Source organism: Muscardinus avellanarius (genome assembly GCF_963383645.1).
Source record: "Muscardinus avellanarius genome assembly, chromosome: 7".
Taxonomy (NCBI): Eukaryota; Metazoa; Chordata; class Mammalia; order Rodentia; family Gliridae; genus Muscardinus; species Muscardinus avellanarius.
In genome coordinates, this window is record NC_137793.1 from 94150608 (window position 1) to 94222696 (window position 72089).

The window sequence follows — 72089 nt, forward strand, 5'->3', positions numbered from 1 at the left end:
AATTCTCCTGGGTTCAATCCCCAGTATCACAGAAAAGGTAAACAAATAATAATCTCTCTATTTTTGTTCTTATTGAATACAATGCCAAACAATATGAGCTTAGGAAATCGTTTACTCATTGTTCCTTTGTGTTTTGCATAACGTGTTTCTCCAAATGTCTACTTGCAAGATGATAAATGACTAGCAATATACAAACACCGAAAATAGCACATTAAGAGTTTGATGCAAAGGCAAGAAAACATAAAAGACAGTGGAGAAAAAAAAAGTGAAGTAGCTCTGAGCCACTGAGTTTGCAGTTGTATAACTGTGTCACAGAATGTGCCAATATATGCAAACATATTGTGAAGGTACAGGTGCCAGTTTTATCATTATACTTCATTCAGTCTAGAGTGAATTTGCTATGAAATGTTCATTTTTTCCTGCTCCAAACAACAGAATAAAGTATCACTATATACCCCAAATTAGATATTCATAGGCCCAAATTAGAAATTATTGGAATATCAAAGAATATATAAAATTATTCTTATCATTAGATTACAAATTCTACTCATCTGTATTTGATTACTGATTAAATAGTCAAGTGATGATTTTAGACAAAAAAACGAGAGAACGAGGCTTCCTCAAAGCTCAGAACAAAACTGCTTCCACAGTGAGCGTGTTGGTTTAGATTAATCAGAACCCGCAGCTGTATTTGAGTTGATTCATATAGAAAGGAAGAAGCGGACAGTGAATGCCAGATAAGAGATAAGGAATCTTACTTCCACTTCAGTCATCCTGGGCTGGAGGAGCCCCTTGACTCCTTTCTATTTCTTATAATTCCTCAATATGAGATGCCCTCTCCAAAAACTTGGTGTAAATATCACTTCCTTTTTTTTTTTGCAGCACTGGTGATGGAACCAAGAGGCATTCTATTTCAGAGCTATACTCTCAGCCCTATTTTATTCTTATTTTTATTCTTAGTTTTGAAACAGGGTCTCACTGAGTTGCAAAAGGCCTCACTAAGTACCGGATGCTATTTATGAACCATGATCCTCCAATCTCAGCCTGCCAAATGCTGGAATTACAAGTGTAAGCCACCACGCCCAGCTCTAAGTATTGCTTGTTATTTATTTATTTATTGAACATAAATGGTATACATTTAAACTATACTTGGTTCCCTCTCCCCCCACCGCCCCTGTTTTCCCTTCCCCCTCCCACCAATGATTGTCCAGGGTGACCATACCTAAAGAAATCAGTGGCTTTTCCTTACAGCAACAATGAATCCACAATGAAAGAAACAAAGAAAACAATTCCATTCACTATAACCTCAAAACCAATAAAATACCTAGGAATAAACCTAACCCAAGATGTAAAAGACCTCTACAACAAAAACTATAAAACATTAAAGAAATTGAAGAAGACCTTGGAAGATGGAAAGATCTCCTGTGCTCATGGATAGGCAGAATAAATATCATCAAAATGGCCATTCTGCCAAAAACTGATCTATAGATTCAATGCAATTCCCATTAAAATACCAGCGACATTCTTCAGAGACCTCGAAAAATCAATCATGAACATTATATGGAGAAAGAAAAGACCCAGAATAGCCAAAGCAATTCTCAGCAATAAGAAACATGCAGGAGGCATCACAATCCCAGACTTCAAACTATACTATAGAGCAATAGTAGTAAAAACAGCATGGTAGTGGCACAATAACCTATATACTGACCAGTGGATTAGAATAGAAGATACAGAAACAAATCCACAAAACTTTAGTCAATTAATCTTTGACAAAGGGGCCAAACTCATACGCTGGAGAAAAGACAGCCTTTTCAACAAATGGTGCTGGGAGAACTGGTTAACCATTTGTAAAAAGATGAATCTAAACCTTTATATCTCACAATGCACAGGAATCAACTCAAGATGGATCAAAGACTTTAGAAATTATTCCTGAGACTGTGAAGTTAGGAGAGGAGAGCATAGGTTCACCACTACAACATACTGGTACAGGCAGTAACTTTCTCAACAAAACCTCCAAAGCTCAGGAAATTAAAGCAAGAATTAACAAATAGGATAGCATCAAACTAAATATTGCTTCTTAAAAGTGATATTTCCTGCTGGGCGTGGTCACGCATGCTTGTAATCCTTGTGCTTGGGAGGCGGAGACAGGAGGATCGCGCTGGTTCGAAGTCAACCTCGCTGGCTTAAGAGACCCTGTTTCCATATAAAATTTAAAAATAGGTCTGGGAGTGTAGCCCGGAAGTAGAAGGGTCTACAGGAACCCCAGTACCACCAAAAACAAACAAAAACAGTGATATTTCCTTAAAATTTTTCTCCAAGTCAATATTACTCTTTTACAAGACCTCATAATTTTACTTATTATAGGACTTAAAATTGTGTGACTGTGTGTTTAATGTTTTTTTTACTTTAACTTCACATAAGCTTCAAAGTATTCATTTCATCAAAGCCTCAAGGTAGCATGTACTTTTCTGTTTTCTCTTCACTACTATGTTCCCATTTTTTAGATTAGTACTTAGTATTGATCAACTATTTATTAAATGAATAAAATGAAAATAACTTACTAGTTTTATTCAATGACTGATTTTTTTTTTTTTTTTTTTTTGTGGTACTGGGATTCCTGGAAACCCTTCTACCTCCGGGCTACACTCCCAGACCTAGTTTATACTTTTTTATTTGAAAACAGGGTCTCTTAAACCAGTGAGGCTGTCTTCGAACCAGCGCGATCCTCCTGTCTCTGCCTTCCAAGTGCGGGGATTACAACCCTGCACCACCATGCCCGGCTCAATGACTGATTTTATACCTAGTGTGCAGCCAGATGTAATTTATCTATTGCCACAATAGTACTTTTTAGCAAACTAATTCTAACAGTAGCTCAAGACAACTATTTGTTCTGAAGTATCTGTGGGTCAGTTGGTTAGGGTTGAGCATATGCACTCCAGGCTCTGACATCCGAGGTTACTGTGATTCATATGCAGGTTGAGGGATTCTTTGGTCTTAATCGAATGGGGTACATTACTACAGAATCCTAAGCCCAATCTACCAGAATAGAACCTATGAGGCCACTCTTTTTGGCATGTATCATAAATGTAAAGGGAAAAGATTTATTTGAATGCATATATATAAAACTATTGTTTAATGCATGTCTATTCATTTCTCATTGGCTAAAGAAAGACACATGACCAAGCCAAATCTAAAAGGTAGAAGAAAATACCTCACTTGTTTTTGGAAGAAACTGGGAAGTAATATGATAAGGATGTGTGGAAATGGAATGAGTCCAGGAATTTTAGTAAAAATATCCAATCTAAAGCCGGGGGTGGTGGCGCACACTTGTAATCCCCGCGCTTGGGAGGCGGAGACAGGAGGATCGCGCAGTTTCGAAGCCAGCCGCGCTGGCTAAGAGACCCTGTTTCAAAAACATAAAATAGGTCTGTGAGTGTAGCCCGGAGGTAGAAGGGCTTCCAGGAACCCCAGTACCACCAAAAAAAAAAAAAAAAAAATCCAATCTATCAATATTATATATTTATTATATATTATATATATGGTCTTGGTTGCCATTCTATCTTCCATAATCACATTCATCTATCTAGTTTAAAAAGAAAGAGATATATAGAAGTTATTATTGGGGGTTCCTCTAGATTTCTAGAAATCCCAGGAGTTCAAGCATGGATACTATCTATTTTAGGACAACAGAATCTGGAAAAAGACCCAGGTCTTTTCTTACAAAAAGGCCACTGTTTAATCCCCAGCACTGAAATATATGTGTATTTCCATTTGATAATACTCTTTGAACTCCTGCATATGTATATCTATACAACTGTTTCTGGATAGTTTTACTGATGTGCCCTAACCAGGACTGGTGGCACACACCTGTCATCCCAGTACTTTAAAGACTGAAACAGAAGGATCACGGGTTTGAGGCCAGCCTCAACAAGGTAGCAAGACTCTGTTTGAAAATTAAGAAAAAGAAAAAAACGTTCTTGGGGTGTAGCTGAGAGGTAAAATGCCCCTAAGTTAATTTCATTTCTCAGTACTACCACTACTACTACTACTACGACGACGACGACGACGACGACGACGACGACTATTACTACCAGCAATAGTAATAGTGTGCCCTAATAGCATAATACATTTAGCTGTCTTATAAATCACTTCTCAAATTTTAATTAATGACCCCACTTTCTATTTACTTACCTTATTCAGGAACCTGTGACTTAATAAAGATCTGCTTTGTCTTGTATTTTTCAGGCCAATCACCAACCTTATTACCTCTGCCTCATTTCAATTTACCCTGCTTTCTATCTCGACCTCTCTTGACTCTGCTTGATCAAAATTTTCCCACTCAGCCTATGGAATTTGTCTCCATCTCATTTTTAATTCCTTGCTTATATCTTATAATACTGCAATTCACTCTTCACATTGCTGCTGACATTATCTGTTTGAAATACGAGTCTGAACACACTGACCATGTCGTCTCAACTATTCAGTGGCATCCTAGATAGCTCTAGGATGGTTACTAAGTTAATTATTATTTCACACTAAATTTGTTGATATTCTTAATTTCCAACCAATTTAGTATCAGCTTAAATTTCTCCTTCTTCCATAGCCTCCACACACAAGGGCAGGTGCATGGCTGTGCACACTGCCCTGTGTCCGCACACTGCCGTGTGTCCGTTATGTTCTAGCAGCACTGAACTGCTTCAGTTTTGCAATGTTTGCATATTTGACCTTCTGTTTTGTTAACCTAGTTTCACAATGCATAGAGCACTCTATGTGAAAAACTCCCTAACTTTTCCTCAGAGATTTAGGCACACTGTCATTTGTAAGAACAGTCTCCTGTTTATATATTCACGGTAGATTGTTAAAGTGTATGCATTTGGTTACACATCTATCTTACTAAGACATGTCTTAAATACAAGAATCATCTCTCTCTCTCTCTCTCTCTCTCTCTCTCTCTCTCTCTCTCTCTCTCTCTCTCAGAAATTTACAGAATATCTGGACCATACAAAGGTCTTTGTAACAATTTGTTGAATAAAGCACTAAATGTATCTTAGATACATATTCTTATATTCTACATTCATGCAGTATTCTTCATATATATGTTTATAAATATTTTGAACTATTTTGTGAACAATTTAAGTTTTTAATGCTGAGAAGCTTCATTTTTAAATTAAATATTGTTAAATTTGTCCACGCTTTGTTTCTTGAGATTCATATATTATTCTACTAAATTTATGCATTCTCATAGAGTTCTTTAGCAAGGACAGTGTTTATATTTCTGTTTAGATAACTGTTCTCAGTTCATTGGAATAGTAGAACTAGTAATTTATTTTAATAAATCATTTAATAAAATTTTGACATATTATAAATTCATGAGACAGCCACAGGCATGTCATAAGTTTTTTTAACATGATTTTTACTGTAATCTGGAGTATTTATGGTTCCTCTGGACTAATAACCTGAGTTATGCATTGCTGAAGGGTTAGAAATCTCCTTAAGTATGTCCTTGGTTGAGATGTTTTTGAAACTAATGGATAAGAACAGCATAATATTTGAGGATTATGAACAATTTATTCACTGGCAAAAAATAAATACATTTCAAGGTCAAATTTGATATTGAAGATTTTTTAAGATGACCAAGAAATTTATTTTTATGTTTTATAAATGAGCGATTAAATAGTATGATAGGGAAATGAAGAAAATATGCATGTGAGTGTGTATGTGTGGTTATGTATATATAGTAAACTTGTGAAATAAGCAAAATCAACTGATAAATTCAGGTAAAGAAGTATATTAAGTGAACACAACATATGTAGATTCCAACTTTATAAACAGATTAGCATTATGTAATAATAGATAACAAAACTGCTTTTTCTACTAGTATAAATACTTTGAAAGTACTTAGAATTTACCAAACAAGAATAATCAAGTTATACTATATTTTTAAATTCTCAAAATGTATATCAAGTCATTTCTATGTTAAAGATGACCAGTCAGTCTGGAAGCGGTGGCACACATTTATAATCTCAGCACTTGGGAGGCTGAGATAGCAATTTAGCGTGGCTCTCAGAAACCTTGTGAGACCCTGCTTAAAAAAAAAAATTAAAAAGGAATGGAGATGTAGCTCAGAGGTAGAATGTTTCTGGGTTTAATTCCCAGTACCAAAAAGAAAAGGAGAAAACAACAAAACAAAACAAAACAAAAGATGACTAAACACACAGAAATGTGTTTGGTATAATTTAACATTTATTTTCAAATAATGCCATTCACTCTACCATGCAAAAATTTTCTGAATTAATTTATAAATTAGAATAATATATGTAATTATAGAAAATAAAATTTCAATTATACTATTTTAGAATCTATTCACCAAGAGTAGTGGTGCATGCCTGTAATCTCAGTATTTGGCTGAGACTAGAAGATCCCAGGTTGGAAGACAGTCTCAGCAAGTAGTGAAACTCTCATCAACTTAGCAGGACCCTGATTCCCCTCCATAAGATTATGGTGAACCTTGTGAGAGTGGTACATAACTAATCAGGTAAGCCCTAATTTCTTCCTTAGCTATACAAATAAAATAATTCTTTCATTTTAAAATTGTGTTTAAATATTTTTTCTATGTACACATATGACTTCCAATGAACCACAAAGAACAAGAAATAAGGAAATCACTCTGATCATCCAACAGGTTTTAAATTATGAGTTTATCAAACTTCTAAGATATTGGATAATTTATTCAAATGAGGAAGCTAACCAATATTTATATTAAAAATAGAATTCCTATAAAATTCAAATTTTATGAAGATTTTTTTCTGAAAAATATACTTTAGTCTTTACATCTCTATCCTTTTCTGCAAAAATTTATCCATATATGATTTTGACTTTTTATAAAAGTTTAATGATATTATTGTCAATGAAAGGGCTAAGACCTTACCCTCACTGCAAAAATTTAGCCTTCCAGCCATCTGTTCATAGATGTTATCTTAATAGAAAAGACTAGGGTTGAAAAACTGGAGAGTTGGCTTTCACAGATATAGCAGTAGACAAAGTGCCAGTATTTTTTTTTTTTCTGGTTCTAAAAGCCAAAATTCTCAGAGTGATGATGGAAAGATAAACCAGCAGAGAGTAAGATGTATTACAAGTCAGGATCTCTGAGTTTACAGAACCTGAATCTTTTATAATGGGCATATCTAACCTTTGTTCTAATTTTTATTATAGTGTGCAACTAGCACACTTGCCCTTTGCTATGGAGGGAGAGACAGTCTCCAGCAGTGATGTTTCCTACACAAACAGTTTTGAAAAGGTAATCTGGAAAATCAGCAGCCACTTCCTCAGCTTTCAAGACAAGAAAATAAGTCAGATACCTGTACATAACTGTCTCTTGACCCATGATTGTCTTTTCTATAAAATAATCTGTAATGCTGGGCCCGCGCTTGGGGGGCAGAGACAGGAGGATCGCGCTGGTTTGAAGCCAGCCTCACTGGCTTAGGAGACCCTGTTTCCAAATAAAATATAAAATAGGTCTGGGAGTGTAGCCCAGAGGTAGAAGGGTTTCCAGATACCCCAGTACTACCAAAATAATAATAATAATAATAATAATAATAATAATAATAATAATAATAATATAATCTGCAATGTTAAAATAACTGTTTTTGCAATTAAATTAAATCTGTAATTTCAATTTGAAAAAAATGGAGTTCTGCAAACGTCTTGTGATTGTTAGTCTCGATTGTCAACTTGATTGGACTGAGAGCTGCCAGACTTCTGGATGTGTTGATGAGGGTGTTTCCAGAGATGATTGGCATGTAGGACAGCAAACTGACAGGTGAGTCCTGTTCTGAATGAAAATAGCACTGTGGAGATAGCCCTGTCCAATTGGTTGGGGGTTTGGGTGGAACACAAGGTAGAAGAAGAAGAGGTACCCACGCAAGCTTGATTTTTCCTGAGCAGATGCATCTATCCCTGCTGCCATGACTGCTGAGGTTGAACCCCAGCTTTCTCAGTATTCCAGCATGGACTCTCACCACCAGTTCTCCAGGGAGTCTCCAGGCCTTTCCACCAGGACTGGGCTGTATCATTGATCCCTGGTATTGTGAATTTCCAGCTTCCTGGACAGAGCAGCTACTGGTTCCTCTGGATACCATCTTGTAGACAGCCATTGTGGGACCAGCCAGCCTCTGACTATGTAAGCCAGTCTAATAAGTCCACTTATTATCCTGTTAGTTCTGTTACTCTAGAGAGCCGTGACTAATACATTTCTACTATAGTCATTCTGTAAACATGTTTCTTTGACTACGACGATGGCAATTTGAAATCTTAATAAGAGTAGAATGGAAGGGACAGAAAAAATAATGTTGTCTACTTTCATATAAACCACATTTAAAAAGCTTGATTGAGGAGTGAAGAGTATTGACACAAAACAAACTGAATATATTGGAGTGACCAATTTAATGCATTCTACTGTATGTGCACAGCTGTGAAATTGTCACTGCCAACAAAATAGCAAATGATACATGGCTGCAGCACACTGTAGGTATGCATTTATGGTTTTTAAAAAGTCAGTAAAGCTGTCTTCAAAAGCTCTTGTACAAATAAAGAACGTAAGATGATAGAAAAAAGCTATTAGGTAATTTTACATTCATACAACTGTGTAGGAGAGTTTCAATTTCTCCATTTTGTTACCAAAATTTATTACCATCAATCTTTTTTTCTCTCTTTATTTTGCAGTACTGGGGATGAAACCAGGGGCATTCTACCTCTGAGCTACACCCCACCCCTATTTTTTGTCTTTTATTTTATTTGTGGGTCTGGGGATGGAACCCAGGGGCATTCAATCTCTGAGCTACACCCCTGCCCTATTTTTTATTCTTTATTTTGAAACAGGGTCTCGCTAAGTTGCGGAGAGTCTAAATAGCTGAGGCTAAGTCTTTTATTTTTGAAACAGGGTCTCACTGAGTTGTGAGGCCCTAGCTAAGTAGCTGAGGCTGTCCATGAACCACAATCCTCCAGTCTCAGCCTCCCGAATGCTAGCATTACAATCATGCTCCACCACGCCCAGCACCATCAATTTTTTTTAAGCACGGTCATTTTAGTAAGTGTCTGCCATTATAATTCATTGAAGATTTAATTCAGAATCTAAATCAGCAAGTGCATGTATGTGTGTTCTTATGCGTGTGTGCGTGCGTGTGAGATAGAGAGAAGAGAGAGAGTGTGTGTGGGAGAGAGTGCAAAATCTACATAGAGGTTTATTATCATATATATTTTAATACAGAAACACATTTTGGTTTAATTGGCTTTAAAATTTTGTTTTATATTTCATTGATTTCTACTCTCGTATTTAATATTTATTTCTCTCTTTTCACCTACTTACCTTTGATATGGTATGCTCTATTTACCAATGTCTCATTTGGAAACTGGAGATATTAATGGGAAACTTTTCAACATGTATTATACAGGTATTCCAAATACATGTGATTTTTCTTTTAACATTTTAATTGATACAGAAAAATTGTACATATTTATAATGTACCATATGATGTATTATTTTTGGAAAATTTGATTGCAGTGTTTTATGTAGTTTTCTACTTTTTTTGTTTAATGCTCGAGTTTGCTGAGCTTCTTGCATATTAACATGTATAGTTTTCATGACATGAGGAGACAGATTTCAGACATTTCTTCAAATACATTTCTGACCCGTTAGAATTCATTACTTCTTTTAGAAATGCCTATTTACTAGTTTGCTTAAAGTTATTTCGTACATCAGTATTATATTGATTACTATTTTCTTCTTTTCTCTTTCCTTACCATTTTTATTTTCGAGTTTGTCTTGATATGTTCAAGTTCACTAGTCTTTTTTACAATGTTTAATATATGTTTAAACACATTCAGCATGTATTCATCTCGGGCCTTTTCATGTACATCTAGAAGTTTGAAAGTTGGATTTATATTGCTTCGTATCTTCTTTGTTTCCACTCACCTTTAAGCACATATAATAGTGTTAAAATAATTTTTAACATCTATTCAAACTACTTTAATTATTTGCTCTATTATTATTATTATTATTATTATTATTTATTTATTTATTTATTTTTGGTGGTACTGGGGGTGGAACCCAGAGGCTTTCTACCTCCGGGGCTATACTCCCAGATCTTTTTTATATTTTATTTGGAAACAGGGTCTCACTAAGTTGCTGAGAGCATCACTAAGTTACTGAGTCTGGCTTCGAACCCGAGCGATCCTCCTGTCTCAGCCTCCCAAGTGCAGGGATTACAAGCATGTGCCACCACGCCCGGCTAACTCTATTATTTTTATTGATTCTGACATTATAAGTTTTCCACAGTCGAGTGCTTGATATATTTATTTCTATAAATATTCTCTCAATTTATTTTGGGATTTATTAAAATTTCTTGGAACCTTTTTAATCTTCTGGGTTTTGTTCTTAGGTCTCATAACTTCTGCAGTGTTCTGTCACTACTGAGGCAATATCCTTCTGTGAACAATATCCCATATTTCATAACAACATCCACTATCTCATAAATCTTGAGATTTTCAAATCTGAAAAATGAGATCACTTGCTGTTCCTGGCTATCTCTGGAATTCACTCAACAATTCTCTTTTTCTGGTACTCTATTTATGAACTCTAGTCTGGTTCTCCCTGAACCCCCAGCCATAACTTCCCAACTCATTCCTCAGCTCACTGAGTTCAAATGTTGTCTGTGGCCAGGAAATACAACTTTAACATTCTTAGTAATGTATTATCTCTTATAAAGTTTGGTTTATAATATCATTAATTTATAACAAGCATGCTTGCATGTTTATATTACGGTATAATACATTTCTTACAGTAATGGAGAAGATACATAGGACATAGTATATTTTTAGCATAATTTTCATCTAAGATTCAAATTATTTCACACCATTCTTTAGTTCTAAATATGAATATTGCCTTCACTATAATATGGCTTCTTTCTCTATAAGACATAGTAATTTTCTTATATATAAGATTATATCAAATGCATATTTACTTTTATCTATTTTGTACACTAAATGAGTTTACATATATAATAAATATGTGCAGATCTTGGTCTTTAATCATCTTTTACCTTTCAAGAAGATAAAAGACTAATCTCAGAAAAATTATTTTTTTAAATGATAGTTCCCATTTTCTCTGTTAACATGAAAATTAGGTAAATTTGATTATGTTATCTCTGCCATTTAGCCAGAGGATGCTGAATTCCTTCTGTACAAATTCCAATTCACTTCCTACAGATGGTTCTATACCAAAATATCATTTTGTGCCAATTTCAGAGAAAATTAGCACATTAGATCAATCTTATGTAGCTTACATAAACTATATAACATCTTATGATTCCAGGGTTTGTGTTAGGGCCACACAGTATGTATCTATAGGAATTTTAAGATCCCTGACCCAAGGATGGGAAATTTCTAAAATATCCAATAATAAGATTGATGAGATGGTAAAACAGTTACTGAGAATCTACTGTGGCACCTAGTTTACGCGTCACAACAGTCCTGAGAAGCAGAGAGTTTTTTCTGTTTAGAGATAAAGAGTGGGAAGTTAAAAGAAATTAAGTAGCTTATCTTAGGTCAGCAAGATGATAAATGGCATTGCTAAGATTTTAATCAAGCTGTATTTTAAAGTTTGCAACTGTGTCTGACTGAATGTTTGAAGTTATTTTAAGTTCATTGAAATTTTGCCCAAAATAAGTCCTCAGCAGAAAAAAACAAAACAAAATAAAACAAAAAACTTCATTTCCATTTCAGCTACATTTTATAATATTTAAATGAACTCTTAAAGGGAAATTAAAAAAAACAAGCACATTATATTCTGTGCTTCCATTTTGTTATTTATGCACCCATTTTGTTATTTATGCACTTTAATATGTTAAATATGGCGAGTGTGGTGTTGCACGCTTGTAATCACAGCATTTGGGAGGCTGAGACAGGAAGATCATGGTTCACAGCAGCTTTAGTTACTTAGTGGGGCCCTTTGCAATTCAGTGAGACCCTGTTTCAAAAATAAAGAATATGGAAAAAAAGATTTTAAATATACTCGGTGTGATGGTTCATGCCTGTCATCCCAGTACTTGGAAGGCTAGGACAAAAGTATGGCAGGTTCGCGGCCAGCCTCAGCTACTTGTGAGGCCCTTTGTAACTTAGTGAGACTCTATTTCAAAAGAAAGAATAATAATCGAGCTGGCAGTGGAGCTCAGAGGTAGAATGTCTCTGGGTTCTATCCCCAGTATCACACACTCGCATAAAGGGCTAGGATATAGCTCAGAGGAAATAGACACTGGGTACAATCCTCATTAACACTCCCCAAAAAGCATTAATTTATTAAAATTAAATTTAAAAATATTTTACATATTTATTGTTCAAGCCAATGTGCTGAATTTTAATAAAAATTCTATTTTTAAGATTTTTCTCTAGACTTATGTTCTCCATGTATTCATTTAAATTTATAATCTGGTATGCTTATGATTTGTTCTTATTCCAGCCTTCAGACATAAGCCATGATTCTTAAAGTAATAATAGTTACAAACTGGCCCCGAGTTACAATAAAATGGAAACTGCAAAACTCGATGCCCTTGATCTTTAGGAAAAATTAAAAAGCTTTAAGAATAAATCTGAAGACCAGTATCAAAAGGATATTAGTTCTATAAAAAATTTACACCAATGTGCCTAATCTGGTATTGAGGTGGTCCTGATCTCTTTAAATCTAATGTCTCTAATTATCAGTAATTGAAACTAATTTTGGTACACAGCTCTTATTATGCAAGATGAATGCTGAGTGAAAAATGGCATGACCTTTTCATTACTGCTTTGTCAGGACATTTTTCTGGAGATATTTATTCAGTCCACAGCTTTCTGTGTCTTCAAAGAGCTCGGCAAGGTAGAGCCTGCTCTTCTGTGACTCCAGATGTGAGCATTAAAGAGGAAGGTTTCTAATTTATTATAGGGTGGAGTGAATTGCACACCAAACACAATTTTTAGCGTAGAACACCAAATTGTACACACCTGAGAAACATGTACTAAGGACATCAAGAAATGTGCTCATTCAGGCCTCCTGAGATGAAGTGTTCCTATTAGAATATTCACACTGACAAGTACAAAATTTTTTTAGTGTAAAGAACATTAAAGTATATTTGAAGTGAATCAGCTACATCACTAAATATAATGGCTTAACTCATTGCCTTCTTGGTTGAAAGCTTGGGACTATAGAGGCCACCTGAGCACATCTAGAATTTAGGTCTTTCTACGTACCTCTTTAAGTTGTGATGGCAATTATTTAACAAAGGGAAAATGATGTGAAAATTAGATTAATTAATCAGAAGTGATTTTAATTTCTTTTTTTTTCTTTTTTCTTTTTTCTTTTTTTTTTTTTTTTTTTTTTGCCGGTCTGGGGATGGAACCCAGGGGCATTCGACCTCCGAGCTACACCACCTACCCTATTTTTTATTCATTATTTTGAAACCGGGTCTCACTGAGTTGCAGAGGGCCTCACTAAGTAGCTGAGGCTGTCAGCAAACCAGGATCCTCCAGGTCTCAGCCTCTCAAATGCTGGGATTACAAGCTACAAGCGTGCGCCACCACGCCCGGCTGATTTGAATTTCTATGAGTATGTGAGTGAATACTTTTACCTCTACTGAGGAGTATTATCAACCAATGTGAATCTTTGTTTACAGAATTTATTGAGAGATGACCTTAAGGGCTAAGAGGCAGGCTCAGGGGATTCTTTACTGATTCATAGATACTCTTTTCTTAACATGTTCGACACAATTAAAAAGTAAACACAATTAGCAATAGTGAAAATTAGAGCTCAGTACTTAAAGTCATAAAAAATCTTTAACGAAATCAATGTACCAAATATAATTTCAGCTTTGACGGCACAAATTTGAAAAGAAGGTGTGGTGTTTGCCTTCTCCGATTTGGCACACAGAATTATTCTCTTTTCAGGGCCTGTGGTCATTCAAACACAGGCTCCAGGGCCAGCTCTGGGCACCAGAGTGTTAGCATCCTTTCCCATTGTTTTTGCCTGCTGTATTTTAAGTATAAAAATGCCTTAATTTCAATACCATGTACTTGTACACTTTTCTGTAAAGGTAAAACACTAGATATAACAGAACTACTACTGAGAAAAGGCCACAAAAATACTGCACATTGTATTATGCCATTTACAAAAATAATAAAGCATATGCATATTAATCACATAGGGAAACACTTAGGAAAAAGTCTGTATTTGCAGAAATAATTGAGTGATGACCTTGGGAGGGGGAACTGGCTGGGAGAAAAAAAGAGCAAATTTAATTATCTTTATAAGCACATGCCACCTAGGGCATATCTCTGAAAAAAAAATTGAAATCAAGTGGGGTGAAAGAAAATTTCAATTATTTTGTATTAAATATTTCTTTTCCAAATTAAAAAAATATGGCTTTTAATCAAGAGAGTAAATGAAATTCTGTGCAAGGCTAGATGTCCAGAATATAAACATAAATTTTGTATTTTATATTATAAAATTTGATTTCAGCTATAAAACATTTTTGAAAAGAGATTTTGTCCATTTTGTCCATTTGTTATGCCTAGCTTGACAGAAACCTCAAATATGCTCCCTGAAGCAAAATGTAAAGGAAAGTTATATAGTATTTTGGATTTATTTATTTATTTGTTTATTTATTTATTTATTGGCAGTACTGGGGCTTCTGGAAACCCTTCTACCTATGGGCTATACTCCCAGACCTATTTTTATATTTTTATTTGGAAACAGGGTCTCTTAAGCCAGCACGGCTGGTTTCGAACCAGCACGATCCTCCTGTATCTGCCTCCCAAGCGTGGGGATTACAAGCATGAGCCACCATGCATGGCGTTTGGATTTATTTTTTTCAAACATAAGTGTAAGTAATATTAATTAAGCCAAAATCAGTGCTAATGAACTGCATTTGTTTCAGACTTGACAAATATTTTAATATTTAATTGGTTAAATCAAAATCAATGAGAAATTTAAAAATCAATCAGAATACTGACATTAAGGATGCACAACTAATAATCTTAAACTGCAAAGAGTTGCTTGAAGCTACTTTTTTTGCTTTTGGCTAAAAATAAAATAAATAAAATAAAATATCTTCCTCCTAACAGCAATAACCTTTACAGAAAAATAGAGGGATACTATAATACTGATTTTTATTTTCTTAGAGGAAACTGATTTTTTATTGTTGTCTGTCTAGTTTTTAAAATAGAGTGATTCTTTTAAGAAGGTGTGGTTGGATACAATTTTCTTTTGCTGAGGGCTGTATTTCTGAGAAGGTATCTAAAAGTACTGATATTGTGCAAAAATTATTTTACTAATGCTACATTATTTCTACACATAGAAGGTTACATTATGAAGGATGGAATATTATATTTTAAATTGAACAATAAAATTTCATGTTAAAGTTTGAAATTTGTACATACAAATATATATGTATATCCTGTATAACTTAAGATATACAGGAATATATATATATATATATATATATATATATATATATATATCAGTTTCTCTCTACATTTGTGTATGTGTTCATTTCTTTACATTTTTCAAAAATGAAATTATCATTAAATGCAGGAATGAAAAATTACTGTTAATTTTATGTAATATCAGGAAGGTACTAAAGGCCTTCTATTTCTTAAAACACCCACTCTAATCTAGAAACTAAGCCATAATTTTTCCTTTACATCTACATTAATTTAATTAAACCTCTCTTCAAGTAAACATATATATATATATATATAATTTAAGTTTGAATTATAAAATTTATTTTAAACTATACATAAATATATATTTTATATTTTAAAATATTTAACTGATACATTATATATATATAACATATATACATAATATAAATTTACAGTTTTTAAATTTAAGAGAAAGAGTCATCATCATTGTTCCAAATAGTCTCAATTTCTGTCCCTGGAATATTTTGCTGCTGTCTTTATTCTTAATATATTTTTTATGAAATGGACATTCTTAACAAGCAAGAAGTTATGAGGATGGTTTTTGTGTGAACTGTCTCTCGTAAAAGTATAATGCTGTGTTCCTTATTCAGCAGGAGTGTAATTGAAGAGCTCTTGTTTGGAGTTAGGCAATTGTAGCGTAAAGACTAGCTTCCATAGCAGTCGTCTGCAAGACACTAAAGCTTCCTGTGTTTCGGTTTCTTTATGAAACAAACAAATAATGGCACCAACTATTTAATGCTGAAGTGAGTAGCAAGCAATAGAATTATGCATAATATAGTTAAATTTTAATTTTTATATATTTGTAAGTTTTTAATATTATAAAATCATCACTATGGATATCTTGTGTGTGTGTGTGTGTGTGTGTGTGTGTGTGTGTGTGTGTGTGTGTTACCAAGAATCAAAAATGGAACTCAGGGGCATTGTGCCTCTGAGCTATACCCCCAGACCTATTTTTTTTTCTTTTTATTTTTGAAACAGGGTCTCACTGAGTTACAAAGGGCTTCTCTAAGTAGCCGAGGATGTTGGTGAACCTCGATTTTCCTGTCTACACCTTCTGAATGCTGGGATTACAAGTGTGCACCACCATACCCAGGACATTATGATTATCTTTAAAGGCAAAAGAAGGCCTGAAAAATAGCTGACAGATCATATGACATTTTTAAAATCAGACAGACACTATTGACTATATCCTAAACATAATTAGTATAATACCTGATCAATTCTCATAAAAACCGTTGACATAGGCTTAATTATTGCATATGTTATCTATATTCTAATGTGCAATACAACTCTTTGTTAAAATTATAATTGACAGGTATAAATTTAGGCTGTATTACCTGTAAAGTCTTCTGCTTTTCTGTGTTGAGCTCATGCAAATCTTAGGAGTCAGCTGATTGCCAGGGCCTCTGTTTTCTATTTTGGGTGATTCCTAATTGTAGTGATGTGTGTGAAAGGACCATGTCTCCCATCTTTCAATAAACACCCCAGTGTTTTTCCATATAGTAGCACTGACAAAGTTCCAAGACCAGTGGATTTATTCCAAACTTCAGGTTCTTTCCATGAATCTTCATAGAACACACTTGAAACACTCCTTTGAGCAGAGCAAGTTACAAGGCCAGGCTAGATTTTGTCAGTGGAAAAATAATCTTTATTCTGACCTGAGGAGTTATAACATATTATAGGTATATTGTTTTCTATGGCAATTATTATTCTTTTGTCATTAATTTAAAATGAAATTTAGAGAGATTAAGTAACTCAGAAGGATATATGACTTGTTACTGGTGAAGATAGGATCCGTATCTAGTCTTTATTGTCTTCTGAATTTGTGTCTCTAATCATCAAAAATGGAAAAAAAATAACACTGTTCTCTCGCCTTTCATAACTATGAATGAAAACATTAAGTACGACATCAATATTCTCAGAAAATGATGAAATGCATATTATACAATTTAGATGTTATGATAGCACTTGTCATAACTATTGAAACATTTTCCCATTCTATAGGCAAATATGAAAATAATAAAAGTAACAGGGGAAAAATAAGAAAAAGTAAAATATTTCAATATATCTGATACACGTATACATATATCATTACTTATATTTATTACAAGGGATAGGATTGTACAATAGTGAGGTCAATTTAAATAAGTGCAATTTGGCAAGACAGATGGTCAGGAAGAGACACTAATAATTAGGATGGAAACCCACAGGCATGAGCTGAAGTATAGAGTCTCTGAACATAGGAAAGAGCTGCCCTCCTTCAATGCCCTTCCAATTAGTTGAATTAAGCATGCCAAGGAAGATATACCTTTTAATAGACTTAGAGTTAACTGATTAGAGACTTTAATTAGAGCTGCAAAATCCCTTATCAGCAGCCCCTACATTCATATGTAATGAAAATCCTGACAGGTGTGGGTATGGTTGCTTTGTAGACTCCTCCATTTGTGAGAAGAGTACAACCCCAAGCCCTTGTTGCCCTCTGTATTTGAGACTATGAGTCGTATTAGACGAATTCTGGAAACTTTAGTTAGATCTAGCCTAATTGGGTCACCACAAAACCTTCACATTTAAGATCTTGGTGATGTGTCAATTGTAACATATCTCCTTAAATTTTAGTCTCTTAATGAAGATAATGATGAGGTCTTACTTCTGGCAAGTATGACACAACTATGCCCTTTACAACCTAAAATATTCTAACATCATCCTCATAAGAAGATAGAAAGTCTTCTCTTTTTGTAAACTACTTATAGTTATCTTCTTCCTTTACCCATTCTGTATTTCCTTTGTTCTCAACAAGTGTCCCAGCTTTTTATGGTTCTGGAAAAACTTGCATTCCTGAAGGATCTGGAGTATGAGAGGCTCTGTATGAATAGCTTCCATTGACTTCAATCACAGAACAGGATAAGGCAGTAATAACAAGTAAGTTAAGGGTACTTCTGTATTCAAGACATACTCTTTTTATCACTGATGAGTAAATTCCCACCTCCCTTGGGTAATAAGTTTCAATAACCCCAACAAGTAAAGTAAATTCTTTCTTCATCAACTTAGAGCTATTAAGGTACAAAAAGAATTAAGTGACAGTCACAATTTTCAGCTGAATAAAATAATTATTTGGAATCTCAGTGTAGTTGTGATTTGCATCTCCCTGATGGCCAGTGATGTAGAACATCTTTTCATGTATCTATTGGCCCTTTGTATCTCTTCTTTTGTGAAGTGTCTATTTAGTTCATTTGCCCATTTCTTGATTGGGTTGTTTGCTTTGATAGTGTAGAGTCTTTTGAGCTCTTTGTATATTCTGGATATTAGCCCCCTATCAGAGTGGCGGCTGGTAAAAATCTTTTCTCATTCTGTAGGCTTCCTCTTTAGGTTATTGATAGTTTCCTTTGATGAAAAGAAACTTTTTAGTTTGATGCTATCCCACTTGTTAATTCTTGCTTTAATTTCCTGAGCTTTGGAGGTTTTGTTGAGAAAGTTACTGCCTGTGCCAATATGTTGTAGTGGTGAACCTATGCTCTCCTCTACTAACTTCACAGTCTCAGGACTAATTTCTAAGTCTTTGATCCATCTTGAGTTGATTCCTGTGCATGGTGAGATATAAGGGTTTAGATTCATCTTTTTACAAATGGCTAGCCAGTTCTCCCATCTCCATGTGTTGAAAAGGCTGTCTTTTCTCCAGCATATGAGTTTAGCCCCTTTGTCAAAGATTAATTGACTAAAGATTTGTGGATTTGTTTCTGTATCTTCTATTCTAATCCACTGGTCAGTATATCTGTTATTGTGCCAGTACCATGCTGTTTTTACTACTATTGCTCTATAGTATAGTTTGAAGTCTGGGATTGTGATGCCTCCAGCATATTTCTTATTGCTGAGAATTGCTTTGGCTATTCTGGGTCTTTTCTTTCTCCATATAAAGTTCATGATTGATTTTTCGAGGTCTCTGAAGAATGTCACTGGTATTTTAATGGGAATTGCATTGAATCTATAGATCAGTTTTGGCAGAATGGCCATTTTGATGATATTTATTCTGCCTATCCATGAGCATGGTAGATCTTTCCATCTTCCAAGGTCTTCTTCAATTTCTTTCTTTAATGTTTATAGTTTTTGTTGTAGAGGTCTTTTACATCTTGGGTTAGGTTTATTCCTAGGTATTTTATTGGTTTTGAGGTTATCGTGAGTAACCCCAGTCAGAGTGGCAAGCATAAAGAAATGAAATAACAACAAATGCTGGTGAGGATGTGGGGAAAGAGGAACTCTTTTACACTGTTGGTGGGAATGCAAACTAGTTCAGCCACTATGGCGATCTGTGTGGAGATTCCTAAGAAAGGTGGGAATAGATCCACCGTATAATCCAGCTATACCACTCCTGGGTATCTTTCCACAGGGATTGAATTCAGAGAACTACAGCAACATATGCATACCTATGTTCATAGCAGCACAATTCATAATAGACAAAATATGGAACCAACCAGTTCTCCATCAACAGATGAATGGATAGCAAAACTTTGGGAAATACACACAATGGAATTCTATCAGCCATAAAGAAGAACAAAATTATATCATTTGCAAGAAGATGGAAAGCCCTGGAGAACATTATGTTAAGTAAGATCAGCCAAGCACAGAAGAAGGTACATATGTTTCCTCTAATATGCCCAAACTAGGAAACACAGAGGATACCAGTGGGACTCCAGATAATGGAGGGGAAATATCAGCAAAGTTTGAATGGAAAGGTAGGAGAGGAGGAAGACTGATCTTGATTAATGAGGGTCTACATCTGAATATGTGTAAAATTATGAATATGACATGGTTAACCTGGACAATCATTGGTGGGAGGGGGGAAGGAAAAACAGGGGTTGGGGGGTGAGGCCACCAAATATAGTTTAAATGTATACCATTTATGTTCAATAAAAAATTAAATATAATAATAATAATTCTTTGGACTCAGTGCTCTAATAGGCAACGGCTAAAGATATGTTTACATAAAACAAAATTTTGTTATCAGAATACTCAGAATAATATTAAGAAGAGTTGCTACCATTTTAAATTCTTGATTCCTAGACCTGCGGATACTTGCTATGGGAGAAGGAAAACTCACACCAGATATTGGATGCCCCTCTGAAGAATTTCCTGCACATTAGAGGATACTGTCCCAGCTATACAAGATTTTTCCACTTAGCTGATGTTATGACTGAAATTTTAAAGGCCACTCTAGCAAGATATATGATGCAAAATTATAGGGAATATGGCCGGGTGTGGTGGTGCACGCTTGTAATCCCCGCACTTGGGAGGCTGAGACAGGAGGATCACACAGGTTCGAAGCCAGCCACAGCTACTTAGTGAGGCTCTGAGCAACTTAGTGAGACCCTGTTTCCAAATAAAATATAAAATAGGTCTGGGAGTATAGCCCGGAGGTAGAAAGCCTCTGGGTTCCACCCCTAGTACAACCAAAAAATATATATAGAGAGAGAAAATATGATAAGACTAATAAATTCCATGAACATGGCCCTATTGTCACATTGCATTTGCTGTGAAATGAATTCCATGGTCAGAAGTGATACTGTGTTGAGGATCATGCCATTGAATATGACAGTCATGAGCAAAAGAACTGTGGACAGGAAGTGCAAATCCAATTTCAGTATAAGTTTGTATTACAATAAAAAGACATTGCTTCCCATTCTATACCAGAAGTGTTCTGATGTAATCGACCTGCCACAAGATAGCTGGCTGAACATCTCAGGAAATGGTACCATATCGGTACTTAGTGTCAGTTTCTATTATTGAAATATTGGACATTCAACAGTGGCTATTTTCAAGTCTGCCTTGGTGAATGGAAGTAAATTTTGCTATGCTAATTCCAAATTCTCATCATTGTTTACTATTGCTGTGTGTGTGTGTGTGTGTGTGTGTGTGTGTGTGTGTGTGTTCCTTGAGGTTGAACTCAGGGCCATTCTACACCCTCCTCCCCAGCTCTTTTTAGTTTTCCATTTTGAAAAATGTGTCACGAGGCTCTTGAGAGTCTTGCTAACTTACGGAGGCTGGTTTCAGATTTGTAATTCTCTTGTCTCAGCTTCCCAAGTACTGGGATTGCAGGTGTGCTCGACCACACCCACTTTTTAAAAATGAATCAATGAGACATAGGAAAATAACTGAAAGGTTGAAAGCTACTATTATTTACAGAATGGGTCATTTTGTCCACCTGGTTATCAAAACCCCTCTCACTTATCTTTTGATGAGACTTCACATGGGATACAAATATTTATATCTCTTATCCATTGAGAGATGTCTATCTTTCCCAGACCATTTTCTTGAATACTAATGTTAAAATTGTGTGCTTTCCAAGTTTCCAACCATTCAATCGAACCTTTGGCCAGATCCATTAATAGATATACACTTGGCTACTGGGCCATCTCCTGACTTCCAGACAAAGTTGAACAGAGTTGCACTGGCTACAATGCTGCCCATTTGGAGGAATTCCCTTCACTATTGTTCTTCACAAATGTTTCAATGAGTAGCTATATGCATCTGTCAATTTTGCCATGCCGCCTGCATATTTTGCTGTCTATAAATTGAGCTCAATATTTTTCTTTTCTGATCAATTCATTATAAGTAACTTTTCCTGTGGCAATAGGATAAGGCTGAAAGAGAGAGAGAGAGAGAAAAATAATTTATCAGTAGTAGGAGCCATGCAAGTGGGGCACTTCTGCAGGGAATTTTATTTATTCAATACTTGCTCAAACTCTGGGTCTATACCACTTCCATTATGGTTCTTCAGTGCATGCCTAACTTTATAACTAGGGTTAGAAAAAGCCCAACTTCATCACAGACAGCTTAAGTTGCTTAAGAACTTAATGGCCAATATTAAGCATTTAGTCTCTACTGAGACTGAATATCAAGGCAAAGGTTGTTTCTCAAATGGAGAATATTCATTCACATAGACGTATTAGCCTAACTATAAATGACAAGGGTCTGAGATGTGATACACTTATGGATCTGCCAATGGCTCTACACATTGTCTTTGTAAGTCATTGCTACTGCAACAGCATTCAGTTAGCTAGCTCAGGTGGCTTACATGGCAGAATAGCTTCAGCCACTTGAGCATACAAAGTTCTAGTTTGCTATGGTTTTCTGTTCCCGAGTATCTGCATATCAGTAATAAGCTTCAGCTCAATGACAAATATATCTTTGATAATAATGTATGCTGCCTTATTTAAATACAATACCTATTATCTCTGTATTTTATTATTAAACACTTTTCTCTTCCTGTCATAAAGCAAACTGGGTACTTCTAGAGTGCAAAGGAAGGTTACTGATCATCCATAGTCTACCAATGTCTAACATTAATTCCTGGTATATAATAGACAGGTGTATTAAATTAATGAGCTTAATATACCTTTATGATAATAATGATTACCCACATGCATATACAGATTACTCAGATACATGACTGTATGCAAACACACCAAGTAATTTATGTACATAGAATTCTAAAGAAAAGACAACCTTGTCTTTCCAAATATACTATGTTTAATACAATTGCTTTTGGTCAACTTTCTGATAATAAAGTTTTTTTTAAATCACTAGCTATCTATACCTCTGACTTAAAAACATTTATTCTGTCTACTTGTCATCAACCATACTTAGTAAATCATATATAGACACCATGTCCTAATTGAGCTAAGGTCATATATAAACCGCAAGGTCATACATTAGCAGCTTCTCGTGAACATATTTTAGATGATTAATATAATTAGTTAGAGTAATTATGGGATTGATACGTTCACAGATTGGTCTAATTAGCCTTTTAACAGACTGATGCCTCAATTGGAAAGATAATAAATTCTCTGGCTGATCTTCCTGCATCTTTTATACTTGGCTCAATTAATATCCAGGCTTTTGGCTAAGTAACTGGGCAAAAGGCTAAAAGTGAGCTTATCAATTTTCAATAATCAGCTTCTCCTAATGAGTATCCTTTATGGATTTTTGATTCAAAATTAATAATATTATGTTAAATGAAAGAATTTTCATTTATTTTCACTTAGAAAACTGTGAGGTTGCTTCTGTATTACGATAATTCTAGAGAAAGTAGAAGTGTTATATAAAATCATCTGTTCTCTTCTAGTAATTTCATATATAATTTGTTAACAAATTTCCTCTGTTTTGATATTGTTGAATTCCCTACGTTCTTAATTTTTGCCTAGTTTGACTTATGGGTAGTATAACAACTAAAAGCTCGTTTCAAAGTTATTTGCATGTTATTGTAAAATAATCAAAATATTTTATATCAAATAATAATAAAAGTAATAATGTATTGTACAACCTCTGTTGTTTTACTAGATGTTTTTAAATAGATTTATTCCTCCACAAAAGTTTATTTATGCTTTATTTATATGTGCTTTAGTGAAGTTTTCAAAGCTTAGCTATAATACAGATAAAAATCTCCTTGAGACAGAGTTAAGGTCATTTACAGTGTTAAATTCAATGGTGCACAGTGCTTAGCTCAAGCAAGAAATAAAAGTTATTGAAGAGCATCCTGCTAATTATAACAGTAGGTTGGCATATGATCAGAGCTCATTCACCAGGATGTGGGTAATACATATTTTTATTTATCTCTGCATTATTTTAAGACAAAATAAACATACCCTTTTTTTTTTTGGTGGTACTGGGGTTCCTGGAAGCCCTTCTACCTCAGGGCCACACTCCCAGACCTATTTTTTATTTTTGGAAACAGGGTCTCTTAAGCCAGCGCTGCTGGCTTTGAACCTGAGAGATCCTCCTGTCTCCGCCTCCCAAGCACGGGGATTACAAGCGTGCGCTACCATGCCCAGTGTAAACATACCCATTCTTAATGTATACTTCCATGACAACTTATATCAACTTCCTGAATTATACACGTAAACTTAGAAGCTATTGGTCAGTTACATATATTACACTTTTTTTTTTTTTTTTTTTTTTGGTGGTTCCTAGAAACCCTTCTACCTCCGGGTTATACTCCCAGACCTATTTTTATATTTTTTATTTGGAAACAGGGTCTCTTAAGCCAGTGAGGCTGGCTTCAAACCAGCACGATCCTCCTGTCTCTGCCTCCCAAGCATGGGGATTACAAGTGCATGCCACCACACCCGGCTTACACTTATTTTTTTAACCAGAAGAAAAATTTAAATTTAATTGTTCAGTAGCAAATTGATAAGCTATAGAAGAGGATTCTCAACTTATGATGAGGACATTTCTTAATAACCTTATTATAGCCAGATGTGGTGATGCACACCTGATACAGGAAGATCACAGATTCAAAGACAGTGTCAACATGTAGTGAAACTCTCATCAACCTAGTGAGACCCTGTTTCAAAATAAAAAATAAAATAGGGCTGGTGGTATAAGTGGGAAGTAGAATGCCCCTGGGTTCAATTCCCAGTACCACAAAAAATAAGTAAGTAAAAAAAATTATAAATTAAAAATATCATCAAAAATGCATTTTTATACCTGACCTCCAGACCGTCATAACTCAGTATATGTTACCTTAAATGTTCCGAGAACACTTACATTAGCATTATATTTGGGGAAAACCATCTATGCTTCTTTTGTACTTTTCTTTCTTTCTTTCTTTCTTTCTTTCTTTCTTTCTTTCTTTCTTTCTTCTTTCTTTCTTTCTTTTTTTTTTCTTTTTTTTTTTTTTTGGTGGTACTGGGGTTCCTGGAAGCCCTTTTACCTCCGGGCTACATTCTCAGACTTATTTTATACTTTTATTTGGAAACAGGGTCTCTTAAGTCAGCACAGCTGATCCTCCTGTCTCTCCCAAGCACTGGGATTACAAGCATGCACCACCACACCTGGCTCTTTTGTACTTTTTGAATACTTTACTTTTTAATTAATTAATTAATTAATTAATAATTGGTGCATTGTAGTCATATATCAATCACATTGGAGTACAAGATTTGAGAGGATATATAAGCACACATCATCCAATTAGCCCTCATCCAGCCCCCATCCCATTCCCTCCCCCTCCCTCGATCCCATGCTTGTTTGGTGATTAACTTTGATACATTTGTTTATGTACCTCCTGGGTTTTAAAGAGGCTCCATCCTCCCCTATTCCATACCCTCTGATTGGTCACCTTAGTTGCTTCACTATAGGGCCCTTTCTATAGCTCAACCCCAGTAGTGGGGTGAGCTCCAATCCTGGCCTTGCTGGCCCCGGCACAGGCCTTGATCGGAGCCTGCCGTGAGGCAAGGCCAGTGCTGGGGCCTCCGAGGCCAGGATAAGAGCCAGCCGAGGGGTTAGGCTGGTGCCGGGGCCAATGGCCGGCATCGGAGCCTGCCGTGAGGCAAGGCCACTACTGGGGTCTCCGAGGCTGGGATAGGAGCCTGCCAAAGGGTTAGGTCGATGCCAGGGCCAGCGGCCAGCATCGGAGCCTGCTGTGAGGCAAAGCTGGTGCTGGGGCCTCCGAGGCCGGGATAAGAACCTGCCGAGGGGTTAGGCTAGTGCTGGGGCCAATGGCCAGCACTGGAGCCTGCCGTGAGGCAAGGCCAGTGCTGAGGCCTCCGAGGCTGGGATCGGAGCCTGCAGAGGGGTTAGGCTAGTGCTGGGGCCAATGGCCAGCACTGGAGCCTGCCATGAGGCAAGGCCAGTGCTGAGGCCTCCGAGGCTGGGATCGGAGCCTGCAGAGGGTTTAGGCCGGTGTGGGGACCAGAAGCTGGCATCGGAGCCTTCCGTGAGGCAAGGCCGCTACTGAGGCCTCCGAGGCTGGATCAGAACCTGCCGAGGGGTTAGACCGAGGCTGGGGCCAGTGGGAGCCTGCCGTGAGGCAAGGCCGGTGCTGGGGCCTCCAAGGCCGGGATCGGAGAATACTTTACTTTTTAAAAACTGAAAAACATAATGGGTCCAGGATACTCAAATGGGCATTTTGTGGGCATGGTGAGGTATGCAAACCCAAAACAATTTTCAAAAGCCCTGGCAACAGGTGCGCTGGAGAGCGCTCGTCCCTGGTCCTCATGGTCAGAGTTGGGTCCTGGCAGCTATGCAGTGCTGCAGCGGGATGCTGTGCAGGGTTGAATACTGGTGGCCCCATAAAAGGATCAAATTCAAAGTATGATTTTGATTGAATAAAAGTTTCTTGTTGATAGCACATATTTGAATTTTGTCTTTTTTTAGGGGGTCTGTTTTCCAATCTCTGGCTTCTAATGGATGCTAAATCTACTTACATTTATAATTTAATAATAAGAAATAAAATATGAATTTTTATTTCTTTTTATTTTTATATGTCTTTAGCAGTTTTTCATTATTGCCTTATCTTTGATTCATTTTTCTAAGTGTACACTTTTGGTTCTGTTATCACTTGCTTTTCTGTTTATACTGTTTTCTTACTGGTTAATTGGATGCCCTTAAATTTATTACAACTTAATTTGAATTAATAGTAGCAAGCTTCAAAACTAAATACATCTTCTGCCCTCATAGAGTTCTGTTGCACTATAGTTAGGTAATTATTTTCACAAATATATATTTTTATATTGTATATCCATTAACATAAATTACATTTCATATTTTCAATTATACAAGAAAAGAGGTTTGTAAAATGTTTATAAGCCAGGCATGGTGGCACACACTTGTGATCACAGTATTTGGGAGGCTGAATCAGGAGGATAGCGGGTTCAAGGACAGTCTCAACAACTTACTGAGGCCCTTTGCAACTTAGCAAGACCCTGTTTCCAAATAAAAAATAAAATAGACCTGAGGGTATAACTCAGAGGTAGAATGCACCTGAGTCCAATCTCCAGTACCACACACACACAAAATAAAATAATGTCTTTCACAAAATGTGAATGTTTCTACTATAAAAGTTTGTCAATTTTGTTGATATTTTCAAAGAATCAACTTTGGATTTTATTGATTCTCTTTCATATTTCCTATTTATCTGTTTCTCTCTTCTGTTTCTGATATACCCATTATCTAAGTTTTCATTCTTGGTAGTTTTTCATAACCTTCTATGTCTCAGCACATCTTTCTTTATTCTTTTTTTTTATTCTTTCCTAAACTTTATTAAATTAATTCTTTATCACAAAATTTCTTATTCTTTGGTATTACTGCCCAAATATGCTTTGGCAATCCTATAATGATTTTTTAATTTATTTGCTATAATTTTCAGATTCCAAATTTATAATTTATATTTCTATATTTTTTGTTGATATTCTCTATTTGGTAAGGATTTTGTTAATTTTTTCTACCATTTTCTTTATCCTTTATAACCTATTAAAAAGAGCTAGTTTTGTGTCTTTTATTTAAGATACTGTAAAGACTGGATTGGTTCAAGAATACTTTTTAATTAACTCTTTTTTTCTGTGTGTATTATATATTATTTCTTGCTTACCTGCATGTCTTGGAATTTTTGTTAAAGATCATATATTTTGAATATTATACATTTTGCAGACAATTGAGGAAATCTCTGACATGACAAATGTGTTTTTAGAACATGTTATAGTTGGATATAAGACATCTCTAAAACAGCTCTTTTTTAATGTTTGTAATTGATATACTATTGACTCATGAGGATTGTAATCCCAGCAGTGGATAAATCCACTACAATAGATTTATTTGGGGTGTGGCCTGGCCAGTGGGGTGTGACTGGAGGAGGTGCATCCCTGGGCCTGCAGCCTTGGAGATTATATGTGGTTCCCTCTCTATTATATGTAGTTGTTCTTTTACTTCTGGCTTCCATGATGTGAGGACAGCCCATGTACTTGCCCTCTCTCTGCCTTCTGCCACCATGCCCTGAAATCCTCAGGCTTCACATGGACTGAGCCTGAGTCCCTAAAAATATATATATAGATATTTTTTATTTAAATTATGTGGTCAGTATTTTAGGTTACAGCTGTAAGAATGCTAACAAAAACAAAGTAGATAATACAGAAGTCCAATATGTCAAATAACAGTTTAAAAAAATACAAATGTTTGGAAAGTCATCATAAAAATGACTTTCAACAAAAAATCAATAAATTTTAGGTAGAGAAAATGATTTCTGAAATATATAAGGGCATTGGCCATCATTGCCCAAATATATGACTAAATGCCCCCTACTCTTTTAGATATGGGGAGCATTTCTTTAGCACTTAGTTAAGAAGTTTATAACAATATATTTCTTTTCCTTCTTTCTTTAGAGGATTGTGGTTTATTTTTCTAGATATAAGTACTCATCTGGAATCCTTTTACTTCAAACAAAATTCTCTTAATATTTTCTATGTTACTAAACTTTGAAACAACTGTCTTTGAGAAAAGTTTGATTAAACTTCATTTTGGGAAGAATATTTTACTGAATATAAATATCTAAATTAAGAGATATTTATTTAGTTTAGCACTTTCATGAAGTAATTTAATGGCCTTCTAGCTTAAATAATTAAAGATATAAAACTTGTATATTTTTCATTATTTTAGAAACATCACTTTTATGGTTGATGTTGAGATTCTTTTTAAGCCAGGGCTAATTTCTTTGGCATTCATTGAGTATTTTATGTTTGTAATATGGGTAATGTGGATAATATGTCATAATATTTTGAGAAATTTGGACACTTTTTCTTTCCAATATCCTCTTTATCTTGGACTTCAATTACATTTAATTTAGCCTCTATATGTATAATTCACATATCACAAATACTCTTTTTTTCATATTTCTATATTTTAACTCATCTCCTTTACCATATTTTATCTTGGATAATTCTAGTTGATATTTTGTCAGCTTTAACTATTTTATTTTTTCCACGACTGACTATTTTACTTCTGGTTATGAGACAGAGTTGCTGATTTGTCATGTATACAATGTTCTTTATTGGAAGTTGGACTTTTTTAACTCAGACATTGTTGAATGCCTAGAATTTGTTTTCCTCCTTGAAAGAGTACAGTTTTGTTCTAGAAGGTAATTAATTTAATTACTTGCACATCACGTAGATTTTTCTCAAGCCTAGTTTTTAAGGGTTGTTATTTTGAGTATAAAGTAGGATTTACTCTGGAAGATTTACTAATAAAATGTCAACTTCCTGAGATCTATAGTGAATGTATAGGTTATTAACTAAACACTCTATGAATGCTGATTAGAACTTGGTCTTCTCTGAACCATGAGCTAGTTCTGAAAATCATCCAACTCCTACCATTCCTCTGTCATTTATGCCTCATCTCGTACATTTTCATCACACTAGTATGCAGCTTCTTACTTTGCAAAGACTCAGTGCAAATGTCATGCAGAATCCTGGTGTTCTTTTCTTATATAGATTTTTCCTATGTTGAGCCCCTTTCAACTTAGTTACATAAACTTTTCTGAAATTTGATTACTAGATCCTTAGTACCATGATACTACTATGCTCTACATTGGAACTGCTCTGTACAATGGTCTATAATGTAGCTCTGGGTAATATTGTTTTTTGTATCACTGATTTTCTTAATTTCTGGGATTATAGTTCTGTGTATTATTAAAATAAACAAAGATATCACCAAGAAGAAGAACAAAATAGTAGTATGCTAGTGCATATTCTCATATGAGAGTGAAAACAATTGGGAGAACTCTATGTCTATACAGATCTTATAAAAGGCTATTCAGTGTGTAGAGCTACGTTAATGCTTCACACTGTTTCAAATAAAGAGGGAAAGATGGAGACTGCATACCTTGAATTTAGTAATATTTAGTGGCAAACCAGAAACTGAGAAATATCGTAACACATCACAAGTCTGGAAGAGACTGTGGAATGAGGTCAAGTACAGAAATGTCTAAGAAAACATGCTTTATTTAAAAAAAAACAGACAAGGCATAAATATATTTTTTCAATTTATAAAATGCACAATATTTTATTATTAGTGCTGCTTTTTATCTTGAATAATTTTGTTTTTTAAATTTGTTATTTTTTACCCATCGTGTTTTGTTCTTATGTGAGTGTGCATTAAAAACTATTTTCATAGGCCGGGCGTGGTGGCGCACGCTTGTAATCCCCGCGCTTGGGAGGCGGAGACAGGAGGATCACGCAGGTTCAAAGCCAGCCGCGCTGGCGTAAGAGACCCTGTTTCAGATATATAAAATAGGTCTGGGAGTGTAGCCTGGAGGTAGAAGGGCTTCCAGGAACCCCAGTACCACCAAAAAAAAAAAAAAAAACACCAAAAAAACTATTTTCATTACACTGTATAAAAAAATGTGATTAGTCAACATTCAAGTATAAATTCTACTTATATAATTTACTCAGATAGGTATAAATAGTTCAGAATATTTTTTAATTGAAAACATTCTAAAAATGTGGAATATAATTTTTATGAGGTTTTAATATTTAAAAATCACATAGCTAAATAAAAATAAACAGCCTACTATATTCTGCTTGATAAGTTTCCTGTACATCTCTACCCCATCTAATTTTTCAAATAAAGTGTTGCTGCTTAGAAGGCTAACATTTGTTCATGAAGATGAGGTAGCAAAATCTTTGTTTTGTACGAACCAAGTACTCTTGATTATAATGAAGAATTATGTTAATAGAAAAACCAGTGTAACTGACATCCCAGTCACAGAATAAAACAATTTATATTCCATAAAGCTATAATTTTTATATAGTGAATATTCCCATCAGAAATGTTTAAATGCCATAGGAAAAAGGACAGAGAAGCAGCATTTATGTGATTCTGCCTTGATTGGATTATGCTTTCTTAAAATTGATTGATTGATTTCCCAGAGTTTTGCAATCCATTGATCTGTTGATGGGGACCTGGATTGGTTCCATATTTTGGCTATTACAAATTGTGCTGCTCAGCCATAAAGAAGAACAAAATCATACCTTTTGCAAGAAGATGGAAAGTCCTGGAGAGCATTATGTTAAGTGAGACCAGCCAAGCACAGAAGGAGAAGGTACATATGTTTCTGCTAATATGCCCAAACTAGGGAATCCAGAGGACATCAGTGGTACTCCAGATAATGGAGGGGAAATACCAACAAAGCTTGAATGGAAAGATAGAGGAGGAAGAAGGCTGAACTTGATTAATGAAAGTCCACATCTGAATATATGTAAAATTATGAATATGGCATGGTTACCCGGGACAATCATTGTTTTATTGCTGGGTGGGGGAAGGGAAAACAGGGGCTGGAGGGGAGAGAGGGCATCAAGTATAATTTAAATATATACCATTTATGTTCAATAAAAATTTTTTAAAAATTGATTGATTTAATGCTATTAATCCCATTAAAGGGTACAGCACTATATAAGAAATAAGCAGGTTAAAAAACTTATAGCAAATTTCCTTATATTTGCATATAAATTTTAAATGCTAATGTAGAAATTTTAGTTTATTTGCAATTTTTCATGTATCAATTAACTTATAAAATTTTTTTCAGCAAAACTCAGTAATGATTTCCAATTTGCTGTAAAATCTTGTAAACAAATGGCACAAATCTTCTCGCAGTTAATACTAAATAAATACACCAAAATCCATGAGTAATTAAATAAAATTATCAGATGAACACTAATGACAGTTAAAAGCATAAGTATCTTTCTTAAGAATATTTGTTTTTCTGGTATTTGAGTCTCCAATGTTGTTTTTACAGGCCAAAGTAAAATTTCACTTATTATGTGACTCCTATTTTACATTATGAATTAGGAAATATATTTATCTGTGATATTCAATTAAAAATTTTTAGAAGATGTAAGTTATGATACATATGGAGGAAACAACATATAAGAAAAATAAAATATATATAGAAAATTAATAAATATAGCTATATTATAATATTTAATTGTTTGAATTAAATTATAAAATACATTGAAATGGAAAGACTATGACAGTACTTTCTTTTTTGGATGGTACTGGGGTTCCTGGAAGCCCTTCTACCTCCGGGCTATACTCTCAGACCCGTTTTATATTTTTATTTGGAAACAGGGTCTCCTAAGCCAGCCAGGCTGGCTTACAACCAGTGCAATCCTCCTGTTTCCACCTCCCAAGCGCGGGGATTACAAGCATGCACCACTATACCCAGCATATGACAATACTTTCAATGTATATAACCAAGATAAATATTGCATATATAAATAAAAAAGATTAATGACACAAAAATAAAATATTTAGGATGCTAGAAAATTCACAGAAGAGACAACCTGCATAGTCAGAAAACACAATGATAGCCAATCTCATTAAGAATCAGAAAAATTCAAATTAAAAGTATTATGTGATGCCATTATATACCTATAATATTGACGTGCAAGAAAAGAATGTAACTAATTCTGATTAAAATGTAATGCAACATAGTCTTGGTGGCATATACGTGTATTCACAGTTCTTATGAGGCTGAGACAGAAAGATCTGGGTTCACAACCAACCTTAGCTACTTAGTGAGGCCCTCTGCAACTTAGTGAGACTCTAAGGGGGGATAGCCCTCTAGTGAGGGCTGGGGGGATAGCTTGGAGATAGAATTCCCCTAAATTCAATCTCCAGTATCACAAAAAGAAAAATAAATGCAAAGCAAAAAAATTACATATTTCTGGCATATAAACAAAAATATTATACTTACTGAACTATACTTAGACAATATTTGATAAAGTCAAAGATACCTATATCAAAGTTCCAAAATTAATATTTAGAGGTTATATACCCTAGACTACACTTATTAAAAGAGAAGTATAGAAATGTTCAAGAAAACAACTTATAGAAAAATAGAAGCAACGTAAGTGTGCATTACCATTAAAATAGATATCTGATTATGCAGTAATGGAAAATTACAGAATCTTACATTATCTTCTTCTATTAGCTGCCAAGAATCAATCATCACTTTTTCCTTTCTCTTCCAAAATGACATTAATAGCTGATGCATGATTTCAGTGATCAGTGTCAAAATCGATGAATATTGCTCTGGAATAACCAGCTGCCCATGAGCATTCACTATCCTTCTTTTCTTTCTAAATAACCATCAACTTTATACATCTCCAATTGTTACTAATGTAAGTGCTCTGTGTAGCAGATCATGGAAGTCATTAGCCATGATGGTGTAGGTTGTCTTTAAATGGAGACAACATCTTTCAGTTGACCTCCAGGTATATACAGAAGTTATGCAACAAAGGTAGGTCTTGCCTACAACTATTTCTCCATCTACAATTTCAGACAACAGGACTTGTACTTCCAGAAATGATATAACATCTTAAACTATATAAGGAGATATTATCCAAAACAAATCTAAAACTGGTCAAAATTTTAAAGTATATATTTACTTAAATATATACTTCCTTAAAGTATATATTTACTTATACTAGAAATATCAAATATAGCTAAAGAGCGAATCTATGATTTAAGTTTTAAGTACAAGGAATGGCACAAAATAAGAAAATAGCAACACAGAGGAAATTTTCCTAACTTGCAAGATCACATAGAACTATTTTACTAGAGGACTCAAAAAAGAGTTAAAGAGATAGGATGAAAAAAATATAAACTAAAAAATTTAGCTGGGCTTGATGATGCACACCTGTAATCTCAGTACTTGGGATGCTGAGGCAGGCTTTAGGCCAGCCTCAGAAATTTATAGAGACCCTCATCAACTTCAGAAGCCCCTGTTTCAAAAAAACAAATGTAGGGCTGGGGGTGTAGCTTTGAGATACAACTCTCCTCAATTCAATCCCCAGTACCAAAAATAAAAAAAAATGATAGATAAATATATAGTTGACAAATAGAGTTGTAAAAGTAACAAAATTTGGGTTATAGAAGACCTGAAAGACATGTAGTAACAAATAAGAATATTTATTCAAAAAAGAAAGATTAAAAACTCCACATTACATAAGATATAAAAGGACAAAATGGAGGTAAATGGCAAAATGACAAATAAGCAAAAAGCTATTGTTTGTTTTTCTCCAGATGGCGACTTCATGTGTACTTCTCACTAGGGAATCTCAAAACTGAAACTTTCCCTGAAACCATAGCTGGCCTGAGATATAGCCCATGACGATGTAGTAAGTTCTAAAGCTTCTAAGAAGAGAGGGAGGAGATAATCTACCAGGTAACAAGAATCAAACTTACATCAGGCATCTAAATAGGAATATTTGATATAGGAACTTAATACTTTGATATAGTTAATGAAAACAGTATTGAACTTAAAATTTTACCAACTCACTTATATTGTCTTCAAAGATGAGAGATTAGTAATATTCGCAGTGATATAAATGTCTACATTTAAATATGTGCATAGAGAAACAAAAGAACATCTATATAAATATATTGGTGGTGAGTGATAACTATTTAACATCTGATTTCATGTATTGTGGGGGGGGAGAAAAGAAGTGTGGGGGTGGTTACTAGGTTTGATTCCAGGGGCATTCTACTTCCCAGATATGCTTACAGTTCTACTCTATGGTTTACTTTCGAAACAAGCTCATGGAAAATACTCAGGTTAATTAAAACCTAATAAAATTACATTTTGACTTTCAGAATGTACTCTTTCCCAATCACTACTACAAATTTCATATGAAAGAATATTGCAATATCATATAAGAATCTTACTCCCTGCACTCTCAAACTGCATAGTTTAGGTATGTATTTTCTGAATTTACAAAAAAATTTAAGATTGTATGGCAATATTCATAGAAACCTGGCATGGCTAGTAGCTGAGGGCCTCATTAAGTTGCTGAAGCTGGCCTCCTACCTGTGATCTCCTGTCTCATTCTCCCAAATAAAGTTTTTCCATGTATCACCATGCCAAGGATGAGAAAAGAAATATACTTACTTAAAATTCTTTGGCTATTTTGTGAACTGATCTTATGAGTTGGATGCATTTTATGGGGAAATATGGGATCATATGGCCTCACTACAAAGATAGGACCACTCTGGGCATTTATGTTTCTAAATCTGAGAGACTGAATAGGAGGAGAAACTGAATTTGTGCAAGCATACAAGATTGGAGACTGTGTTCAAAGTCTTGTGCCATGATGTAGTTTTTCTGATTCAGTTTTCATGCTTTGTGAGCACTTTGGAACTAGTATGGTATTTCCAGGCTAAAAAGAACTGTGTTTCTTTATTGTTTGGAAGTGTGTATGTGTGTGTGTGTGTGTGTGTGTGTGTGTGTGTGTGTGTGTGTGTGTGTTAGAGAGAGGGAGGATAATATATTAAAATTTTAGCACCTTTTATGTTATCTATTTATGTCAACTCTTTTGGTGTTTAACCAATTCTTTCATCTCTAGGAATCCATTCCACATACAAGAACTACCACATGTATCACGCCATATTGTACCATTACATCATTTAATTTAGAAAAAGCCATTCATGCCTCAAGGTAAAAGCTACTCTCATATTCTGTCAGTTATTTTCCCTTTCTAGTCTGAGTTCCTTTTTCTTTAGGTTTTGAATAACACTCCAATATCACGATTGTAATCATTTCATTCATTTTTATGTAGAGAGTCTTGTTCTTCCATCTCTTTCTGCTCTTGTTTTATAAAATTGACTCCACATTGACTTCAACATGGGCTAGAAATCTTTATTATCATGTCCACTTATGAAAATTAAATAAATAGCACATATCATATCATATTCACTATATTTTTCTATTTCTTTTACTATAAGTATATAAAAAGTATAATTATGATAACAACCAAATAATCTATAGGTAATCTAAATAGAAAATAAACTCAGTTACAGACTGAAACTTTGTTCTTTTAGTTTTTCTTTCATCTTTCATAATTAGAACAAAAGAAAGAATTTTAAAGATTTTGTTATAAATATATATAATAAAAATGATTTGCAAATCAGAACTCAATGTTTTAGAATCATGTCAACTATAGATAATAAAAAAATTCAATATTGAAATGTGTTCTGCCATTGGAAGATTCAAATACAATGACATAGCTACATTTTATTTGGTAAAATAAATATGTAATTTTTAAATATGTTATAATCTAAAATGTTAAGTGTTTATTCATTTTTAAACATTAGTATTCTAAAGTAATGAAAATGCATCCCATATTTATTAGACAAGTATTTTCTACATATTTAATTTTCTACATATTCCTAGCCTAAGCACTTTTATCTCTACAATATTTTATTATTGTGGCCTTTAAGCAATATATAAACTTACTTCTTTCAGGGCTATAAAACCAAGTAAAGATATAGACCACAGTAAAAACATCTTTTAATTAAAAGAAAAGATAAAAAGCACATCTGGTAACAATGGTAGCCAAAAGCAAGAACTGAGAGAATAAAATAATAAACTAAAGATGCCACCTGTTTATTTTTATGCCTCTTTTTTATTTTTAGCAGTAGTTTCATTGTATATTAAGGAATTTGGCACAACAATATATTTTGTGTATGTTAGGAAGCTTTAACATTCTGGTGTAAGTTAAATATAGTCATTAAATATTTTTATATAATTTTCTTGGTATATGAAAGTTTAGTAAATGCCTTATATGTGGTAATATGTAAATACTTTAAATCTGTTTTACATTTTCAATCTGTGTATTTTATTATAGCTTTATAATAATAATCAAATATTATTTTTAATAACAGGTGGATATAAAATATTTGGTGATGTTAAATATTTCCTCTACATCTTCAAAGCTGTTAATATGAGGTATTAGCTGTATTTCTTATAGGGAATAAATATTTTTTCTCATTTCTTATGGAGTTTATGTTTGTAACAACTATCTCTGGACTCATGAATCATGAAAAGTAAAAACAGTAGAACATATGGTGGCTTTTCCTATTTTCTCTAGAGAGCTCATTTTAAAGTTTTTCCAATTTGTCTTAAATTTGACAGAATTTATTCATCCAATTTTTCTAAGGAAGAAAAAAATAACATTTTTTGTTAGATATTGGAAATAAAAACTACAGAGTAAATTCTAGTTATAGTCATTTAAGTGTATCAACATATACTTGTATAACAATATTTTTTTCAAAGCACTCTCTTGGTCTTCAATAAAGCATATTTAATTTAAAAATTAATAAACACAATTTTTGGCTTTAGGTTACCTATCTTTTCCTCATAAGAATAAACAAATCACATGCCTTCTCTTTAATGTGCCCATAAAGTCTCATATATGCAGGACAAGGATATCAGGGATCTTATCACAATGAATTAGATACATGTACAATGTCATCAACAATAGTCCCTAAGGTCCATGAAAACATATGAATCAGAAAAGCCTAATATATTAATAAAATGAGCTGAGTAGTTTAACTAAATGCACAATGCCAACAACCAAAAAGTTTAAGGCATTTTAGAAGTTATAATAATACTGTACCAATGATTTATTTATTAAATCAGATTGGATATAAGATAATGAGCTTGGAGGTGTTTGCTGAAAAAGATTGGAGGAGGGAATGGAGTGGAAAGTAGAAAGGGCTAAATGAAATATGTGTAAATATGTCTCTACCATAATACACCTTATTAAGATGTATTACTACAATACACCAATAAAAAATAAAAAATTGGTTGGGGCATACTCAACAAATATTAGTTAAAAGACACCAATAAAATAATTTGTACCTAGAAGACATTTGTAAATGTTTGTTTATTTTTAAACTGGGGATTTAATTATAGGTTTAATATAAATACACTTCACACACAAAATAATTCAACCAAACAGCTTACTAGTTTCTGGTTTTCCAAGATTATTAGCAGTAGATTCTAGTATTGGTGATTTTAAAAATACTTTGAAAAAAAAATGTAAAATTGTTAAAATAAAACTAACTTGGAGACAAGTACTTTGTTGAATGGATGGGGCTCTGAAAATTCTAACTATACCTTGCTAAGCATAAATGGTATATGCTATCAGGTATTATATGGTTTTTTATTTTCATTAATTTTTTACAGAAAAGAAAATCACAATACTTTCATAGAAAAATTGCTCTTTTAGATTAATATAAGTGTAGAAATATTGAACTCAACCTCTCTGTAATAAAAATTTCAGATTTTGAGAAGTTTTGAAGTACTATGATTTATTTTTCTAGCTATCAAGCCAATATACCACAGGTGTGCTGTACCTGATAAGGATGATTTTTATAGACTGGAACAAGCTAAGTAAATGTGCAAAGGGAAATAAAAGAGGAGGATGGACAATGTGATTAGGTCATCTGTATTTGTCCCTTAAGGACGGTAGACTCCTATCCTCCCACAGAGACTAGGGGATAGGGAACCTAATTTTCTTAATGATTGCATTTCAAAGACAGGCCACAGAGGTCCTTGAGAAAGATCCCTAAATTATAAGGGGGAAAATCTTAAAGAAGTAGAGAAAAAATTTCAATTGTGAATTTAAGCATTGTGCTTTAAGTAAAGTAAAATTAGGAATGTAATTGTTTGAGGTTCAATCAAGCTGAGGATGCTATAATGACCCTCTTTGTCAAAATAATAGCAGTAATTATTCTTTAGACATCCACATATGTGTTCCTGTTTCTTATTTTTAAAAATATTGACTTGTTTAAACTTAAAATAAGGTTAGTAAAATATACAACATAAATTATATAGTATTAAGGTTAAAAAAGTGTGTGTGCATGTATGTTTCTATCATTATAAAATATGTTATGATGTGATACTATAATGTGCAAATAAAAGTCTATAAAAATTGTAAATTTTCTAAGTCCACTAATAAAATGTTTCTTACATCATTTATTCTCCATTTATTATGAATATCTATTACATAATCTATTTCTTTAACTTATGTTCCTAGCTTAAAGTTGGCACTTAATACCTATGTGAGACTATACAAATTAGCTCTTCTATGAATGAGTATAAGTAAAATTGATTAGTCATATAACCTACTTCATTCCATAAATTAAATAAGATATATACAAATTCTAACTATGATGCCAATTCATATAAGATATATTTCAACATATATGTGTTAGCAGTAGTAATTGTGATAAATAATATAACAGCAGCAGTAGTAATAGTAGGAATAATACTATAATGCTTCTTGTACTATATTTTAATATTGTCTTTAAACAGCCAATTGTTGAATCACCTATTTCAAATATATTGATTTCATATGCAATCTGCTTGGTTGAAGTCATTGAAATTTTTATAATATCTGCAATATTCCATAAATAATATTCACTAGGTTTAGAAAGCCTTTTGGTTTTGTTCTTGATTAACAAATTGAATGCTCTTCCTCAGGAAATTTGTAAATCTGTCCTCTACATATTTTGGAAAATAAAAAATTAGATAAAGTCATTGCAAAAAGTTAATCACTTATATAAAATGACTTATTATTCATAAATATTCTGTTGGGGACATGTTTTTATATAGTACATTTACAAGTATTTGGTATGAACCAGGCGTGGTGGTGCACACTTGTAATCCCAGCATTCGGGAGGCTGAGACCTGGAGGATCGTGGTTGCAGACAACCTCAGCTACTTAGTGAGGCCCTCTGCAACTCAGTGAGACGCGGTTTCAAAATAAAGAATAAAAAATAGGGCAGGGGCTGTAGCTCGGAGGTCAGATGTCCCTGGGTTCCATCCCCAGACCCGCAAAATAAATAAATAAAAATAAATAAATAAATAAACCATCAACAGTATTTGGTATGATAGAAATGGAAGCAATTAAATACTCAGGATGTAAAAATAATGTATAACTTTAATGAAAGAAATAGAAAGAAATTCATAAAATTATTTGATGAGATTAGTAAAAATTAATCTGCTCAGGATAAAGAAAATCAATTTGACTGTTTCTGAGAGCATTTTAATTTCTGTAATCTAAGACACCTGACCACCAAAAAGTAGAGGAAGGAAGGTTTATTTTTTCACAGTTCTATAGACATTCAGTACAGACATTCAGTTCAGTCTGTGTTAGGCCTGGTGAAGTCTGTGGAACTCAGGGCATCCTGTGAGAAGGAGAGGAGAGAGAGAGAGAGAGAGAGAGAGAGAGAGAGAGAGAGAGAGAGAGAGAGAGAGAGAGAGAGAGAGAGAGAATAAACACAAGGACTGTGTTCTCACATCCTGAAAGCCAGAAACAAGAAAAAAAAAAAAAGAAGAGAAAGGAAGAGAGAGAAAGAAAGAAGGAAGGAAGGGAGGAAGGAAGGAAGGAAGGAAGGAAGGAAGAAAGAAAGAAAGAAAGAAAGAAAGAAGAAAAGAAGGGGAAAAAAAAGACAGACTACACACAAGGGGAAGAGGGACTATATATAAAATCTCTAAGGTCATACTCTTAGAGGCCCCTCCTTACTATCCAAGACCCACCTTCAATATGGCTGCTGTTTCTGCAGGACGCCTAGGAGGACATTTCTATATCCAAACCATAACTCTAATCAAACTACTATTGAGGATTTATAGACCAAAGTACAGTTTCCTATTCTCAAAATTTACTAAGTAGACAGATATTTTGATGGAAAATAAAGAACAATGAACATAGATATGTATAAGTATATCCACATGAAATTTTACTTATTAAAGCATGTATATTGAACAAGGTAGCATAAAACTTAATGACTAATATTTTATTAACTTTCCTCAATAAATAATGTTCTTTTTAATAGAAGTTCTATGTAGTTAAATCGAGGTAAAACTAGTAGAAATGAAACTCCTACTATAAATTTTAAATTTCAAAGAAATATTTTATGATGTTTTATTTGTTTTTGCTTGTTTCTACAATCTTATTGGCTTGGCTAATATACTTATTCTTTAAAAACTAAAAGAACTTTATAAAGTAGAATTCAATACACTGTATTTAAAGAGTATAATATGCTCCAACTTATTTGATAAAAGCTGATATCAAAAACAAAATGGAAGAATATAAATTGTGAAATAATAGTTATTTCAATAGTAGTTCTACAAAAATAATTGCAAAAGCTTAGATAATTTCCTTCCTTGACTGGAGTCTCAAATTGCACAGAAATGAACTTGAAATAACAACATGAAATTCACAGTATTATTATGAGTAATGAATGTTGAAATGTTACAAACTATGAAAACTTCTCTAGAAAAGCAAACATGTTTCCAATGAAAATGTAAAAAATCTTTATTAGTTTGTTACTTATTTGTATGTAGTAATTAGATTGGTCAATTTTATTTAGCACATAAAACAATGCAATCTGCCAAATAATATCCAATGATATCTGTTATAGAGAATTCAATTATTAAATTATATTGGCCATACTATAATGCTATAACATTTTAGCTAATGGTATATTTATTAATCATCTTTCTATACTATGTATGAATTATTGAGATTTTTATTTTCTTCCATTTTATTTATCTTTAAAAATTTCCAATCCAAAGAGTACTACTAGAATCTTTATCATAATCCACACTCTTTATTATTTATTTATTTATTTGTGGTACTGAACATTTTACCTCTGAGCTACATCCCATCCCCTCTTTATTTTTGTTTGGAAATAGAATATGACTGGGTTGCTAAGAGTCTTTTTATGTTGCTGAGGATGTCCTCAAACCTGTGATACCCCTGTCTCAGCTTCCCAAATATTGGGATTACAGACTTGGAAAGTCAAACAATCAGAGAACCTTAAAGAATGAGTTACAAAGTCCATGAAAGCATTGCTTCAAGTCAAGCATCTCTGAACCTCATCTCTGGATTTCAAGGAATCACTCCTTGACAGATTACAACATCCTCACTGGTGGCTCTTGAGGGCCTTTTTGTGTATTTAAGGCAAGTCACTCAAGAAGGATCTATCAATTCAAAACTTCAACTTGCCTGCTATACAGCTAGAATGCCCCTGAGTTCAATTCCCAGTCCATAAATAAATAAATAAATAAATAAATAAATAACCACATATCAAGAAATAGTGACCATCCTTTTGGAACTGATAGCAACCTCTGGCCAACACTTAGCAAGAAAATCTGGGTGCCTGACTTAAATTTTTAAGAATTATATGAGCATGAAGAGGACACCATGGTTCAGATGAAAATATAGCTCAGACGAAATTCATTTTAGACTTGTAAGAACTCAGCAATGTGTGGCTTGAACTTCTGATCTACAGAACCATGAAAAAATGCAAGGAAGATGTTGAAAGTGCTAAGTCTGTTACCATCTGTAATTCCTCACTGAAAAATTATTAGATGTGTATGTAGAAACAAAGTAGACAAGAAAAAAAGGATAGAGAGACAGAGGGGAAAAGACAACAAGAAAATGAGGAGAGAGAGACAGGAGAGAGAGAGGGAGAGAGAGCAAATCAAATCATTTCTTCTTCTGTTTCTGTTCAGGGAGGTGTTACCTTGAAGTGAGGGAATGGTGAAATATATGACTTCATTTCCTTCAAATGTTTTGGTTTCTCCACACAGTTCCTAGAATAAGTTTCATTCATGACTGAGAGTAATTTCTTATATAAGGAAAGATATTTTCTACAAAACATCTCTTCTATACAAGCTAGTGGAAGCTAGTGTGTGTGTGTGTGTGTGTGTGTGTGTGTGTGTGTGTGTGTGTGCACATGTATACTGTTTTAACAATGGGTGGAAATAGGACTGATTTGGGTATTCTGGAAAATACATGTTATATTTTAGTGTGATGTGTTAATTATAGACATGTATTTAGCATTAGTAATACAAGAAGCTCTCCAGGTTGTTTTCTCTAAAGAGAAATAACTGTTTTATAAGCAGACTGTATAAACTGCATAATGAGTTATCTTAATAATGGCTCAAAGTCTATTTATTGCTATGAATTCAAGGAAGAAGTTGGTGCTGATCAATTAAAATGTATTTTCACATAATATAGGAAGTAGGAAAAACATGTTAAATTATTTGTTGTATAGAAATGCTTATAAGTTCATTAATAGGGAGGAATTTATTAATCTTGCTAATTAAAATGTTGTTCTTAGTTAATTTCCAATTAACTTTTTTGAGGGCAAGAATTGCCTTAATGAACATGGAATTTTTGGCACAAGTCTATACTCAATGCTACTTTTGAATAAATATTCAAAAATATTTATTTTTGTTGTAGTGGGGATGGAACCCAGGGGCATTCTACCTCCAACCAACACCCCTAGCCCTATTTTTATTTTTTATTTTTTATTTTTTATTTTTATTTTTTAAGTATTTTTTTTAATGGTGCATTGTATTCATACATCATAGTGGGATACAAACTTTTGTAGACATACATGCACACATCACCCAGTCAGCCCCCACCCGATCCCCACCCCATTCTCTCCCCATCCCTCCTTCCCATTATTGGCTTAGTGGTTGACATCTAGTATTATAGCAATTTATCCAATATTAAAAATGATAATCTCACATATCAGTTTCATTTGTCTGATACCAAGCTTTTGATGACTTAAATATAACATTTCAATATTTCTTTTTGCTTTCTTTCTTACCAGAGAATATTTTTTAGGTGAAACTATCATATATTTATATATTTATTTTTCAGAAAAAAATCTATCCTAATATGGAATATGGATTCTAGATACCCAAAACAATCTTGAAAAAGAACAAAGCTAGAAGATATATATTTTCTGATTTCAAACCATATAAAGCTACAATAATTGAAACAGTGTACTACTATTCTAAAGGCAGATATATAAACCATTGGAGTTAAATAAAAGCCTAGAGCTAAATTCTTCCCTATATTGTCAAGTTATTTTTGACAAGGTTTCCACAAACATTTGGTGGTGGAAATAATAATCTTTTAACTAAATATTGTTGAAAAATAATAATTACATGAAAAAGAATAAAATTGGACCCTTACCTAATCCCATATACAAGTATTAACTCAAAATAGATAAAAGACCTAAATATAAATCTTAAGACTATAAACTTTTAGAAGAAAATCTGGGTCATAAAACCTCACAACATTGAAATTGGCAGTGATTTCTTGGGATATGATTTCAATGGCACAGGAAACAGAAGAGTATACAAACTCCCTAAAAAATAAAAAAATTATATATCCAAAGACAATGTAAACAGTGTTAAAAGTTACTAATAGAATTGGATAAAATATTTCCAAATGCTATATCTGACAGTATATTAATATTCCAACTAGAAATCCTAAAAATTAACAACAATAAAGGCAAACAATACCATTTAGAGATAGGTAAAAGACTAACATAAATAATGAATCTCCACAGATAACCAATCTTAGTTGTCTGTTGGATGGAAAATCTTGTTTCTCTGGTTCTGGTGTGTGTTACCTATTTCTTCTTTGTAGTTAATCTCTTTGAGTATTTTCTCTAGTGCTGGTTTTGAAGACATAAATTCCTTCAGTTTCTGTTTGTCATGGAAGCTTCTTATTTTTTCATCTAATTTGATAGAAAGTTTTGCTGGGTAGGAAATTTTTGGCTGGAAGTTGTTTTCTTTCAGAGTTTGGAATATGTTACTCCAAGCCCTTCTGGCTCTCATGACTTGGTTTGGGAAGTCTGGAGTGATTCTAATTGGTTTGCCTCTGAATGTCACTTGGCCCTTTGTTTTTGTTGCCTTTAAGATTCTCTGCTTGGCTTCCACATTGGTCATTTTGACAATTATGTGGTGTGGGGATCCTCTTCTCCTATCCTGTCTAAAGGGAGTTCTATAAGTTTCCTGGACCTGTGTATCAACCTCTTGCTCTATGTTTAGTTAATTTTCTGCTATTATTTCCTTGAAGAGATTGTTGATCCCTTTGGTTTCACTTTCTTTTCCCTCCTCTATTCCAATTATTCTTAGGTTAGCTCTCTTAAGATGGGCCCATATTTCTTCAATGTCAGATTCCTGCTGTTGGATATGTTTTTCTAGATTAGAAACTATGCATTCATTTTTGGAATGATCATCTTCTAAGAGGGAGATTCTGTTCTCCATGTGGTCTAATCGGTTGTTTGTGCTTTGAATTGAGGCCTTTACTTCATTAATTGCATCCTTTATCTCTTTTTGGCTCTCTCTGAGTTCTTTTCGAAGCACCTCTATTATTTCTACAGTTATTTTCCTGATTTGATCTTCTAGAAATCTCTGATTTTCTGTTTTATCGGGTTCTGATGTTGTGGGGTTGTGGGCATTCATTGCTCCAGTGTTATTCCTCTTTCCCATGATTTTGGAAGTTTGTGCCTTCTCTGGGTTCTTCCCTGGGTCACTACAGCTTCACTTAAGGTGCTCTGTATCTTGAGTCTGTAGTATCTCAGACGCCACTACTCCTTTACTGGGTTGTATCACAGAGTCTCCGACCCAGGGAGTCGATAGAGGCTGCTTTAAACTACGGGGGGGTGCCAGGTTGCACGTTCTCCTATGGTGTGATCTCTCTGCCACCGCCCCTCCCCCACTGGGTCAAGTCCCAGGGAGTACAGTACTGGGATTTCTCCTCTGTGGCCCGCAATTTGACTCACTGTTCTTGAGTTCGCAGATGTAGTTGTACTGGACTCGGTGAATTCGCTGCTGTTGCCGCTGGTGGCAATATGGCGCCGATGCTATGCCCTCGGCCGTGAGGCTGGCTTATTTCTTCTTGTTTTTGAGTTCCACTCTGAGTCCCTGCAGCATGTGCTGAGCTCAGCCACAGGGAGCTTTAGATGCTCCCTGCGCTGAAAAGTCCCTCCTGGCTGTCCCGCAGCAGCTCACCTCGGCTTGCTGTAGCCATCCGGTGAACTCGCTGCTGCCACCGGCAATATGGCGCTGCTGCCGCTTCCTCAGGCGTGAGGCCGGTGTATCTCCTCTGTGGCCCTGAGCTCTGTTCTCAGTCTGCTTTCTCTCTGGAGCCTGGTGATTTTTTTGTTTCTCTGGTGATGGTGTTTTCTGGCTATGAAAGGTTCTGATTTTGTGGTAATGGAGGCTTATTTCTTCTTGTTTTTGAGTTCCACTTTGATTCCCTGCAGCGTGTGCTGAGCTCAGCCACAGGGAGCTTTAGATGCTCCCTGCGCTGAAAAGTCCCTCCTGGCTGTCCCGCAGCAGCTCACCTCGGCTTGCTGTAGCCATCCGGTGAACTCGCTGTTGCCGCCGGCAGTATGGCGCTGCTGCCGCGTCCTCAGGCGTGAGGCCGGTGTATCTCCTCTGTGGCTCTGAGCTCTGTTCTTAGTCCGCTTTCTCTCTGGAGCCTGGTAATTTTTTTGTTTCTCTGGTGATGGTGTTTTCTGGCTATGAAAGGCACTGATTTTGTGGTAATGGAGATTGGTTGTTAGCGGGGCTCTTAAGCCCCGCTTTTCTCGGTCGCCATCTTCCCGGAAGTCCCTTATTCTTTATTTTTGAAACAGGATCTCACTGAGATGCTAAGGAGCTCACTAAGTAGCTGAGGCTGTCTGCAAACCTTGATCCTCCTGTTTCAGCCTCCAGAATGCTAGGATGATAGCGTGTACCACCAGGCCTGGCTTTTCAAAATATATTTGAATAAATATTCAAAAGTAGTATTAAGTATACATATATATGTGTGTATACGTACATACTTATTCATACATACTTAAATATTTATATATGTATGTATGCATAGTGTGTGTGTGTGTGTGTGTGTGTGTGTGTGTGTGTGTGTGTTTGTGTGTGTATGTATTTGTTAATGGGGATTGAACCCAGGGGCATTCTACCTCCAAGCTGAAACCCACTTTTTGTTAAATTTTTATTTTGAAACAGGGTCTCCCTAGGTTGTTGAGCGTCTCATTATGTTGATGAAGCTGTCCTTGAACCTATGATCCTCATATCTCAGCCTTTCAAATGCTGGGTTTATAGGTGTGCATCTCCATACCCAGTTGAATACTACTTTAAGTTCATATCACAGTATATTGTTTGTTTGATGTTAGTTGATATTTTCAGTGAAGGAAATGTGCTTGGTGATGGGAAGCAAGGAGGAGTCCTACGTTACTCTGCATTTGGGGGGATCCTGCTGATGGACCGTTAAATCTCCAAATTGAATTTAGAGCCTAGTTATAATAATGTGCTCATGTCAGGAGGTTTGTGACAACAGTGTTTCATGTGATCCTCTAATTTGGCTCTATGGAAACCAAGAAACTATTTCAAACCTATTAGAAAGCAGGCTTAAGAAATACACTTAGTAAAATAAAGCATATTGTGGCAAAGCAATATGTATCCCTTGATTTGCAAACCGTTTAAGCTCAAATGAACATTTTGGTAACATTTCATCCAGTTTGTCACTCGCTTTTCAAATATAAGTAGTTCACTTGGAACCATTTTGCTATCCCTGCTGGGTTTAAAACTCCAATTAAGTAACTACCATTCTATTTCCTCTGAGAACTAGCTTAAGTTCTTCAATTTTTCTTCATAATTCACGTTTTTTACCGTAGGAACATATTGGCTGGAATAATTTTATATCCCAGTAGGGGCAATTACATATTTTCTCATGTGACTAATATTGCATGCAAGTCTATTGGTGAGCAGTAACTTGCGCCTTGTAATTCCTTTAATTTCATTTCTGTTCATCTGGGACATGCGCCAGTTTCCTCTTGGCTTCAACTTTCTCTTTGATGGCTAGCCAGTAGAGGGGCTCTTTGCTTCTTTTTTGTTCTTTTTGTTTGAAGGTTTTGCCAGTATTAACAGGCCTTGTATGCTTTTGCAGTATTTCCTGTCGCTATTTTTATTCGGCAGAAAACAACTTTTTTATGTATCATATTTACTCAGAAAGCCTTCCTATTTCATTCTTACTTTGGACTGGAAGTTCCTTTCTATCCTTTTTAAGTAGCCCACATTTGGAAGAGCAAAGTAAACCTTAAGATAAAAACTTGCCGAGAGGCCATATTTTGAAAACATTGTGTTTATTATGTTTCTCAAAAAAATTTACATACTCTTGATATGCTCCATTTATCCTGGCATCTGTTACCCAATTTCTTCACTATAAATGAACACATTTTTGTTTTCCCTGGATGTTCTCCCTAGCAAACAAAGTGAAGTTGGCATTGTGATCTCCACTTTATAAAGTGCCATGCCATTTTTATTTTTAATTTGGATATGAATGGGCTATAATTTGTTTGTGCAAGTTTGCAATCTATGTGTCTCTTTATAAGAGAGTAATATGTTTGAGAAGCATCCTCAAAAAGAACGAGGGAAATCAAGATGAAGATGTTATAATTACTAGGGTTTATACTAGCAAAAATTCAAAATAATTTGTTTCATAAATTGCCTGAGCCTGATTTTGCAGACAAGTAACAATATAAAAGAAAGCCATACTTTCTCATGTCCTCTTTATCTTGACTCTGTCTACCAAATAAGCATGCTTGCAATGCTAATTTTTATAGTACAAATGATTAATAGAAGGATTTATATAGCCAGCATCTATGGATTTTTCTCATCGCTGTGTTGACTAATTTGTATTTCCATCATTTGAAACTAACTTAAATCACTATGTTATTTTTGGCACATTTCTATGTGTTACATGAATAATCCTATTTGTCATTTTATCATTGTAAATATTTCTAAATGTCTTCTCTCCATTTCCCTTTTTTTATTAACTAAGCCTTTGGGCAAATTCTGCAGTGAACTTCACTGGCTACAAAAATGGTTCTGCTCAAATTAGTCCAATTATATCCATCCAAAAAAAAAAAAAAACCCCAAACATGCTGATGGTGGGCTAATAGACCCATAAAAGTATGTTTTCTCAGACCACATACAAACATCAATTAATCAACCTGCTGAAAATCACTTTGTTAATAAATGCTTAACAACTCAGTTAATGATGTAACAGAATGTATTAAATGTGTGTAAACACACATATGTTAATATATGCCATATGAATATTTTAAAGAAATGTATAATACACGGAAACACCCATTTACCCATAACCCCCACCTTAACAGATAGCAGAAAACAGTGTCTTTGAAGTTCATTTCAGCCCTTTAAATGAATGCATTTTCCTAGCAAGAATTAGGCACTTTCGAAATATTGGATTTGTCCTTTTCTCTATACTTTTATAGAGTAGGGTATATATTTCTAAATATCATGTATAAAATATAATGTGTGAATTTCTCTGTAGCTATTGTTTCTCAGTATATTTCAGAGGAAAACATGCTGTTTTATAATTATTGTAATTCATCTGATTTAGTTACTATATAAAACTCCTCAATGAAGTGATGGATAAGATCTGAGGGAGACAGGAGAGGGGAGGAAGGCTTGACTGGGGAAACCTCAGTGGACATGATGCCCAGGCATAGGCTTATCAAAGCCAATCATGTGTTGAGCACTGGAAGGTGAGGAGGAAGGGAGGTGGGGTGGGACCTGGAGGAGGGCGCAAGGAGTACTGTGTGCAGGTATGCCTCTGTCACCCTGAATGAACTGCATCAAGATGTATGGTTTCAGTGCACCAATAAAAAATAAGTAAAATCTCAAAACTTACTCATGTTTAAGGCTGAACATTTGTTTTATATCCAGGCTTATCTATGATAAATAGTGCTGGTGTGATAATCTTGCTTGTATAAGGATGCACAGGTCGTGCTCCTCAAAGTACACTGGCTGGATCATGATGGATGTGCATATACTGGACTGTTTTCTTAAATGGCTGTCTCAACTCATTTTTTTTCCTTTTTGGTACTGGGGCTTGAATCCAATAGCATTCTATCTCTGAGCTACAATCCCAGCCCTATTATTTTATTATTTATTTTGACAAATATAATATAATATACATTAATTATATTATATATACTATTTCCAAATAATTAATTAAAAAATCAGGCAGGGGGTATACCTTGGAGGTAGAATGCTTCTGGGCTCAATCCCCAGCACACACACACACACACACAAACAATAAAAGTACAAATTGTTCTGCATGATGCATGATCCAAATACATTATCAACATTTTTAATATATATCTGGCTTTATTTGCATACCTTTTTACTTTGATATTCTAAATGTTTTTATGTTTAAATCTCGAAATTTTTACTATTTCAAAATTTACATAATTTTCATTTTTAAATGACTTTGGTAATAATTACTTTTACCAGAATTGTTTTAATCATTTTGCATATTTCATATCCAATATTTTTGTCTTGTTAGCCCTATATTTTATTTTATATAAATTTTATGTTTTGGTTTCAATTTATCCTGGTTTTCAGTGGTTTTGTTGGTTAGTGTTTGTGGTTATTTTTTGTATATGTATGTTTGTGTATGTGTATATTTTATTGTGTCTTTATAATTTGAATTAATTTCATCTTATATGTTATTCTAATTCTACTTTACATTATGTTTTTGAGTATTATATGCTCTATATTTTATCTTACAATGACCATCTTAGAAAATACAATATGTATTTTAACATAACACATATATAATTATTATCATCTAAGTCATAAAGAAAATCCAGCATTCTTTAATTTCAATATGCCTTTCTGACTATTTTTTCCACTTTATTTATGCAATGAAAATTCTCATCTTGAGATCGGAGGTCACTAAGCATGACAATTTGTTTCATTTCAATCTGTCTCCTTCACTATCAGCTTCTAAACTTGATTGTTGAAGTCAGCTCTCTTGCATCCATAACACTCACAACTAAGCAACTAAAACTCTCCTGGGCCTCTTCTTTCATTTTTACAAAGTTTTAACGTGGTCAAAAAGACACAATTCCAAAAAAGGAGTGTCAATGGTCGGGCGTGGTGGCGCACGCTTGTAATCCCTGCGCTTGGGAGGCAGAGACAGGAGGATCACACAGGTTTGAAGCCAGCTGCGCTGGCTTAAGAGAGCCTGTTTCCACATAAATAAGTATAAACATAGGTCTGGGAGTGTAGCCTGTGGGAGTGTAGCCGGAGGTAGAAGGGCTTCCAGGAACCCCAGTACCACCAAAAAAAAAAAAAAGCAACACAACCCAAAAAACAAACAAACAAACAAACAAAAAAGGAGTGTCAAGGAAAGGGATGAGAGGCAAATAAGAGGGATTAAAATCAAGTAGGTGCCATACTACACAGGCCAGGGTTCTACTGGTTGTTCCTTTTCAAGTGGTTTCTTTGGATAAATATACAATAGGTGTCTATCTCTCCAGAAAACTCAAAGAACACAGGAAGAATTTACCAGCTGGCCTTTTTAATGCATGATCTTTGTGGTGACAGACAAGCTTTTAGGCGGCTACAGTCATTTCTTATATAAATCTCCTCTTGCAACACAGGTAGAAACTATAATATGCTTCTAAGTGAAGGTAACGAGTTGTTACTTCTTTTATCAGATTTATTATACTGCAGAGATGATGTGCTGTCACTAAAGTGGGATTGCAAAAACATGTACAAAGATAATTTGATTTCATCTCATAGAACTTTTTATGACATTTTATAGTAGACCACAGAAATTTATTTTTCTAGTTGTTCTAATTAAAGCAAATACTGATTGTGTGTGTGTGTGTGTGTGTGTGTGTGTGTGTGTGTGTGTTAATGGGGACTGAAACCAGGAATGTTTTACCTCTGAGCTACACGCACAGTCCTGTTTTATTTTTCAGTTTTGAAACTGACAGCCTCACTAAAATTCTGAGGCTGGTCTTGAACGTGCAATCTTCCTGTCTTAGCCTCCCAAGTACTGGGATTACAGACATGTGCCAAAATGCCCAGTTGAAATAGTGATATTTGAAACTGCTAATGGAAAGGGTTATAGAGTAGAGAAATGAGTATAGCCTTTAGAACTAAGGGAATTCCAGCTGGCAGCCAGCAGGAAGAGAGGACCCCCAGCATATGACTGCAAAGGAATGAACTGTGTTAACAGGTTGAATGAATTTGAAAGTTTATTCTTTCTCATCCATGCCTCCACAAGAGATTGCGGTCCAGACAACATATTAATAGCCATCTTGTAATAATGTGCACAGAGGAGACACCTAAACTGTGCCCTGACATTTGAGGAGTCTTCGCTTCCTTTAAAATACGGTGCTTGTAGTATTTGGATATCCAGGTATCCAAGAACTAATACCACATTAAGCTGGAAAAACAATATTATGGTCCTTAACTCCTCAACTATGTAGGTCATGTCATTTGGCTTCTCCAGGAATGCACTGGAAATTTTGGCCCTTGGAAGTCTCATCCATTAACTTCCTTGCATTATATCCAGTATAGTCAGTGCACAAGCCTAGGAGTCTCTAAGTCAGGGCGGTGCACAGGGATCCATGGTCTGTAACTGTGGTATGTGCACAGCAGCTCCGATGTGCTTTATGGCTTTACAAAAGAGTATATTTTTTGTATCATTTATTTTCTAAATGTTTAAGTAATGATAGAAAAAGTTTACCAAAATATGTATTCATTTATAAATTATTGATTTAGCTGGAATTTGTTCATTGTTATATGCAGTGGTAAAAAGATGAACTAGAACATCATCCATAGTATCTGCCATTGTGGTTTTTACATGTTGGTGGGTGAGGAAGATAACTGTGCTTTAGGGGTACAGAGATATTTGATATATAATTAAAATTCATAATTTTGATCTAGGTTTAACTTTGTTCTCAACAATATCCAAAGCGTTTTCTATTCATTTACTGTTTCCAATTTTTACAAAAACATATGACTAGGAAAACTGAAATATAAAAATGGTGACATACCCAAAGCTGCCTAGTTCTTAGGTGGCCTGGCTGGGAACAAACTAAAACATTTGGGGAACAATGTGAGTTCTTAACAAATACCCAAAACTATTTCAAATCTGGGTGATGGCATTAGAGAAAGCTTCACTGAAAAGACTAATAGATTTTATAGATGGGGAAAGTGTTTAGTAATGACATGAGTTGAGTATTTTAGGTAATGTGAATGTTATGTGCAAAGGCCTTGGATTGAGAAAAAATGAGGTAATAAGTATTTAAGAAAAAGAGTAGCCACTTTTCAGGTATTGATAGAGTACCTTTATGTAAGTTAAAGCTGAAATTTTTCAAGGTCCATTAAAATATTTTTTTTAAATAATGGACCATTCTCAACAGCATTTCTTCCAATCACAACCTCTAAGACTGTTCTACTGTCAATGGACATTTGTTTATATCTTGTTCTTACCCAAAGCTTCCAAGTAGTCATCACCATCATTAATTATCTACATATTTGCCCTAGATTTTTTTCGAATTATCACATTTTTGCTGCTTTTCTTCATGAAGAATATCCTTTATTACTGCCTTTTTTGAAAAATAATTGTACCTTTTAATTTTATTTGTTTATAATATACTTTCATTGGTGTGTTGTAGTCGCACATCATAAGAAAGTTCAGTGATAGGGATGTACATGCACACAACGCTTGGTGAGCTCCCCGTACACTCTCCTTCCTCTTCTCCATCCTTTAATGCTTCTGTCAGATGCTAAGAACTGTGGACACGGACAATTATTTGTTTTTTATTGAAGTAAATTTATTTTCTCTAATCCTTGAATGGTATTTTCACACAGGATATAATTCTAGACTGACTGAGTTGCAAACCTTGGCCTCCTCTCTGCATGGAAAGTAAAGCCCAAACCACTACCTGTGGTTCCAAAAACTTCCAGAAAAGCTACAGAAAGATTATTTTTAGAAAATGCTATAATTTTAAGATTTTTTTTCTGCAGAAACAAAGGGGAATTGTATTTAGTTTGTGACTCCAGACATACATTTCAGTGGATATTCTTGTTATATTTTATTAACAATACATGTTTTATATTACAACATAGCCTTGTGTTTCACATTATAGGCATTGCAAGTCTCAGTAATATGGTTTCCTTCAGGCTAAGTCATGTCTAAATGAAACAAGGATATTGAGATTATACTTGTATACAAATGGATGTCAAAGATAGAACACTAATAACTTGATAAATCCTTTAAAATTTCATCCTAAGATATTAAAATCAGAAAATAATATGACAGTTTCAGGATGATTATAATTTTACTACAAATTCTTCCCAGCAATCCACACACACCTAACTTGATGAGAACATACTTTGAAATCTATTTGCTCTCATAACCTAAGAAAAAGATCACAGTTCAAAATGCATTTTAAAATTCTTGGTTTCATCAAATACCTTAATTTTTCCAGGTAGTGGGTAAAAATATGTTATTTTATTTAGAATTTTACTTTATGTTTACTTCATTATATCTTTCCATGAGGATCTTAGTTGTGTCACTTTCTTCATTAAAAAAATTGGTCATGTGAATGTTACCAAGATTTATGGCTAGGTATCTTATAAATGCTATATACCCAGTACCTCCTTTAATGTAGCATTTTAAGTATTTTATCAACCATGAGAAAGAATTTGAGCCTGGTTACTTAACTAGAAATTCTGATTAAATTTTGAATAATACTAGTTGTCTCTATGTATTTTAATTAAAAAGAAAACAAGATTTTATAATATGTTCAATACAATAAACATATTTAACAGGAAGTACAATCATTTTCTTCACAGAAACAATTTCAAGTTCACCAGTATCTAACATTATTAACTATTTAAAAACAATTATCTTTAAAAGTAAATGCTATTTTATTACCTTGTACATTTTGTTATATAACTGTATAATGTCATTAATAAAGAAATAAGCACTGTTTTCAAATTACATATCAGATTCAGAGTAAACGATAGCTACTTCTTTTATTGTGACCCACATACACATTCTTTTGAGTTCAAAATTACTAGGGTTCTTCTTTTTTCATTCAGAATAAGAAAATAACTTGATTTCATGGTAAAAGAAGAGAGAACAAGAGCCAGAGTATTGTCAATTATCAGAGCTTATTATAGTGCAGCTCTTAATCACTATTAACTCTATTACTATTTTCTTGAAGATTTCTTGGCCTCTATTAGGCTATATTCAAATGTTTTAAATTGTTTTCTATAATTCCTTCAACTAAAGTACAGATGAAAGTAATGTGGTGGGGCATGTCAATAACTTAGGAAAAATTATATGTCAGATAAAATTGATTAAAAATACTAGGCTATGTTGTATGTGTGTGTCTGTGTTTGTGTGTGTGTGCATGTGTGTATGTGTAATTGTGGTACTGGGGATTGAACCCAGAGGCATTCTACCTCTGAGCTAAGCCATTAGCCTTATTAAAAAAAAAGCAAAACAAAACAAAGCAAAACAAAACAAAACAAAACAAACAAACAAGCTCTCAGTTGCAGAGGGTTTCATTAATTTGCTAAAGCTGTCCATGAACCTGTGATCTCCTTATCTCACCTTCCCAAGTATGGGGATAACAGGTATGTGCCACCATGCCCAGCTTTAGGCTGATTTCTATTTCTTTTGAGGAAAGAAATTCAATGGAATGGACAGGGTAGATGGCTGCAGTGTTGTGGAACGACAACTGAATAGGAATCTGATAAGTATCCAATGGTGACAAGTAGTGGAAGTATTGTGAAATCAGATCATATGAAAATACACCCCCCCGCGCACACACACATTGAGTTATTTGCCCTGTGAACTTATGAAAAAAATCCTAATATGTGTGCATGCAAGAGAATAGAGTATGTTTTCTTCAGAGTAGCTCTAACTGTGATTACACTCTGTACAGATATGAAAAGAAGGATCCCTGAGGTTGGAGTTGGTACCACCCCTCCCCACACTGGATTCCTTTCCTGAATTGTGGGTTATTGAGCAACAGGTTGACTGGATGTGAGCACTCTATTTGTATAGACGATTCTGGAGCATGTTTTAGATACTGTTTAAAAAATACTGAGGGCTTATATTTTTCATATTTATACATTTTAGGGGATAGAGATGTCCTGTAAGTTTACATCAACCCCAGTATCAATTGACCAAACATGTTACCACAGTAACAACTGCTGAATCATTTTCAGTGAAAGGCAAAGTCGTTCAGATCACATCAATAATTATGTTTAATTTAAAATATGGTAAACTTTAGTCACCTCAAATTCTCTAATTAAAAATAAATAGATAAAATTATAGAAATTTTAAAATATTTGGAGATAAGTAGTAACTATTATGTAATCACCAAATATGCAGAGAATAGTCCTTTTAATTGTTATAATCTGTGTTCAGAATGGTGAACTTTTGGAATTCAATTACTTTACAGAATATAACCTCTGAACTTTAATAGCTACAGTTCAGCTCTTATTGCTTAATTATGACATAAAACAAATGTTTCTGGGTTCATGAGAGGGAAGACATCTTAAGAACTATAATTATTCCAAATGAGTTCAATAACAGTGCACAAAGATATTTCAGTAAAAATATTGAAATTCGTTCTTTCAAAAGTTCTGCATTCATAAAATCTTGGGATCACAATAGTATTCTTAATATCAATGCTAAAATAACCAAAATATTCTGGGCCTAGTGGTGCACACCCTGTAACCCCAGTCCTTTGGAGGCAGAGACAGGAAAATCACAGCAAGACCCTGTTTCCAAAAAAAAAAATGATATATTCAATTTATACTATAAAAATTAAATTTTTTCTAAAGCAAATATATTACAGTAGTTGGGCATGGTAGTGCATGCTTGTAATCCCAGTACTTGAAAGGCTAAGAAAGGAGGATGGCAATTTTGCAGCCAGCCTCAACTATTTTGGGAAGCAGCCTTCCTCAACTTATTGAGACTCTTTTTGAAAATAAAGAATTAAAAATAGAGCTGGGCATGTAGCTTGGAGGTAGAATGTCCCTAGGCTTAATCCCCAGTATAGAAAGAAAGAAAGAAAGAAAGAAAGAAAGAAAGAAAGAAAGAAAGAAAGAAAGAAAGAAAGAAAGGAGGGAAAGAAAGAAGAGAAAGCAAGAGAAAAGAATTGCAGTAAAGCTAGCTACTATTGAAGATAACATTTTTAGTAAATGATGATAGCCTAGGTCTCTAGGGTGTGTCTGAAGAAGGCGGACCCCTGAGGATGTGGCTGTGAGGATTGTATATGGCTCCTCCTTTTCTGTCTCTCTGCTTGCTTCTGGTGTCCATCACATGAGGAGCACAGCCCATGTGCTCTCCTTGTCCTCACTTCCCACTACCATACCCCGAGATCAAGACATTGGCCCCACATGGACAGAACCGAAACCACCGGGTAATAATTCTTTCTTCCACTCAGTTACATGGTCAAGTCTTTTAGAGTATAATTGTAAAAGTTCTGACTAATATAGGTAGTAAGAAAAGGAGTGTTTTGTTTTGCAATTAAAAAATGCTATTTAAAAACCAAGAGGTGTCTGGATTTTTGTGTCCTAGCTATATTTTGACCTAGTATTTACAAAGATTACTAGGTAGAAAAAATATATATTATCAACAATTAGCACTATCATCTTCTCCTTCCTTCCTTCCTTTCTTCTTTTTTCTGTCTCCTTCTCTCTCTCTTTCTTTCTCAATATTTTTCATCATTTAGGTCTCTTTCCACTTCAGGCACAAATCTTGCCAACTTAGATAAGAAGATGATTCATTAGAACTAAGTCTATTGAAAGATAGTAAAAGAAACATCTAAAAAGACAAAATAATATAATAATTATACTTATGTATCACTAAAGAGAAAACATCATATTTTCTAGCTTAGTATAAAACCAAGATGACTTATTTCTTTGAGTGATTGAAATTTTTTTGAGAATTAGAGAAGGAAAAGGACCACAGTACAACAATAACAAATATTAATCAGATTCAGAATTTCTGCAAAGGTACTTGGAATTTTTCATCACTTACTATTTTTATAGTCCTACAAAATAGAATCTGTTGATGACAAATGCATTAACCTTTCTTAGTCTCAATACAATTTTACATAACTGGTTATACACATTTATTCTATGTTACTTTTGATAAATAAATTAAACCATCACTATAAATTATTTAACATAAAATAAAACACATATTATTTTGATAACTGCCCATTTCTATATTTAAATATGCATAAATCATTGAGAAGTTATTTTCTGATATGTTTAAAAAATAGTTATATTCAATTTTAAAAACTGAGTTCTCATGCAAATACATTTTATTAGTTTCTTTTTATCTCTAATTTTTATTTATATTGATTATAAATATCCTGATTATAAGTTCTATCAATTATAAATACTACTCTACCTGATAATGATAAGTCCTTGTTAAATGGACGAAATGCACTACTGAATAGATATCATCAATTAAAACATGATTATTTTCATATATGCAAGATTAGTCAAAATGGGTAGCTCCATACAGCAGTAATGATTAGCAAAAGTAAAGAAATTAGAAAATTAAGAGGCTGAGATTAAGACAGAAACTTGAAATTTTATGATTAAGCATTGTATACAAACTAAAACAAAATGAAAGCCTAGACTTTACAAAGTCAGCTGTGAAAGATACACTGTGAATATGCTTGTTAAGTCATAAAACTAAGCTAACTTATCTTTTCACTGAATAACTCTAATTTGTAAATATAAAGAAATCAGAGTCCCAAAGTCAATTATTTTTATCTGAATCTAGTGAGAAATGTAAAGATTAACTTCAGCAAGAAACTCTTTATGATTTAATTCTTCAGATATTAAACATAAGTAACTCAAGTCCCTTTAATATGTTAGGTCTTATAAAATTAAAGTAATTTTAGTTAAGTTTTCAATGCCTAAATGTAAAAGGAAGTGTATGAATGTTTATTTAAACAAATTTATCAGTAAAGAGTAATAAACACAACACAAAGATTTTTATTGAAGAGACTAATATAAAATCAATAAAAAGATTACTAATATGGAACATATTTTCTTTGTATATAATATTGAAAAATTTGCTTGGAGATCTTGAATAAAACAAATATAAATTTGAAGTATAAGGTTTTACAACTATAAAGTTTCAAAGGGTGTCTTTGTATGACTCAAGTGAGTCACAGAATACAGAATATAATTTGAATTATATATTCAAATATAAAATATTTGAATATATTTTATTAGCAACTCAGAACTTCATGGAACTTTTTAGAATGACATTAAATTTAATGCAACAAACATTTATGTACATCATGAATATTTATTCATGATAAGCTCAGCTGTTAAGGACATGAGTGAATTGCTGATTTTATCTGTTCATTAATGCTATAAAGCAGAGTGAAGCTGTCATGGGAGAAGGGTTGGTTCTGAAAAGGGTCAATGGAGCTTCTAGTGAGAGAGAAGGATGGAAAAAATTCTAACAGATGCCAGTCAGAAATACAGGCTCAGATTTATTTAAGAAAATGAAGAATACACATTCAAGGAAAAATGTGGGCCACCTTGAGGGTGAGTGAAACATTTTAGGGGTTCGCAGCTTTTTTTGAAAAAGAATCCTAGAGGAAGGCGGGTATAAAAAAGGGATACTAGGATGATCTCAGTCTGGTGATTGCAAGCTGGTCCAAGCTGTATGTGAGAGACAGTAGGATCACAGGTTTGAAGCCAGCATACATAATTTAGTGAGATCTTGCTTCCAAATAAAATGTAAAAGGTCTGGAAGTAGAGCTCAGAGGTGGAATGCTCCTGGATTCAATCTTTGGTAATAACACACACAGGGAAAAAGAGAGAGAGAGAGAGAAAGATGGTCTATGATGGTCAGGCAGTTTTCCAGATGCTTGGGATGGTCATGTTCTCCATTATAGAATCAATAAGTAACACTGGAAAGCCCCCTATGTTACAGGCTTTTTAAGATACCATATCTGTTTTGCTGAAATTATTTATTGAGGGGTAAGTTAGTCATGTACAGGATAATTATACATTTTGGTTAAATTTAAGATTTATTGATTTTCCAGCAATTTGAAAGTGTCAGGACTGGGAGAGAAAACTGTCTTGGGAGTAAAGGTAAGAGGAAGTCGAGTACCAGGCTTTTATATTGATGTTACATTTGCCTTCTTTCTTTATGTCTTTTTTCTACTTAGGTTTTTCTTCTCTAACTTCAGAATGATTAAAATTCAGCAAGTGAAAAAATATACAAGTAAGCAAAAGTTTGAATAAAATTGGTTCAAATCAATAAGTTGATGCATAGCACTTAAAGGCAGTAAGTAAAAGCAGCTAAGAATAAAATAAATAAATTAGGAGCCCAGCATGGTAGCATATGCTTTGTAATCCTGGCACTTGGGAGACTGAGACAAGAGTATCACAGGTTCCAGGCTAGCAATTTAGCAAGACCCTGTTTCAAAATAAAGTAAAATATTTTAAAAGGTTGGAGGAATACCTAGGAGAGAGAATGTCCCTGTGTTCAATCTCCAGTACAAAAGAAGAAGAAATTAGAAATGTATGTTCATTATGAAATTTATTCAAAACATGAGGTAAGTAAATCAAGCATGGAGAAAAACTGGCATATACTTAATGGTGAATGTGATATACTAAATAAAATATTTGTATATAAACTACAAATAAATTATAATAATTTTACCTGGGAACAGTATAAAATACAAAGTAAAAAAGTCATTAAGAAGAAAAAATATTTTATAAAGATTTTTAGTAAATTAATTATTAAAATTGTTTTTGTTGATAATATTAGAGTGTCAGATTATCATGTTTTTGAATTAATAAAATAGATATGAATGTTCTTAGGAAACATGATAGAAAGGTTGTTTACACCAAATAGTTGACTAAGCTAAACTACAAATATTGTTAGGCAAAAATTAGTTAATAAATTATATTTATAATATTAATGGAAAAGTTATTACATAGAAGCTCATTGTCATATTTGATTAGGAGTCGTGTGTGTGTGTGTGTGTGTGTGTGTGTGTGTGTGTGTGTGTCTAACTCAGGTGCATTTTACCTTTGAACTGTACTCCCCCAGTCCTTTCTATTTTTTTGTTTAGAAATGGAGCCTCACTAGGTTCTTAAGGCTGGTGTGGAACCTGTGATCTTTCTGTCTCAATCTCCCAAGGACTAGGATTACAGGTGTGGACCACCACGCCTGGCACCTCGGCAATCTTAATATTTCCCTCAGTTTGACCAAATATTGGGCACCATTTTCCCTAAATCTAGGCCTTCTATCTTCCTTTTCCTACAGAATTTACTTTCTCTGTCTCCTTAAGATGAACATATTTTTAAAGACTCACGCTATTCTCAAAACCAAGGACTAGCCGGCGTGGTGGCGCACGCTTGTAATCCCCGCGCTTGGGAGGCGGAGACAGGAGGATCGCGCAGGTTCCTAGTCAGCCTCGCTGGCTTAAGAGACCCTGAAAAACTGGAAGCTTTCCTTTTAAATGGAAATCATCAAGAGAGATGATGCTGTGGTAGCTCAGGTCTGTAATCTCAGTACTTGGGAGGTTGAGATAGGAGGATGCCAGGTTCACAGCCAGCCTGAGCAATTTAGAGACCCTATCTCAAAACAATAGCATACTACACACAGCTCTTGGTTCCTCCCCTGCCTCACCATTTCTCTCCCTCCCAAAATAGAGTACCCAGATTGATGTTGGTATATATTCACATGTATACACGTAGTCTATGGTACCATTTCCATTAATGAGCCTCAGTCTTCCTCCTCCCTCACCCTCACATTTCCACCCTGGCTCCACTGAGGTTTCTCCTCTATTATCTGGAGTCTGTCTTGTATCCCCATTACTCCCTATGCTGAACATATTAAAGAAAACATATGGCCCTTCACTCTCTGTGATTGGCTCATCAAACATGATTTATATCATAAGACTATAATGCACCAATAAAAGCACATACACAAAAGGAAATGAGAGAGAAAATAATAGGCCTACCTTAAAATTATTTTAAAATTAATTAATTCATATATAAGTTATTTGGAATGGTAACTGGAATATAATCGGTACTATGTATATATTCAATATTACAATTAACACAAGAGGGGTTTGGGGAAGGAAATTACAGTGTTTTAGGGCTGAACAATATTCATTTGCTATGAGATCCTGAACTAGATACCATATAGAGAATTAAACAGTATACAACAAGCCTACTACAGACATAAGATAAAGAAGGGAAAAAAAACAGAATTGAGAAGAAGAGGAAATAGAGAAAGTAAATAAAGGACATACGGCCAAGTAATGCAGCATCATGGTCTAAGAGTTTCTTCATCAGTCAAATGTTAGAATGATACCTAGATTTCAAGGCACATAGCATAGAGAGAAGATCATCATAGTACCAAAGTCCAGCTGCCATAAACCCATGTATATAAAAAAAATGGTCATTGAATATGAAATACATAGTAGCTTTATCTGTTTTGCCTGAAATGCTCTTTTATTGACCTTATTATGGATTTCTTACAAGGTATTAGAGCAATATATTCCATATCTTATATGTCTGAAAGATTAGTACATGGAGATCTTTATTTTAGAATTTATTTGTTAATTTACAGATAACAGCAAATACTTCTTTGTATAAGATACTGTTAGGCCAAGGGCTGAGAGGAGCCAGCATGGATGAGGACTGGGTAGCAAAAGTTGATTAGGACATTTGCTAGCAAATGGACTGATGGTCTCAGCGATGAAGGGTAGGGGATAGGGCAGGAGAACTATTTGTACGGGAGAAAATGGCAAAACTCAGGAAGAGCTAGAAAATGCAGGAAGGTGGCCTTATAAAGGCCAAGGGGAGTGGTTTTATGAAAGTAGGTAAGGTCAGTTTGTACAACCAGGTGAGGATGGGTGGTCTGGGTCATTAGGTTATTTTTATTTTATTTATTTTTTATTTTATTTTGTTTTACCTTTTGTTTTTGTGGTATTGGATGTCGAGTACAGGATCATTCTACCTCTGAGCTACATCACACAGCTTTCTGTTTTTTTTTTTTTTATTTGAAAAAGGGTCTTGCTAGGTTGCTGATAGTCATGCCAAATTTCTGAAGCTGGTATCGAACCTGAGATCTTCCTGTCTCAATCTCCCAAGTACTGGGGTTATAAGCATGTGCCACCACTCTTGTTATATTTTGTTTTGAAATAGGATCTTGATAGATTGCTGAGAGTCTTGCTATGTTGCTGCGGCTGTCCTTGAATCTGCGATCTTCCTCTCTCAGCCTCCCAAGTACTAGGATTACCTGAGAGTATCACCCCTGGCCATGAGGTTATTTTTAGCACAATAAAGTTCTACAGGAAATAAGGGAAAATCAGCAAAGAGCAATTACTCTCTAGAGGAGGGTGCCTTGAAAGTTGCTGCAACCAGTTACTGATTGTGATTTGGTTATCTGATTATATAACAAATACCATGTAAAATTTTAATTGGTTCAAATAAAATACATATAAATATACAAATCTAAAGCCAGGTGTGGTGGTGCACACTTGTAATCCCAGGGCTTAGGAGGCTGAGGCAGGAGGATCACACAGGTTCGAAGCCAGCCTCTGCTACTTAGTGAGGCTCTCAGCAAAATAGTGAGACCCTGTTTTCCAAATAAAGTATAAAATAGTTCTGGGAGTATAGCCTGGAGGTAGAAAAGCCCCTGGGTTCCATTCCCCCAGTGCCATATATATATATATATATATATATATATATATATATATATATATATGTGTGTGTGTGTGTGTGTGTGTGTGTGTGTGTGTGTATGTGTATGTGTATATGTATGTATGTATATATATATTCTCTATAGGGTCAGGTAATATCTCAGGAATATGTCATGGTATAAGAAAAATAAATTATTGATTAAAAAGACATAAGGGAGATAAAATGGCACTTTTTTAAAGCAAATGGGAAGAATGAATGAGAAGAAAGAGTAAAGCAGCAAAATGAAATAGTCTAAGATAAAAAAAATTATATATATATATATATATATATATATATTTATATGGATTACAAAAGGAAAAGTGAAGTGTAACTTGAACACATTATATCAGAAATTAGTCACTTCAATACTAATTTTTGCAGTCACCAAGCTAGATACATAGCTTCCAATGAAAAATTATCCTATGTATGTTAGAATACTGTATCTTCTATTCTGAACAGAGTCTACCATTTTAAACCATTTCAATGCAGGGCACATGTCTCTTGCTATCAACCCTTGTTGGGAATGAATGTGTTCAGTTTCAGAATGTGGATAGAATATAATACTCAAAAGAACTATATAAATAATATATTAAGTGAAATGGAAGAAATGCATTTTTAATAGCGCTGACGACATAAATATTAATTTGAAAGTTTAACTGTGCTATCTTTCACATCAGTAAAATGCATATTATATCAAATATCATACAAAAAAGAAGTGGCGAGTTTTCATGTGAAGGTCAGCATCCTCTACTTGTTTAGTATGTACTTTTGTCATTCTCTTGTTTCATATTTCAGAGATTGCCTGATTTAACATGGTTAGAAAAGTATTACACTAATACTAGAAATGTGTTAGCAGCTTCTGTATTAATTATTGCAAATATTAATTAATAAATAAGACCCTATCCCATCATGATATTTCCCACAGCAATAGAAATAAAAAAATCGGTCCTTTGAAGATTCACATTGTCAGTGGAAATTATTTTCTTTCTCGCACAATTAGAAACCAGTAATTAATATTCCACAATACCTCATGCTGCTACATTATCCAGGAACAAAATTTAGCACTTTTTTCACTTTCAATAAGTATTCTGAATTTCTATAAGATTTTTCTGTATCCTATTTATCAGTACATAAGGAAAATGTTATTATTATTGTAAAAGATCCCATTATAAAATTATAACAGTTTTCTTCACCCACATGTACTTATTTTTCTTTGTAACCAGGATGATGTTCAATGAATTTATTCTCGTTACTCTCTATTGAAGAGATAGTTTGTTTTGAGTGTATCTTACAAAAGCTTTTTACCAGTCTACTGATAAAAAAATAAGTTATATAAGCCCTCTTTTCTACTTCTGTTAATTTTATTTCTACTGTTTTTTTAAAATAAAATGAAAAACATGCCTGCCATGGTGGCACATGCCTGCAATCTCAGTAATTGAATGGCTGAGACAGTAGAATCACAGGTTCAAAGCCAGCCTCAGCAACTTAGCAAGGCTATTTAGCAATTTAGCAAGACCCTCTTTCCAAATAAGAAATAAAGGGCCTGAGGATATAATGTCACTGGGTTAAAAAAAAAAGTAAAACTCAATTTGCTGCAATATATTCCTCCCATTGTCAGAGAGAGGTTAGTATTATCTAGATTTGTGATCACAGCATACATAGAATTATGCTCCATATGAATCTAAGTACCAAGTAATATACTTTAATAGGCTTTCATTTTGTGAGTTATATGATGTCAATTTTTCAACAGTGTGTTCATTGGTTAAAAGTAAAGAGTAATGTAAAAGGTTAACGGATAAGCAAACATAATAATGCTGACTTGCGTGGCCATAATATGTATATTCTCTTGCCTCAGGGACAAGCATCACTGTTTATTAAACAAAAATAAGCAAGAAAAACTCTTCCTTAATTTTCTATACACAGATCTATCCAATATATGTGTACAATCTTGGAGGAAAAGTAGACTTTCTTCACATATTTTTTATTACCAGGAAACTTTTACAGTGGGAGCTCTGTAAATATTTAAAAGCTTAAATACAAATTTTAAATACAAATTGCTTTGAAAAACAAGCCGAACATTGGTGGTACATGCTTGTAATACCAGCATTTGTGAGGCTGAGACAGGAGGATCTCGGTTCGAGACAGCCTCAGCTACTTAGTGAGGTCCTGTGCAATTCAGTGAGACCCTGTATCAAAATAAAGAATAAAAAATAAGGCTGTGGGTGTAGCTAGAAGGTGGATACTCCTGGGTTCCACCCCTAGTACCACAAAAAATAATATAAATATCATCATTAAAGATACAGATGTATTCTCAAAAATAAGTAGGTATTTCAGTTTCACTTTCTTGAGGGTTTATGTGCTTTTAAAATGTGAGACAAAGGACCACACACATGCACGAACACATAAACACTTTTCAGTATTCTCTTTTTTCTGAAAACATATTTAGAAAATAATAAATCTATAATTAATCTTTAAGCTGCCTAGCAGTTGATGGCAATGTATTTTCAAATGCATTCTGTAAAAGATGAAAAATTATTCTAACCAAGTCCTGCCTAGAACATTTGCACATTTAATTTATAGGAAAGGTTAATTGCATTGCTCTGTTAACATGGCCTGTTTCAATGCTGAACTCAGGGAGCATAAATGATTTTTAAGTACACAGCAAGAGGGTGAATTTCCCCCCAGGGCTATTCCTAAGGCTTTTGTGCTCAGCGAAGCAACAAGAGATGTTACATATCTCTATGGTGATTGTTCTCAGCATCCCTGAAGTTTAAGCCCTAAAGATCAAGAGACAAAAACTCAATAATGAATGGATTTCTGATGCTAGCTTCTAAACAGAATTGTCACAGAAGTGGCTTTCTTAAAATAATATAAAACACCTGCAAACCGAACCTACTGTGATAATAACTTGGATCACTAACTGCATATTACTCTTTCCCATAGATTGGAAAGATTGTACACTATTCAAGATGTTTTAATAATCATCATATTTTCTTTCTTTAGAAAAGAATAGCTCTTTGGCAAAAATGTGGAACAATGGATGGAATGTATTTTAGAGTAATGTGTACTATAGAGCCGCGGTTAAGACTGAAACATATTGCTCACGTTGATGTAAATTATATTTGACATCATGGAAACATTTGTTGGTGACCACTTTTATTACTTTTCTACTCTTTTCTCAATTCACTTCTGGCAAGTGAGTTACTATTGAAAAACTGATGCCTCATCTGAAATTCATAATTCAAAATAATGTTAATTTACTGCTTTCCTGAACTATGAATTTTTTTATTGTAATGACTCCTCAGATTATCTACAAAAAAAAATTAAGGGTGTAAATGGACAGATGGTATTGAAAATAGATTAAAAGTAACATCTATTTGTTAATGTAAATTACCATTGAAATTTTATTTTGTGTTGGGCAAACTCTTTATCCATGAATGAATTTGTGGAAATGAAAGTAAAATAAAAAAATGAAAATAAGTAGGCAAACCCATATACTGCTCTGCAATGAGTAGTGACCATATATATCTACTTGAATTCATTCCTTTCAGTACATATTATGTGCCAGGCTCCAGGCCAGCACAGATTTTTGCAAAATTATAGCACAGGCTTTAAGAAACCTAGATGAGAAGCCAGGTGTGGTGGTGCACACTTGGAATCCCAGTGCTTGGGAGGCTGAGACATGAGGATCTCGATGACAGCCTCAGATACTTAGTGAAGTCCTCTTCAAATTACTGAGATCCTGTTTCAAATAAAGAATATATATTAAAAAAAAAGGGCTGAGTGTGTAGATCAGAGGTAGAATACTTCTGGGTTCAATCTCCAGTATGGAAAAAAAAAGAAAGAGAGAAAGAGAGAAAGAGAGAGAAAGAAAGAAAGAAGATAAGAAAGAGGAAGAAAGAAGAAAGAAAGAAAGAGAGAGAGAGAAAGAAAGAAGATGGAAGGAAGGAAGGAAGGAAGGAAGGAAGGAAGGAAGGAAGGAAGGAAGGAAGGAAGGAAAAAGATAAGAAAGAAGGAAACCTAGTTGTATAGGTCAATTACCAGATGGGACAGGGTTTCTTGATACAATTAAGAGATACACTAAAGAGATGTGTAAAGCTAACGCAGTGTAATGTGACATGTTGTCATATAGTAAATTTTTTTTTAACTAGGATTGAATCCAGGGAAATCTACCTCAGAACTACACCACACCTATTTTATTTTTATTATGAAACAGGGTCTTGTTAAATTTCTGAGAGTCATGCTTAGTTGCTGAGGCTGGCCTTGAACTTGCAACCCTCCTGTCTTGGTCTCCAAAATACCTAGATGATAGGTAAACAGGTTTTTCTTTTTTTATTAATTGAAAGAGTATACTCTAAAGTAAGAATGAAAATTGTAATATAGTAAATTCATAAAACAGTAAAAATAAAAATATCATGAGTTTTGGGAGACTTTTCAGATCCAAACAATAAAGGTACCGTCTTTAATTTTGTATGAGATTGAAACTGATAGAAAGAGCTTAATAAATTTGTGAGAATTCACATAGTAGCTACTGGTTGGTCCCGGAATCAAATCTAGGCACTTAATCCTGAAAATCCATGTGTCATCTACGACTACACTGCTAATAGGGAAATCTAATATAGACTGCCATAAACATCTGTCGAATATGAAATTATCACAGATATTTGAAATATCAAAACTGTTTGGAAAAATAATGTGATAGCTATGCATCATTCATTTCACTACTAGTCATCAAAACTTCTTTGGATTGGGAAAAGTGATTTATTCCTCATGGTTTGGTACTAGATTATAATAAAAAGGGACAGAAGTTCTATTGTTCCCTTGCAGTGTAGGGTGACTATAGGTCATGATAATGTAGTGTGTATTTCTGATAGAAGAAAGTATTCGGAATGTTTTCACCATAAACAAATGATTACCTTTTGAGAAAAGCTAGATGTTTTCTCTTCTGTGAAAAATGCACAACATATACATGTATGAAAAAAAAAAACCACAGGATACTGTATAAATATATACAATTATTATGAATCATTTTACAAACAAAGAAATCATTCGGCATTCCACCTTATACTAGTGATTCCCTAATCTCCACTTCTTATATCTTTTATTCTTCAGTAGAGCAACAATGTAACAAGTCAAGTTGCTCCTGAATCACAATTAATTTTTCCCAGTTTTTTTAATTCTTCTTTGTGGCTGGATATGTTTATGAAACTGAATTATGGTCTTGAGGCATGTGGTTAGCAGTATTTAGTACTTAAGTTAGGCCCTGTTTTTAAAATAATTGGCCGTTTGTTTCTCTGCTTGCACCTTTATATTTAGCTAAAGAATAAGTGAAGCAACAAATCTGAGAAATAGGCAGAAGCCAGAAGTTGAATGGACCAGCTCCAAAGTCATTGTCTTTACATTCACTCTTTGTTTGTAATATCTGAATGTTATCTATCTGATTATTTTCTGTCTCTGTATAATAAAAATCATAAAGATAATATCTATAAAATTTATAGTATGGAGGAGAGTTTCACTAAAATTTGATGTATTAGTAAAAGTAAGGTTTTCTACTGGAAACTAGATATGCATTATATATTATGAAAATTTATCATAAGCTCAAGTGTGCATGTGAAAAATATTACCACAAAAGGCTAGCAATTTTTGGTAGTTTTTTTTCCATTATTTGGTATTACTCCCCATTTGAAGTCATAAGCGGGTGTATGATTTTAGTAAAAGTAGTAAATTTATGCTGTTAATGTTGTATTTTAATCATGCATTCTTTATTATTTTTAAATTATCACATATCCTATAAAATCATAGACTATTAAGAAAGATGTCTTTATTAAAATGAATCAAACAGCAATGAAGTATTCAATTTGCCATTTATCTAAATAAATCTCATTAGGCAATATTCATCCTTCTTAAAAGCAGATCAGTGAGCTAATTTCCATAACATGCAAATATACATTCATTTTATTTTAACCAACTGCACCATGACAATACAGCATAATCAGACATTTCAAGCTCCTTGTGACATAGCAACTGTAGGCACTGCTGTTCACGGAATTATGTCCTTATTTTGTCAAGTAATGATTTGATTTAGTCTGAGAGATAGACAAATTATTTTGATCAGATCTTTTAAATTTAAAGTACATTAGACACATAGGAAAAAATAGAGCAAGAGGCTAGGCGTGGTGGCAAATACCTGTAATCCTAGTACTTGAGAGGCAGAGAGAGGAGGATTGCAAGTTCAAGTTTGAGGCCAGCCTCAGAAACTTGGTGAAGCCCTCAACTACTTAGAGAAACCTAGTTTAAAAAGAAAAAAAAAGTGCTAGGGGTACAGGTCAGTTCAATCTTCAGCATCAGAAAATAAAATAAAATAAAATAAAATTTTAAAACTGGCAAGAGTAAGGATGGGTGACATCACTTACATCTACAAATATAAAATAAAATAAAGGAAAAAGTATAATATGCAAGGTATTTGGCCATTATTATTACAATGATTCTTTGGATTGAGTTTATATCTGTGGATAGCTACACTTTGAATTAGGAATTTCAATAAAACTAGCCCGTTGTCCGGAAACTCATCAAGGTCAGTATAATGGCTCTAGCTCTAACTGATTAATGTGCATCACTTTACAATAAATATGTTTTTACTATCCTACACTAAGAACAGATACTGACTAGTAAGATTATATATATATATATATATATATATATATATATATATATATATATAAATTAGGGTAGGAAAAGCTATTTTTTAAGCATTTAATTCAGGTAGCAAACCTGAATAATGTTTTACCTTAAAATTGTAAGAAGGAACAAAAATATAGTTATAATGGATTTTGTTGTAGGGTCTGATCAAACTTTGTATCTAAATTATGGTTAGAAATATAATAAGGGTGCTTGAACAGTATAGTGTTGATATCTTTATATCATATATTTTTGTAATAGGTGTTCTTTCTTCTTGAAAATCAGTTGCCTTTAAGAAATTCACATATTAACCAGTGTGGTGGCACGGGCCTATAATCCCAGTACTTTGCAGGCTGAGAAAACAGGATCATAGGTTCATGGTCAGCCTCAGCAACTTAGTGAAGCCCTGTTTCAAAATAAAAAAGAAATTCTGGCTGGGTATAACTCAGAGATAGAGTGCCCCTAGGTTCAACCTCCAGTGTCAGACAAAAAGAAAAGAGAAGGAATTTACATATTCATAGATAATTCTCCAAGAAGGTTATTAAAAACAATGACTCCTTATTTAGGGTAATTTAATCTCCAGAACATTATAATTATCACAAAACTTTTCAATATGTTTTCTGATATGTATACAAATTTTAGAATCTTATTGTGATCATAATAAAAGAGCAGAGAATATAACATATTTATTGAGAAGAATGGGAATTTAGTTATCACCCAATAGACTCAGTTCTTACATAAGAACACAAAATTCTAAATAAGTAAATAAATAATTCTGTTCTATCTAGAATTATTCTGTACAGGAGAAGCTGACTTAGGGTAGAAAGTCACCCTTTTAAATCTCCAGCAATTTCCTATGCCTGTCTCCTAGTATCTTACTAAAAATGAAACCCCAAAATATGTCATCTTATTTTCTAAGGTTCTATTAATAAGATATGAAGAAAAGTCATGGAAAAGAGTTCATTGAAGATATTTTAGTATCTACTCTCTAGTCCACAGACTCAAGTTTTCTCTCAGTTTCAACATTTTTATTAATGGAAATAGAAAATTCTAGTGACATATTTTATTATAAAAGTAGCCAAAATAAATTTGCTTTTTTTCTTGGTGCTAGGGATGGAACTCAGGGGCTTTCTACCTCTGGGCTACACTCCCAGACTATTTTATATATATTTTTTATTTGGAAACAGGGTCTCTTAAGCAAGCGGAGGCTGGCTTTGAACCTGCAGGATCCTCCTGTCTCAGCCTCCCAAGCACGGGGATTACAAGCGTGCTTCACCACACCGGCATGAATTTGCTTTTTAAATTTTTAAATATATCTTTATTGATTCATTGTAATTATACATCTAATGAAATATAGGGTGATAAGAACATATATGTATACAACCCTTGGTATACTTCCCACCAGAAAGGAATTCATTTTTATTTATTATAAATAATGAAAATATATTCTGAATATCATACATGTGACATTTCATCAATTTTATCCTCAACTTTTAACAGATGTCAAAATATTAAATTCTTATGACCTACAGAATGGAAATTTTATGTCAAACTTGATGTATAAAATGTTAATTATTTAAAATGTTTAAATCAAGATATAATTTTAATATAAATTATTTCAACACAATACAAAGTCATAGCTAACTAATGCAAGCAACAAACCTCATAATTTAAACATGCACAGATGTTTATTGAGCATGTAGTATTTATAAGGAACTGCAGGAGAAGCACGGAACAGCAAATTATAGATTAATAGCACATTTCATACGTTTGAAGGGACCATCAGTTGTTGAGCTGCGCCATTCTTTTACATATAACAGAAAAAATATGCAATTAAAACACAATATAATGCTTCCAAGAGAAACTGAATGACTCATGAACT